Raw genomic sequence first — 72089 nt, 5'->3', positions numbered from 1 at the left:
TTATTTTTACATTTTTGACATATCAAGATAGATAAAGAAAAATATGGAGTTTATGTATAAATTTTAAATCAAACACAGATTTTATGAGTCTACTAAGTTGTATTTTATTAACAGAAACACAAAAAAAATTATACTGTGACAATTGTTTTGCCTTGTTAGGGCATTATCTTAACTTAGTAGACTCATAAAATTTGTGTTTGATTTAAAATTAATACAAAAAGTAAAATGGAGTTCTACAAATTAAACGCCAAATCAATAAATAAATAAAAATATGGAGGTTTGGGGTTATGACCTGTGTGTTTAAGTGTACAAAATCACTTTATACAAGTGTAACATTCACCATTCTACGAATACGGGTAGAATGGTGAGTGTCACACGTGTGCAAAGTGATCACTTAAGGCCATCCTCGCAATAACATACCTCATTTTGCGTTCGGCAACGCCGCACACCATTTCATGGCCAATTTTTAAAAGAATAAATACAAATATACATTTTTTTAAATTTTTAGAATACACTTTGAAAAAATATTTTATAAACACTTATGTATATTTTTAACTCCGTACCTTTCAATAACTCTTTTCTTTTCAAAAACATATATTATATTTTTTCGATACGAAAACGACGTTTTAAGAGAGAAAAAAAAACAATTACGTCAAATGTTACCTGGGTTTAAATAAAGTAAGGTTGCTATTTAATGTATTATAGGGCCTTATTCCTGTAAATACTTGGACTTCCATATTCTTCTTCATCTACTCTATATTTTGTTGGTTTACCTCAATAAACAGTTGCTTGTCAGCTATGCATTTATGTACATATTTTGCGTTTGAAGGACACATTTTTGTGGAAGGTCTAAGCTAAGGGTGGCCAACCCGCGGCCCGCGGTCATGTATAACGTTTTTTTTGTATATCGGATCCTTCACAACATATTTTAAATCATATTTAAGTTATTTAAAGCAATCAAGTTTCTGTAATTACATACATGAAAAATATATATTATGGTGAAAAGAAAGCCAAATCTCGCACTGAGTGGCCATTGATAAATTGGTTTTATTTCAAACAAATTTGATGATATTTTTTATTTATGTCTCCAAATTAATATTTTCGATTGTTGAAATTGATTTAAAAACGTTTTTTACCATACAGATACATATATTTTGTTGGTTCAATGTGTGTTTTCTTCTCACATCTGGTTGTAATAAAAAAAATTACAATTAACCTGATCGTGCTTTCTGATTACCTCTGAATTAAAATTATTAATAATAAATATATATTTATATATAAACATATATATATATATATATATATATATATATATATATATATATATATATATATATATATATATATATATATATATATATATATATATATATATATATATATATATATATATATATATATATATATATATATATATATATATATATATATATATATATATATATATATATATATATATATATATATATATATATATATATATATATATATATATATATATATATATATATATATATATATATATATATATTTATATATATATATATGTGTGTGTATATTATATATATATATTTTAAAATTTAATACTGTCTGTATGCGGCCCTTAGGAAATTTTTAGATCGTTGATGCGGCCCGGGGCCATGGATGCAATTTAGGTTGGCCAGGCCTGGTCTAACCTCTTAGGTATTAGCCACAGATATACTAGATTTGTACCGAGAAGCCCTCATTCTACTACGCCATATATCAAGCAATCAGCACCGCAATTGCCTTCGGTGATAGGCCCCATTGTTTACCCCCCTTTGGGGAAATGTGTATGGGGCATTAGTTGTTCTCCGTTGTGGCATTTCCCGCGTTTTGTTACGGTAGCAATATTAACATTGCGGATAGTTTTACAGCCCGTGAACAATACGAAGTCCGGAAACCATACTTATTTATTTTATTTACAACGTTTTCTAACTAAATAACTCACCATTATGCCGCTTCCCCGCAGGGATAGGCAGAGAGAATCGAACGCCACACCACTGTCTTTGCAAACATTATTCGCTTCTTCCACATTCATGCATCTCCTCATACATACCCGACGATTATTACGACTCCGGTATTTGACATACCTGATTGTGCCAGGTTTTCCTCGGTTTTCCTCTACTTCTATTTCCAACTACATTCGCCACATTTTTTTAAACCTTTCATGCGAATAGAAAGAGTCTTTGCTTGCTAACAGCTTTTCCTTTTCCAACATAGATGACGGCAGTGAACTCACATGAATTGTGTCACGAGTAAGATCAACATATCTAGGTATCTAGGTGAAAATTGAGTAGTGTGGTTGTAAAGTTATCACCAACCTATGACGGTCGTAAGTCTTGTTAATGCCCAGACTTCCATATTCTTCTTCATCTGTTGCTTCTTTAATTTATTGCCGACGGATGTTAGAGGTAAAAATAAAATATGGAACAAAGGCAAAATAAAGGAATTGGTAAATGATCAAGAGTTAATCAGATGAAAATTGTAAAATGTTTATATTCTTAATTTTTTTCTCTTTTTTGTGTGTATATTAGGTTAAAATCGTTAAAAACAAAAAAAAAATATTAAAAAAGAACTCCACCGACAAGACACACGAGGTGGCTTGGTGGGTCTCTGCAAAAAAACTTCTAAATATGTATAAATTGTGATTTAAATAAATCGCTCACTCCTTTCAAGAAAGTCATAAATAAAAAATCGTCAATTTTCAGTTGTAATTCCCAGAAAATGTACTATATCCCAGCAAAAGAGCAGAAAATGTACTATATCCCAGCAAAAGAGGCATATATTTAACTTAATATTTACCCGCTACAGGACAGAAAGTGTGGTTTTTGCATTTTGAAGAAAAGGTTTTGTTTAATTATTTTTTTAAATATACTAAATATTTTTCAAATGGGGAAAAAACCTTCAGGTTTTACCTAAAAAGATCTGTTGCACAGTAAAAAGTTCAATAAGTGGCTTCATATTTATTTTTAATACATTGTATTATATTTTTAAACTTTAAAAACGTTCTCCTGAAAAATCTTTTTTTTTTATGTATGACGTTCTTGAAAGGAGTGAGCGAAATGTATACAAATAAAAAATAATAATAATTATAAATAAATAAAGTTGAGATAATAAAAAAAAACTGGGGCCCAGAGTCCAGTAGACTCGATGTGTTCGGTTATTGAGTAAATAGCTCCACAGCGTCGGCAGCTCATTGCCGGGCGGCCATTTTGCTCAGTGACGTCAGGGACGGACGTGGGACATTGCAACCTGAGGTCGTGACATTGCAGGTAGTTAGGTGCCAATGTTACACTGTGACTACCTGAGCGGATCATTTGTGAATCAAAAAATATTTCTACGAAAGGAAAAAAACATTATTATGCTAGCCAGTTAGTCAAATATTTGGTATTATTATTTATTGTATTATCGAATTGTACATATTTAACAAACATCATTCAATAAACATTTTTAAAGGGGATTTTTATTACGAAACCCATTTATTTTATGTCTTTATACTAAAATAAAACAAGAAATATCTTAAACACCTCTTTTTCCAAATCAGTTTGTTATTTATATTCATATTTAATTTATTGTTTCGGCATTCGCTTTGTAATAAGACATGATGAAATTGTAAAACAAAAATATTTGTTTTTTTACCACTTGAGTGTATTTTATTATAACGACTTGTTACGAAAGGTATGCTTCCATCTTCTGGTCTAAATATTAACATATCGTAGTCGTACAGGAGAAAGTGACCAACTAACAAAACATAAAATGTTCAGGAGGGCCATTTAAGTCACTTTTGCTTAGCTAGAAAATAAACATCAATGCAGTTAGTTATTTTTAACAAGTCAATATATAATACCTCCAAGTTTAAAATCCTTTGGGATTTTTTTCAGGGCAATATTAAGCTAGTAAGATATCAAATAGTTAATGATCACGTTTTTGTAAAAAATGCACTTGGTCACTTTCTCCTGTATGACTACGATATTTATATTTAGATCTGAAGAGGAAGCATATGGTGGCTTTCGAAACTAGTCGTTATAATAAAATAAAATCCCCTATTATTGCGTAAGTGAAGTGTTTTATATTAATTTTGAATATAATAAAAAGAAATCTCTAATTTACCGCCGGTAGTTTGTATTATGTAAAAAAAGTAAAAATGTATTATTTTTAATACAGAAGACGCAAAAAAGCATACAAAATTATAAACATTTTAAATGTTTACGCCAAATGTAATTCTTCATTGTTTTTCTTTATATGGGATGTTTTATTTAACATCATATACAAGTATGTACATACAATATGATATCATACATAAATATCAAATATTGATGAGGTTCTATGATTGATTCAAGCAAGTTATGTCAATTAAAATACATATTTACGTTTATTAATTAGTACAATTTTAACTCACCTGTAAAGCGAAACAAGTCATATTTGTTAAGTAAAGTAGTGTAATAGTAAGCGCGTTTAGCTACAATGCTAGAAACCCCGGGTTCGATTCCCAAAGGAGATCAAAATAAATAAATATTTGTGATTTTTCGTTGTAATATGTATTTAGTGCTACTACTACTATTATGGACTGGTACATAAAGCGATTGACTGATCATCTCATGTAATTAACGATCATATTAACATTGTGTCACCTGAAGTAGTGCTCTATGTACCATTGGGATAAGGGATAAAAGGACAAGAAGAAACTTCACCATTACTTTCAGCCAACATTATTAGAGTTAACGTATTATAATAAATACCAAAAACTGTCAGTCATCAGAATGTCATACCAAGCGTAGGAGTGATCACACTATACCTTCATGTGTGTAACGAAGATAACACTGCGTCGATACTATGCAGTGCCCTATGCACCATTTAGAGCGTATAAGGGTTAGAAAAAGAAGAAAATATGCTATGATTTGGTATACTTTACAACCGATATGAAGTAGGAAATAGAATTATATATATTTTTAAATAAAAGTATATTTTTCCCTGTGTCCGGGCCTGTCCGTGGTTTATGGTGTTTTGATTTACAGCCTCCAGGCCTCCAGCGGCGGTGAGAGATTGTTGGCACGGAGCAGCCCCATAAAAGCACACCATAGAATGATGAATGTAAAGGATTAGTTGAAATCCGTGAAATATTGCCTCGGATTGAGGCTCGGCAGTCGCTCGCCTCACATACCGTGTTGTGTGGTCTGCGGTCGGTGTGACTAATCTTTATATTACCGCGCTGAAGATGGCCCGTAAGACAATGGCTGAGATACCTTGAAGTGCCTTCTGTGGGCTGCGGTGTGATGTGTATAATGCGGCAGTATTTATTTGCTTTATGGACCTATAAAACTACAATAACAAGTGAATCTACCACTGAACGTATAAACGAACTACGTGTATCCCTTTTAATAGTTTATCGAGTGTTATAAATTAAGAATGGTAGTATACTACCTTTTATTATAGAGCTTCGCTAATATAAATCCTGCTTAGTTACAAATATACATATTTCTCATATAAAACTTAAATTTCTTCAAATCTAGGTAACATTTACTTTTTTCCAATACAAAAATAGTGTTTTAATAAAAAATTCAATTACGTTAAATGTTACCTGGGTTTGAAGAAATTTAAATTGTGATTTATCGTATATTGGGCTTTTATATGAGAAATATGTATATTTGTAACTAAGCAGGATTTATATTAGCGAAGCTCTATAATAAAAGGTAGTATACTACCATTCTAAATTTATAACATAAGATTTTGTGTTGGAAAATAGGATTTTCTTAGAAATAATTATATGGTTTTGAAAAGAAAAGAGTTATTGAAAGGTTAAAAAAGGAGTTAAAAATCTTTTTGCATTTATTCTAAAAACCAAAAAAAAATATATCCAATTTTAATTTTCAAAAAATCAGCATCAAAATTTTCCAAATATTTAAGGGTGAAAAATACTTAAATCTCAAGAAAAGTTCATCTTCCAGAAACCAACATGACTTTACATTTCCATCAGAACTTTAAATATTTGGGAACCTTCAGTACTTCAATAACCTTCCTACAGATATTTAAAAAAAATTAAGACATTAAAATACATTTTTTTAATTATAGACATGTTAATCTTAGAAAGATTTTTTTAAAATTATTATTATTAATTTTATGAAAGTAGAAATGTCTAAAAAATTAATAAAATTTATAAAAAAAAACTTTTGTAACCATTAAAATGAATAAATAAAATTAAAAAAAAAACATTATTTAAAAAAATCGGGCGTGAACAGACAAGTGACCTCTCCGGTGGTCTCCGGTAATCTCTGGCGAATATCCGCTTAAGCTCAAATCATTCCGTATCCTCAAATATTAAAAATAAAAAATAAAACAAACAATAAAATAAAAAACAAAACAACAAAAACAGCAATTACAAGAAATACAAAAAAAAATACCGTAGGCACTTATTTACATGCATATTTAATAATTTTATTATTACGGAACACGTACTTTTGGCTTACGCCGACCCACCGCCTACCAAATTACCCGTTTAAAACAACAAACACAGCGGCTTTTAAAAACACAAAAAAACCATTCCGAGTATTTTCGCATAACGCGAAATATTCTTTGTGAAACCGCATATTTCGTTATAAATTATATTATATGGTCGGCTGTAACTTGTAACTTGTAACGGATAAAGTAAAAGGGATTGTCGTAGGCACGAGTAGGTACTAGCTCGTAAAAACACGGCATCTACAAGTCCCCGAGCCTAAATCATAGAGCACGAAGGACACAGCTAATGGATGATAATCGTAAAGTAATATATTCCGAAAGGATAATGTATTTATGGTGTTGCATACTTTTACACGTGTCTTCTATGGTCTAAGACTACGCCAGGGGTTCACAACCAGTCGGATATCGGAATTTTGTATGCCTTTATATAATTTCTTATATTTTTTTATATGAAATATTTCGAGAACATATCATCGCTCACTCCTTTCAAGAACGTCATAAATAAAAAAAAAACTTGATTTTCAGGAGAAGGTTTTTAAAGTTTAAAATATAATACAATGTGTTCAAAATAAATATCAAGAGACTTTTTGAACTTTTTACCGTGCAACAGATCTTTTTAGGTAAAACCTGAATGTTTTTTCTCCATTTAAAAAATATTTAGTACATTTAAAAAATAATAAAACAATACCTTTTCTTCAAAATGCAAAAACAACACTTTCTGCCCTGTAGCGGGTAAATATTAAGTTTAAAATATGCCGCTTTTGCTGGGATATAATACATTTTCTGGGCATTCCGAAAACATGCACAACTGAAAATTGACGATTTTTGATTTATGACGTTCTTGAAAGGAGTGGGCGATATTATGGACCGAAGGATGTAAATAGAACGTGTGTAATAATAACGTACGTTATGCATTGATCAAATAGCGTAATGCACCGGAATATCTATCCGGTTTTTCCCTCTGCACACTGCACACCGCATTTCAGGACTTGTGTCTCTTGTGCCTCTACACGCTCTTAAATGAACATACTAGTATTGATAGTTGATGAAGGAGCTCTTGATGTCAGGATCTAGAAATCCCCCATAAATTCAAGAGGTTGCCAAGAAAGCAAAGGCAGACACTGTATGTGGTTATAATTTTATTTGTGCAAAACTTGTACCGAGAGCATATGTAAATATCCTTTTATGTGTACTGTACATCATATTTACCTACTGTGTCATGAGATTGGTCAATATATCTAGGAGTTCCGAAAATTTTAATATTGTGGTTGTAAATCATGGGTAGAATAGTGAATGTTGCACGTTTGTTAAGTGATCACTTAACCAGCCTAGTTTATAAGCCCTGTAAGTATCCAGACTTCCATATTCTTCTTCATCTATGTTGAGATGTCAAAAAATTCATTTATGTATTCCTAGTTCTTTTTGTTACCGGCGGAGTTATGGACTAAAGGCAAAAAAAGATGGGTAAATATTCTCAATATTATTAATATTTAAAGCATTGCAGTGGTTATTCATTTTTACTTTTATTTTTTTTACAGAAATGTTTGTAATATTAGTATATTTCCTTCAACTCACCGAGATTTTTATGTCAACCGGTTTCGAGACGTACCCATCTCTCGTCAGTAAAATCACTACAACAACATGCAAACAATATGATGGATGGGTAAGTGATCAAGAGTTAATATTGTAATAATTGTAAAATGGTTTATATTTTTTTTACAAATATAGTCAGTACTGTTAGTTCTCATCCAACGGTTTAGCACTCCAGAAAAAACAATGGTCGACTCGCATCGTTGCGAAATGACCTTACTTCGCCATAAAATCCCTTTCTGTCTCGGATAGGGCAACACTTTAAGATTCAAACCCAAGGCCGAAGGAAACTGAAATCCTCGCAGTGGCGTCTTTGTCGGCAAATAACTCTTGAACCGTTTATGAGTCAATAAAATGGCCGAAAGTGAAGGATATTACTTTATTGCTAAGAAAACGTGGAGCCAAAGAGTAAAAGGACGCCTCGGGACAACAAAAAAGTACCACAATAAAACAATAACGTCAAATTATTGGGCACAACTGTACTTTGCCGCCATGCTGAATACTGTTATATGAACATAACAACTTAATACGGCGAAATGATATACCCAATTTCAGTAATATAATTAACTTTATTATTTAAAAAAAAGCATTATGTTTTTTATATGTACTGTAAAAATGAGCAAAATGATGAAAACAAGGAATATAAGGGTAGTATGATTAGGTAAGAAGTTGATAGAGGAAGCAAGTAAAGCACACATGACATGATTGGAGAGTTAACATAAAACTGATACAGAAACATTACTTTACATACATAGATACTGATCTCTTATTTCAAAACCTTAATGGCGTGCGTCGTTTATTGAAAATAAACTTGGACAATGGCAATTCATTATAAACCTTAATAGTTTAATTTCTTATTCCAGGAGGAACCTCAAAATTTGATTACATATTTATTTGTTTACTTTGGGTATACAAATAAATAATCATGTTTTACGGTTCTTTAAGGCTTAGAAAATTATTTTAAGGCTGAAAAACACTTCGCTAAACATTTTGAGATATTTTTTTCATACATTGAAGTAACTGCTTTTAAAATAATATTTACCCAACAAACTTAACCGTTGTTATGTGTAAGGAACAACACTCCGAAGAAGAAAGCCGTAATTTTTTTGAAAAAAAAAAAAAACGTCAGTTTACTCCTTAATTATTTTGAAGTTACTATTTTTGTAAATTAATAAAACAGCTTGACTAGTTTTTTTTTCTTCATTTTAATAATGCATGTAGGCCTTTTAGGTATATAAAAGGTATATTTCAGGAAATACTCGGAATAAAAAGAATAGGAATTTGTTGGACCAAATAATAATCGTTTCTTCAATAATAGCCGTGTTTGAGAATGCTTGCTGTACATATATTTAAACGACTATCACTTTCCGCTCCCGATTTCGGCTTTTCGAAGTGATCGAAAAATTCTGGCTATAAATTTTGATTTGATGGTTTGATGATAAAAACTTTCGGGTAGGTAGGCACCTTCCTGAAAATTCTTACCTGTAAATACAACAATGCAGGAACTTTAAACTTTGTAATTTTATTAATTAATTTTTGTGCGTGTTTTTGAGACATTTGCATTTGTAGCTACTAAAGATATGTTTATCATAAAATATTGTAATGAATATCAAATATAATGTATGATTTTAAAAATATTTTAATATTATTACCTTCTTTCTTCAAGGCTTATAAATAATATAGGAACTATTTTTTTTTCAAAAATGTTACTAATGTGATAACACAACAATGCTAAACAATAAATAATAAGTGTAAGTCCCTCTCCAAGCTCAAGAGCTTAGTCTCTTTATTGGAGAGAACTGCGTTATGAATTTTAAGATTGTAAAAGTTGAAATGTCAAGAAAATTAATTAAAATTAAATTTAAAAAAACTTTTGTAACCGTTTTAAATATTTAAAAAAAAATATTAAATAAAATGTTAGTATAATAACCACTCACTGAGATTTCAGTCTACTTCTCTTCATCAGGACAATCACTGCACTAGCATACAAACAATATCATACGTCACTACCATAGTTCTATTTCAAACGCTTACAACTGCACAAAATATTAATCACATGCGTTTTTGGTCAATTCGAAGACCAAAATGGAGAAATGAGGAAAATCTTTGGATATTTGATGGGAGTACTGATAATATTTAAAAAAAAAAGCTAATGATGATAGGCTCATTTCTGCTAAGGGAAGCTCAAGTGACCCCACTCTAGGCTACTTTTATTTCCACTAAGTCATGCCCAAGTGACCCCATTCTAGGCTACTTTTATTTACACTAAATCATGCTTAAGTGACCCCACTCTAGGCCTCTTTTATTTACACTAAATCATGTTCAAGCGACCTCACTCTAGGCTACTTTTATTTACACTAAGTCATTCTCAAGTGACCTCACTCTAGGCTCCTTTTTTACACTAAATCATGCTCAAGTGACCTCACTCTAGGCTACTTTTATTTACACAATGTCATGCTCAAGTGACCCCACTCTAAACTACTTTTATTTACACTAAGTCATGCCCAAGTGACCCCATTCTAGGCTACTTTTATTTACACTAAGTCATGCTCAAGTAACCTCACCCTAGGCTCCTTTTTTTACACTAAATCATGCTCAAGTGACCTCACTCTAGGCTACTTTTATTTACACAAAGTCATGCTCAAGTGACCCCACTCTAAACTACTTTTATTTACACTAAGTCATACTCAAGTGACCCCACCCTAGGCTACTTTATTTGAACATCTCTGAAGCGATGTCTCCCGGGTATGACCCGAAGGTGTAAATGATTTCACGTATTATTTGGCCACGAGATTTTACGATCTTTAATGACGGGTTTCGTCCTGCCAATGACGGGTTGTGGTGTAAATAAATATTTGCTCTTCTTATCAAACGCCGTACTTCCACAAGGACCAACTTGGGGCCAGTTTGTAAAATCCCAGCTTAATCATGAGTACATTAGCTAGATATGAAATTGAGTTGCCAACAAGTATTGATATATGTATATTGAAAGCATTTATTTGTTTTTCCGACAAAGTCAAGAAGAATAATTATATAATTAAAAAATAAAATTATTATATTGATTTATAAAAAACATACTGCATTCTATTTCATCCGAATGATTCATTTTATTTTAGTTATTTAGGGAAATAAACAACAATACAGTAATACCCCCCTTAACCCCAATTTGCGATGATTCACTATAACGCTGTTTTAATGGCGCAGTTCAGTGATTCAACGAAGAACCGGAAAATGCAATCCTTTACTCGGGGATTTTCTTATATATTCGGTCGCGTGTACGGCGTATCGACTCCCAATCATTTTTTACATACTTTAAAAGTCGTGTGTAAAGTGTGTGCATTCCCAATAAGTTTATAGTAGAACGACAATATGTACTGTTTTGTTGTTTGAAACGCATTGGTTTTGGTAATAATATCTTACCATTTCAGTCACGTGTAAGGTAGGTATGTGCATTCCCAATAAGCTTATAAATGAACGACAATATCGCTCACTCCTTTCAAGAACGTCATAAATCAAAATACTTGATTTTTCAGGAGAGCGTTTTTGATGGAAAATATTATAATACAATGTATTAAAAATAAATATGAATACACTTTTTGAACTTTTTACTGTGCAACAGATCTTTTTAGGTAAAAGCTGAAGGTTTTTTGTCCATTTGAAAAATATTTAGTATATTTGAAAAAACAATTAAACAATACCTTTTCTTCAAAATGCAAAAACAACACTTTCTGCCCTGTAGCGGGTAAATATTAAGTTAAAAATATGCCGCTTTTGCTGTGATATAGTACATTTTCTGGCCATTCCGAAAACATGCACAACTGAAAATTGTCGATTTTTGATTTATGACGTTCTTGAAAGGAGTGAGCGAAATGTACTGTTTTGTTGTTTGAAACGCATCGGTTTTGGTAATAATATCTTACAATATAGCAATAAAATCTCAATAATCAATTAATACAACAACAATCAATATTTAATAACGCTACGTACAAAAATGGCAGACATTCGTGCAAGGAAGCATGACAAAGGAGCGCAAAAAGACGTAGTATTTATATACAGACTACATATGTGGAAAATTGACCCAGCTCAGCGCTGATTTGTTTAGCGCCCCGTTTTTCTGGCACGGATTATCAGCGTTAAGCGGGGTATTACTGTAAATATAATAAAGCCAGTTATAGATAATAATAAAAATACGACAGCAAAAATACACTTGTTGACAAATAAAAGTCACAACGATAGTTTAAATAAAAACTACATCACAAATTAAATCCAACCAAAAATTAGTTATTCATAAAACTAGATTTTTGAGTCCTGACTTGTTTAATAGTTTTTAATCACACCGCTACATAATCCATGATTTTTTTTCAATCAATATATCGTGATCTATTAAAATAAAATGATGTAGAAAATATTTATGGATAATCTTCGTCTTTAAAAAAAAAACGAACGTCAGATCTGATTGGTTACTAGTTGAATACATGTATCGCTCACTCCTTTCAACAACGTCATATTTCAAAAATAGTCAATTTTCAGTTGTGCGTGTTTTCGGAATGCCTAGAAAATGTACTATATTCCAGCAAAAGCGGCATATTTTTAACTAAATATTTACCCGCTACAGGGCAGAAAGTGTAGTTTTTGCATTTTGAAGAAAAGGCATTGTTTAATTATTTTTTTAAATACGCCAAATATTTTTCAAATGGAGAAAAAACATTCAGATTTTATCTAAAAAGATCTGTTGCGTAGTAAAAAAGTTCAATAAGTGGCTTGATATTTATTCTTAATACATTTACATTTTTAATACCCTCTTCAGGGTTTAATTAATAAATTAAACCCCGAAGAGGGCAACAGGTTGTTGCCGAAACTAGTTGGTTAATAAAAATGTGAGTGGATCAAAACACCAAGTCTTTTTATTTCTCAAAATAATATATCAATATGATCCACAAAGTTAATGCTTTCAATATTCAAAACATTTTATTATATTTTTAGACTTTAAAAACGATCCACTGAAAAATCAAGTTTTTTTTTTTTACATATTATGACGTTGTTGAAAGGAGTGAGCGATATGTAACACACAGTTTACAAACTGAGCCCTGAGTAAATATTTATTCACATAATTACAGATACTACATCTTTTTTCTAAATCACCTCTTCTCCCGAAGATAATTATACGTTTGAGGGTATGAGAAAATGTGTGATATTTTTACGAAGTTACTTCCAAATTTAGCGGCAGGTGCATCGATTCTCTTTTTGTAACAAATTACAGGACACAACCTCCTTGCTGCATCGGAGCTGGTGGCATGGCGGGCGTAGATGGGCGATGGGAGATGGAAGATAGAAGATTCAGCACTTTAGGGAAGATCAAAAAGCCGCCGGACAAGCCTCCGGTTAAAACAAACCTTCAAAATTATTACGCGAAATTACAAGGGGTAAAATACTAAGGATCTTATTTTGAAAACTCATTAAAAAGTATGTCAACATTTTGAGTGTGTCCACGTACTTGTTCACAAATCTGGATTATCTCCAATTATAGGAGTTATTTTTCAAACTATTTATTGACATCTCAACATAGATGTAGAAGAATATCGAAGTCTGGACATTTACGATCGTCATAGGCGGGTTTAAGTATGTAATCAGTAAAAAAGAATGTCAATTATAAGATGATAGAATGTGCTGATATGGCTGCTGGATATTTGGGTGAAAACACTCTGTTGACAGACATTTTGCTGACGGATAACTGGCAAATAGAAATTTGGGCGATTGGACATTTCATTTAATGAAAATTGTTTGTTTTAATGAAAATTTTAACCTTTCTTTAAGTATTGTAAAATTTCTATTTCTAAAAGTTGTTTTATTTTTTCTTTTTCTGAATCTCATCAGCACCCAATGAATATGACACATCAAATCGAAGCATGCACTATACATAAAGCGCTGAATAAAAAATCTAATCCATCTTACTACTGTTGCAAAAACTATATTAATTGGTTGTTTTTTATAGTTTTTTTTTACCTTAATATATATGATGGAAAGACATTTCATTTTTAATCAATTTTATGTATTTTCTAATTATTTCATAGATGTCTTTTTTTAGGCGTTTTGACCTTATTTCAGGTTATTTTTTCACATTAAATTCAGGAGTATACTTTAGGCTTTTCTGTGGTTATCTTCACTATTCACACAGAAAAAAGTTTATACGGGATTACCCAGAAAATATATAATCTAAAATATGCAGTGGCCATCCAAATCTACCTTTATATATTTTTAACAAGTTTTTAGTATCCCTCTTCCAGTTGAGGGGTGAGGCGTAACCTTCAATCATCTCCCGAAGGACTAAGGGTAACAGGACAGGGATGGTGGAAGGTAGGGGAGGGAGGGTTGGTGTTGGTTTTAGCACCTCAGGTATCCAAACACTTACATGCCATTATATCCACACTTTATATCAATAGGAATCTCAGAGAAAATGGACCAAGCCCTGTATAAACTGCGTTTCATTTTTATAGCAATAAAAATCAATTAAACACTTGCATGATACCACTTAATTTATGTTTTACACACGATTAGTTTCAAAAACTAATTATTTAAATCTACAGGTGAATAGTTATAGTGTGCAATGATATAAAAACGTAAAATCTTTCCATTTTTAATTAATGTTTTACTTTTTTAATATTTACGGTGTTTGAAAATGATGCGGAATGCATCGAAACACAAGTCACAGTGGATTTTAAGAAATAGTGGTATTTACTAAGTAAAACATGAATGAAAAATTAAATAAAACTCAATAAGTGGTTTTATAAAAGTGTTTATTTAAAAAAATGTAATAAACGTGTCAATCTACAAAGTTAATGTCGAATCAATAAATAATATTTAAAAAATCAAAACCCTGTATTGCGAAGCTGTAATGTTATACGAATTATAGTTCAATTTTAAAAGGTTAAAGCGACCAAACTCTTGACGGTTCCTACCTCTTGACTTATTTCGACAGTAAAGTCGATGACAATATGAGTTAACATTCGGATTTTATTTTGTTTATGTGATGTTTCTATATAGTTTAATGTTCAAGTTGATGGAGTCACTAGACCCTTGACCCTATTTCATGACCAAACATTTATGGGTTTAAAAATTAAGAGAACATCCCATCGTAAAGCTATTTAAAATGACAGAAATAAGTGAACGGAGAGGATTACTTACGAATATCGAAGTTACGTTTAAAATATTATTATTTATAAATTCACATATTGAAAGTACCTATTAATTGTGCTTTTAGAGATAAGTTGTGAAAGAAAGGGATTAAACATTTTAAAATTAAATTAAATAAAAGAGTTTAACACATACTAGGAGAATATTTATAAACATTGAATTTATGTATCTATTCATTGTGTTTACAATTCTTTGAAAATATTTTTTAAAACTGTTTTAAACGTCACAGATGTATTTATTTATACATATAACTTTAAAAAGTTATGCTAGTAAAATAAAAATAAAACTTTTATTAATCAACAAAACTAAGCATATCAATTCAGCATTTTCCGAGTAATGTTAAAATTGCAGAGACCGTGTACCAAATATAATTTGAATACATATATTAAGAAAAATTAATCATGTTTTCACAAGTAAAAGTAAAAGTAATAAGCTATTTGAAATCATAAATGCCATAAATAAAAGTAAATAAATAAATAAACTTAATATAATATTTTCGAGTTTCGGAGTTGACCCATTTTATGAAAGCTTCGTTTGCGTCGATGGCCTCGGGGCTTGGCGCGGGCCAACTTGCAACAAGCCCCTCAGTATCAATAATAATCTCATTCATCTCACTAAATTACTTGTCCACGAGCATAGACAAGGCGAAACACATCTGCCAACCATTCCTCTGCGGCACCTACCTGTAACATAGTTAGGGCTAGATATTTATTACGATTAGGTAATTAATTTGGGCCACGGATAGTATAAACCATCGGCCATAAACCATTTAACAATCGCCGAATCTATGTTTTTAACTGTATTTTATTCACCTTGGATAAATACCATAAAATGTGTATTTTAAATACCGTGTTCAAAAGATTATTTCTCTACCAGTCGAAGAAAAAAAGTCTTTAGAAAAAAACTGAAAACACATTCGTTTGCAAATAATAATAATAAATATCTTTTCCCCGTAATTAATTAGTCATAATCTTGGAATTTAATCAAATCGCCCTTGAGACAGTGTTTTAAGAAAATGGCGCGAAATAAATTAATAAAAATTCAAACAGATTTTTTTTTAATTTTGAGACTAGAACATTTACATTCGGGAACTATAAATTTTAAATAAAAGACATGTGTAATATACTTTTTTTTATTAATTTTTGGGATGATTCAAAATACAATTCTTATGAAAGTAGTTAACTTGGCTGACAGACAACTCGCGGGTCAGAATGCCAAAGTTGTATTTGTCAAAAAAAGTGCATAGAAATATGTATATACGTTTTTTTTAGAAATGATTTTTTTAGAAACACTTGCATTCTTATTTTTATTGAAGGGAAATAAGGCGCAATCAGCGACATTGTATCGTTTGGTATCGTTGGCTGAGTTCGCACATGAGCCCAACGCTATAACCAATGTCCTTTATATAACCGATGATGCTTTAACTTTTTACTCTACCTGTTTGGTGGCCCACATTCTTAATATTTTAAAAATTAAAATTTTTAAAAGAAATGTTACCGCATGCCTGTCTTACTCTTAAGTTCTTATTCGTTTATCAATATACGTATTTTACTTTATAAATTATACTCGTAGACCTTGAGGTGAAAAAATAGTGGTTCATTGTGATGTAGGTACAATAAACATTTTTAGGGGAAATTGATGCACCGTTAGTTTCCAAAACATTTTTACTTTAAAAAAATATTTTAAATTAAAAATGTTTTAAGCACAGATATTTCCTTTTGAATTTACCACAAAAATAACGCATATTCACTTTAAAACATTGTTTATACTTGGCAATCCGATGAAAACCAAACCAACTGTTCAAAAATAAGGCAATTATACATATTTTGTGTTGTAGGTACCCTTGTACATTACATGAATTAAAGTCGTTCAATTTATTATAAAATTCATAGAGAAATATAGTATATGTAAAAATATAGTATGTATTACTATTATTAAAAAAAACTTATATTATTATTATATATCACATGCCGCCTCCGTGGTGTAATGGTTAACCCCGCGCTGGAGGTCCCGGGTTCGTTTCCCAGGGGAGTTAAAAATAAATATGAGTATTTTTACACTCTAATATTTATTTAATATTACCCTGGAGTGGTCTCTGAAGCACAAGAGTGATCACATTGTTTTCGTGCAAGTATCTAACGATCTGCATCAGTACGATGCAGTCCCCTATGCACCATTGGGTACGGAATAAGGGTTACAAGAAGAAGACACATTTTTTGTAGATTCATAATGCTTTATTTATTATAAAAATAATGAAATTCCCGAAGGAATGAAGATTGCGAAATGACATAATATGTTAACATTATAAATCATTTTGATATGTAGGCTTCGCGCAAGAGTGATATTTTTTCATTTTAATTGACACACGAATTCCCCGATGAAAAAAAAACATATCGTGAAGCTGTCAAGCATACATTCAACAGCAAAAAAGCTCCAGAGGTTGAATTTTGCAAGTTCTGCGAGCACCCGAATGGCGGCGGCCGATATGGGCAGCCAATTAGCGAGAGGTGATGCTGCCGACACACATACAGCGACGCTAACTGTCTGCCTACACTGCCGGTCAAATTTTTTAGACACTTTAAAGTATAATTTACTTAAATTGCACCCTAAAATATGTCATATCAATTCTAAAAATACACCCGAAATGGCTAGTCAATAAACTTTTTTTATAGGTATTGATGTTTTTGGACATTTTTTTGTGTAACTCTACACGCACTATTTTAATTAAATTTCAATAAAGATACACTCAAAATGTTGTAAATAAATTATCTGGTCAAATCTTAAATAATAAAAATGAATAATTAAAGAAAACACTTCGTTTTTTACCACTTGAGTAAAAAACGAAGTGTTTTCTTTAATTATTGTAACATGTCTTACCACAAAGTTAATGCCGAAACAATAAATAAAATAAAAATGAAAATGATATTTTCTGGCATTTCTCATGTGTGTGATAATAATCCAGTATTCGGACCTCACATACTAATAAAAGAGTTTCTGCTTAATAAAAAGCCTCTTTTCATCTCACCAATAGACGTCTCTAGTGAAGTTCTAGTGATTCAAGAATAATGTTTCAAAATTGGTTCATATACCATATATAGAACTTCCAAGAATTTGAGTAGTGTGGTTGTCAATAATGGGTAGAATTGGTGAATGTTACACGTGTGTAAAGTGATCACTTAAACCAGCCTTTGACGGTCGTCAGCCCTGAAAATGCCCAGACTTCCATATTCTTCCTCATCTTTGATGAGATGTCAAAAATAATATTCAATTAAGATAATTCGAATAAAGTTCTATGTAGTATTTGTTTAATCTTTTCTGGACTTATTTCTCCAAAGGAAGGACTGATTTGCTTTCACGCAATTAATTATTCACATGTAGATGAGTCGACGGTATGCCCTGTGCAACGTTAGATACGAAAAATGGTTAGAACAAGATAAAGAAGAAGAGTTTTGGGCCATTTTTAAACGTTAAGCACATTTGAAAGTGTTGGTTATTGAAATTCATTGCAAATTAAATAAAAATTTGATAAATTCCACTGTATTATTCTAAAGTGCTAAAATTAGTGAATGAATATAAAGAAAATATTTCATTGACAATTCCAGATTGATAATTCCTATCGATTTCAAACATTTTTGTGGGTTACCTTATCTGCCTGTAAACCTTATACTCGTAAATTGTAATTACATACTTTGAAAACATTTTTGAGCGTGTTCCTTGTTCACAAATCTGGTTTTATCAACTTGGAGTTATTTTTATATTGACTTGTTGAGTCAATATCAATATAAAATTACATTTCCTTGTTACTGCCAAAAGTAATCCATTAGTTATTAATAATGTCCTAATTAATTTGCCCAGCACTGTTCATCTTATGAATCCGTATGTATGATGTTGCACAGGTACCATGTAGATATACATTTATACATACAAAGTTATGTCAGAATGTCCGGAATTTTAATTTGATTTCGAGCAGTTATTTATTGCCATAGTATCAAGCTGGTTATTAAAGCTACTCACTCAATAAATATTTGTCAACGTTGGAGACTTTTTAATTCTTATTTCTCGCATTGCGAAATAAGCTTTTTGCAAGTTGCGCAGAACAAACATTCCGTACGACTGATTTTTAAAACAGAATATCTCGTCTGAAAATAGTAAAACACCCAAGCAATTTGGAGAATACCTCTTTAAATTGCGTATTACAAAATTGAACAAGGGTATACTCGCAAATATACAATTCAGTATGCGACCGGCTGCGCGAGGAGCTAGACATGTGTCTAGGAACATGTTTTTTAGAATTTAAATTGGAAAAAAAATGTTTTTTTTTTAACTTCTCCCCTTCAAAAACTTTTTTCTTTTCAAAAACTTATTTTTTTCAGCAAAAATCAATTATTCAAATGTTACCTAGGTTAAGTAAAGTTTACACTAAGTTACGGGCTATCGAATATCCCGCCTTAACGTTATTCAATAATATTTACGTAATAAAGCACATTTATGGTAAAGGAGATCTTATCGAATTGTACGAATTTTAAAATCACGTCAAAAAGTAAAACCATGTCTTTACTCTTTGTTGTAGGCAATACGCATCACTTAAATGCTTCGTAATAATGAATGACATTAGGCGCTTAGACGATTCTGCGTTTGTATTTTAAAACCCCTTTTTATCTTTTTGTTTTGTCCTTTTTACACAAATAAAACTGCCAACACATACAAAGCCATGTTTTATTTATTTTAAAATACATATTTAGAAGTTATTTACACTAGGGTAAATAATATCGGACATACAGTTATTGATATCAATTATATATGATGTCTTGCTCCACCAGTTTCAAAATATCATCGACTTTTTCTATGACTAGCCGATCAGAGGAAGATGCATCTTTGGCATCGAAATTTCGGGAACGGGATCGAGCAAACAACTCCTGGGTCCTTCATTTACGCAAAACATACTCACCGTACACTTCATAAAATTTTCGGCAATTTTTGCAACGTTCTTACCTTTTTTATAGTAAAAAAGCATCCCATAAAAATAATGAGTTTAAATAAATATTTATATAAAAATTTGTTTTCAATATATTTACATTCTCAAAAAATGTGTGCAGAGACACGTCACGTGCGAATATAATATTCACGAATACCCCCTTAAGGCCAAGTAATCGTTAAGTCGCAACTAGATTTTTTCTAAATCCCGGTAATATTTTCTGTAATTGATGTTTTTGCGTTGAAAAAATAAGTTTTTCTTCTAAATAATTATACGATTTTGAAAAGAAAAGAGTTATTGAAAGGTTAAGAGTATAAAATAAAATAAAACACATGTCCAGTCCTTGGCGCGGCCGTGCGCGTTGTGATTTGAACGCTTGAGATCTATGCCTTAACAACAATAATAAACCCATTTGAAAACGTGATATTTGAATTAATTTAGTTGTTGCTACCAGCGGAGAGCGTAGCAGTTGACATTCCCTACAACCAAAGTCACTGCGTACCATGAAAAACATCCTCCTGAATGTTTGTGTTTTGATGTGATAATACTGGTTTTTGGAATAAATATTCATAAGTGTGTCGCTTACTTTCAAAATCCGCCAGATCCATGTAAGTCGATTTTACAAAAATTTCAAAATTCTCCGGGTAGCATTTATGTTTCAAAGATTTGTCTATCATTAGATAAAATATTATGAAATAGAGAATTTTCCCATTTTTTGGAATATTTTTCAGTATTAAAAAAAACATGACACACAAACCAATAATGACGTCATCTTAATTTTTGACCTATCCCCGCTCTCTGATTGCCCGATATGGGTCAGAAGGCAAGTTTCATGAATATAGCGGAATTTGAAATACAACGCTGTTTTTAAGTATTTTTTAGCAGGGTTTTCAAGTATATAAATATTTAAAACAATAAAACCCACAATTGGCATTCCGATTTATTTTTAAATCTTGTAAAATTGGATCTGGCGGATTTTGAAAGTAGGCGACACAAGTATCCGATCAGAATGGCGTGTTATGCAGATGATATAGAATATAGCCGATTGCCTTGGGGGCGCGGGCATAGTGGTAACGTGAAGATTGTGAGACAGTGTACTTTACAATGAAGATTCGCGGACCAACTAAAACATCTTCTTCTGCTTAGGTAGACCCACGAATCTCCAACATGCGCCTGTAGCACCACATCTTCGCAAGCCGCCCCCTTTTCTGCCTACCCCATAGTCCATTTCGCTTCCATACAACAGTAATCGTATTTCAAATAGGAACTATATTTAGATTTTCACTCCGAATTCGGCAATTTTGCTTATTGATATAGCCTATAACAAAAAATTGTGCCTCATCGGTGAACAAAATTTTGCCTTGAAAAAGAGGATCGAGCTGAATATTGTTTTCGGCCCATTCACCGAACCTACGACGCGATAATGGTCTTTCAGTCAATTCATGGTGAAATGGCAAATCGTGCTAACTACAAATCAACTGTCGACTGTCAATTAGACAGTTGACAGTTAATGCTGACTTTGGTTTTTAAACTGGCAACATAGTTTCTACAGACTGTTGACAGTTGATGTTGACTTAGCTTTTTAAACTAACAACATTTGGCGTAATTGACACATATTTTGCGGAACAATGATTTAATGTACATATCGCTCACTCCTTTCAACAACGTCATACTTATATCAAAAACTTGATTATTCAGGAGATCGTTTTTAAAGTTTAACCATATTATGAAATGTATTAAAAATAAATAACGAGCCACTAATTGAACTTTTTATTGTGCAACAGATCTTTTTAGGTAAAACCTGAAGGTTTTATCTCCATTTTAAAAATATTTAGTAAATTTAAAAAAATAATTAAACAATACCTTTTCTCCAAAATGCAAAAACAACACTTTCTGCCCTATATCGGGTAAATATTAAGTTAAAATATGCCGCTTTTGCTGGGATGTAGTACATTTTCTGGCCATTCTGAAAACATGCACAACCGAAAAGCGACGATTTTTGATATATTACTTTTTTGAAAGGAGTGAGCGATATGTAGGGCCTTAATGTCAGAAAAGAAGTGAAATTATTTTAATGTAAAAATAGTTATTTGAATGAAAGATATGTATGATGGTGCCTGATTCTCCAAGCTTGACCAAGCCTGCCAAAAGAGTGTGTGTCTCATAGCAACCAATGAGAGTCGTCTGCAGTATTATTTAAAATACATTTAATTACAGAAATTATATATAGGACTAGATGATACCACTTTCTCGAAGTTGAGCTCTGACAGTTCTTACAGTTGAAAGTCTCCGGTGATAATTTCATATTTTGTGAATATGGTAGGTTATTTTTATTTATTTATTTAAACTTATTACATACATAAGTCACATATACAATATACATAATTGTCGCGATGGGTAGTTTCCATTACTTATTTTGGGATTTGAGATTAAGGTTAACAAGACTGAAAAACAAATAAGAAAGTAACAAATAAGAAAACACAGGCAAATTGCAAAATACAAATTTTGGAAGTCATACTTATATGATCCATCTCATGACGTTCCGTGATTGAGTTCACAATAACCATCTATGATTTGATTAAGAAAGCTTTTATTTAGCATAGGCCCTTTTATTTGTATGCAAGATCCCAACGCAGATTATTTTACGCCTGAAAACAGGATTTTTTTTTATTTCGACAAAGTATTTGGACACACGAAAAAAGGTTGAAAATTAATTAAATTCTCTTGATCCGAAATAGGGTTTTCTACCGCTCTAGGTATGCGTTTTCTATATACATAAAATGTAATATCATGTATAATTTTTCATTGTTTCAGACCACCTATACCGACAAGGGAACGAAACCTAGTGGAGGACAATTTCTAAGTTTTGATCACCTTACTTTTTGGGTATCCAACGCTAAACAAGTAAGTAAAAAAAATTAAATGCGCACTCTAGCAATCTTGTAATTCAACAAATACGCTGTCTTGTATTTTAGTATATTATTGATGGGAATGTAGTTACTAGCCACTGTACCTATGACGTTGGAAAAAGTGTCTTCCAGATTAAAATTATTTCCGAATATCGCATCTCAAATCCACAAAATAAAAAAAGATTCTTTAGGAACCGTTAGTAGCCTGCTGGTAAATATCACCATTTTTCTATGAATCACGGATTTCTGAAACATAAAAAATAGTATTTCATTGATGAATTAAATTAATTAAAAACCTAAATCCTTAATCTCAATCTGCACAAATCTGTTGTTCTGACTGAGTCTCGAAAGATTCAGATTGACAAAGGGGTATACGATTTTATAGAGGTCAGACGGATATCAAATTTTCTTATACAGGTAGGTACATAGAATCCAGCCGAATAATTTTTATTATACGTAATTTAAATTATCATATTATAGATAAACAAGAAAACAAAACAAAGTCGTTGTGGCGTTTTCATCTAAAATTCCGCTTAAGTTACAAAACCAGTTCTTGTTTATTCGATTTTATTCAAATGAGTAAATCAGAACCTAAATAGGTATAAAATATATTATATAGTTGTTGCAACAAATTAAATTGTTAACACACTATCTACAATCTAAATTAAAGCATTATACATTAAAATAAGTTTACGTTATGTTTGTTTAACTCCTTCGTTTAGTTGGAAAGTGTTAACTATTAGATTTCACTTAAGTATTCAAATACTAATTGATATTTTATACAATACATATTTGCAGTTTCAGGTATCAAGCAGGTATATACAATTGTATTTACAATTGCATAGTTTCAAAAATGGTACTTTATTGTTTCTCCATTTTTTGTCTTTGACATAGGTTTGCCATAATCATCGTCAGGACATTTAAATATCGACAATGACATGTCCTGACATATCGAATATGAGTGACAACCCTACTCTAAATTATTTTTTAGAAATAAAAAAATGGTCATCTCTGTTTTTGAGTAAATACAGTGGAACCTTTCATAACGAGCAATTCGCATAACTAGCAAAAAAATGTGAAAATTTTCTCCCTTAACGAGCGACATTTCGCATAACGAGTTACAGAGAAAGGTCAAGTCCCTTTTTCACGACATCAACTTGTGAGCAGGGACTTCCGCGCCAGTCAAAACGAAAAATGTTTCGCTTAACGACTAAGATTCTGGAACGAATTATGCTCATTGTGAGAGGTTCCACTGTGTCTAAATTTATTTGAAACACCGTCATTTCATACCTAAATTTAGATACTTATTCGACCAAAATCTTGTACTTTCTTACTTTCAAACTGTTTTTATAAAATAAATCGTAGGTTTTATTAAATTGGCGACGCCAGTTATGATTTCATTACAAATATCACTAGTAGGTGAGTACTTGCATTTGCAATATATAATGTCTGTACGCTGCATGTTATTACCGTGAAGCTTGCGACTCCTGTTTTAAAAACATAGTAGAAACAGGAACCGAAGAGAGTGAAATCATTTTGTCACTTGTTTTAACGCCATTGGTACCAACTTAATTAATGTTAATTAAATTTTGCCAACTTGATGATTTTCGATTGGCCAATTTTGCAAATGAAAATGACGAATAAAAATATGAATTCTTTCTGCTTTTCTTCCCGCCATTTTTTAGAATGCTTGTATATCGTTGAAGTGATATTTCTTTCCTTTTTTGATAAATGCGTAAACTTGTATATTTCATTTCCAGGCAGCATCATATTATATTTCGAGACTAGGATTCCATCCCCTCGCCTATAAGGGGCTAGAGACAGGATCTAGGAAAACAGCCGCACACGTTGTACGCCAAGATAAAGTAAGCTATACTTAATTTTATGTTTTTTTTTTTACTAAAATGTTAGTAATATTACTATATAACCCCTCACTGGGATTTTTATGTCTACCGGTTTCGAGACGTACCCGTCTCTTCGTCAAGACAATCACTACAACAGCATGCAAACAATACTACCCGTCACCACCATAGCACTATTCACACACTTATAACTGCGTAAATTTTTTATCACATGCGATTTTGGTCTACCCGAGGACCAACATGCACTAGGGGTTGCAGAACAAACATGCATTAAGATCCGAGGTCTGACATACACTAGGGATGTTAGTCAAAGTACTCGTATAAGCTATATTTATGTGAAAAATATATATAATGATAAATAATACTAACATGGAAAATAATGATGCTACTGAATAAAAATTTCAAACTCGGAAGTTGTTTGCTTTTTCATTGAAAAGTTTCATTTAAATAGATGAGGTTTTTAAATAACCTCCTTAAGAGGTAATTGGACATAATAAATAAATAAATAAATTAATGATGTAAAAAAATTTTTAAATTCAGATAACTTTAAAACAGAAAATATAGTATTTAACAGTTTAAAATTGATAAAAATATATTTTTGGGAATCCCATTTTATTTACATATGTACATATTTTGGATTTAATGTTATAAATATGTATATCATTAAAATAAATAATGCATTCATACAAAAATAATTTCCCTTTTTTTATATGATGCCCTTAAAATTCATTATGCATTTTTTTTAACCAAATTTAATTTTGCCAGACATTTTTCTGGACATATTAGAAATTTTGTGAAATAATCACATATTGACGAATTCTATACATATATGTTTTTTTTTAAGTTTCAAAATAATAATTACTTAAACCCTTTGTTCCCATTAATGACTACATAATAGTGTTTTATGTAGTTATTACTTTTCTGTTTGTATTAATAATTAAGTGATTTATGTTTTAAGCACTTTTTCATTATGATAATTTATATAAATGGTGACATTGAAAAGTAAAAGTTAAATAGGAAAGTCAAATATAATTTTCAGAATAAGTAGCATTAACAATTGACATCTTCATGTTGACAGGAAGGCCTTTTCCGATTTATTAAAAATTAAAATATACCAATGTACTGTAAATCCAGGTAACATTCATCTTTGAATCCACTTACGCAACTGAGGAAGATGAAGTCAACTCGAGTGTGGCTGTGCACGGTGATGCAGTGAAGGATGTGGCCTTCGAGGTAGAAAATTTGGATCACATAGTGAAACATGCCAAGGAAAGGGGAGCGGTGATTCTCAGAGATATTTGGGAGGAAAAGGATGAAAATGGAGTTGTGCGCATGGCAAAACTGCAAACGGTTTGTACCAGTTTTAAATATTATTTTTGCACATGTATATGTCAATATTATCCAAGACTGGTACCTGAAGCGGAGGGCTGATCACCTTTCCTTCATGTGTTAACGATCAAGATTACACTGCGTTTATATGATACAGTGCCCTATGCACCATCGGGCGGGGATGAGCGTTTGAAATGAAAAAAAATGCCATAATCATATATATGCATCACTTGTAGGTTTTACTCTAACAATATGTCTTAAGTTACATTATGCTTTTTAATTTGTGTAATTTTATTATTTTGAAAAAACACAGGTTAACCATGCAAAGAACTTACAACCATTATATTTATTAAAATAGGCACTAAGCTACCAATAAATTATTATTCCGCTTCCCTGAGGCATATAAAGAGAGGATAGATGGTTAAATTCTATATCTTTGCATACACATCCATGCATTTCCTCATCTAGGCTTGCCAATTGTTTTGACTTTTGACCTGCTTCCTTTCGAGGATTTAGTACACTGGATCACGCCAAGCCTTCTTCAGCTTCTTCCTTAAATTCTGCTTCCAAGTGTTGTAGCACATTGTAAATTGTTTAACTCTTCGTTCTTTATTTATTTATTTATTTTTTATTTTTTTATTTTTTATTTTTTATTTTTTTTTACAAAAATACATTTTTGAAATACAAAATAGGTAAATATACAGAACATCTTATATATAACGTTTCTACCTCTCTAATAAAGTAGATACTTGTGTTTAGAGAGGGAGTTCGTTTCACATTTATTTTTATTTTTTTTTATAAACTAAGTAAATTAAAACAAAGTAAATTAAAATTAAAAATAAAAAATTAACAAGGTAAATTAAAAATTAAAAATAAACATTCTTTGGTATGGAGTCTAGGAAGGGGTGAGTCTTAGATATTTTTTAATTTTAGTTTTAAAAGTTTGATAATTTTTTATAGATTTAAAATTTTCCGGAAGTTTATTAAAGTTTTTTTTACCTATGTACGTATAATGGTTTAACGCTGCTGTTGTTTTACATCTGTGCAAAATTAAATTATTAGAATATCTAGAGTTACTTGAATTTTGCACTTCAATTGTTTTTTCTTTAAAAGTTTGTAAGATAGCGGCTTTATTAAAAATTTCTTTAATAGTTGGTATATTAAGTTATAACCCCTTACCTTTTTTTATCTTATTGATAATGCTTATCTTACCCTTAGATTCTTTTCATCTAATATTTCACCGTTTGGATATCTATCACATAACATTTTTGTGGCAAAATGTGTGGACATACATCTGGGAGGCATTTTTACTGCATGTATGGAACCTCCCATCAGAGATTTATTTAGTATTTATTGGGGAGAGGTTCTGTGTCTCCCAAAATTATGTTACTTATATATTTTATTTACCGATTAAGGTAAATTTAGATTTTCAAACTCTACCTTTAGGGAAAATTTTTTTTAAAGCTTGTATTTAATGTTTGCTCTTAAGGAAATCTCTTCTTCATTGTCTTGCTCAATGCTTTGGATGAGATCATCCATGATTCTAGGCACTCAGTGCACAATTGGCCTTAATTTCCTTAGCTGAGGGGGGTGTTTTAAGAGGAACACCTTTTTATGGCTCTCCTCGTTTTTCCTCTCAATATGCCCAAAGTATGACCCCTTTGCGACATGTTGTGAATTGTGTTTCTGTTACTAATATGTAGTTCCTATAGGAATAAGACGTTTGTATGTGTAGCATTCGCCTCCAGAACAATACTTTGCAGATATCTAAAGATATTAAAAAATTTATTTTTAGTATGGTACCAACACACATACACTTGTTGACAGGACAAACTATAAAGGAGTATTCCTTCCGGGTTATTTGGCTTGTGGAAAGGATCCTCTTGTTGACATTCTGTAAGTATTTTAGATTAATAATAATACTAATATAAACATATATATATATTTTTTTTTTTTTAAATAATATAACAAATGTTTTAGACCCGGAGGTAAACTGAATTTCATTGACCATGTTGTAAGCAACATGCCAGATGGACAGATGGAAACAACAGCCTCTTGGTATGAGAGAATTCTTCAATTTCACAGGTATTATTATTTATTATTGGTTTACTGCAATTGACCTATATATAATATAATGCATAAAATTGAGTTATTGATTCCATTTGTTTAATTTAAAAAATACTCTCAATATTTTTTGACATAAATAGCAGAAATAAGATGATGTAATTAATTCATTTTACAAAAGCAACATAATTATGTAATTAATTAATTAGATGTTTTCAGTAAAACATTAAACTTCATCATTTCTCACTGTTACATAACTCAATATTTGATATTGAATATTAATTTTTGCTTTCTATACACCGTAACTACAGTACAAAGAATATATTCAAGTATATTTGACTGGATAAAAGAATTTTGTAAAGTAAAAGTTTTTTTTCCGTTAGATTATAATCTGTACAAAACAATTAATTTTCTAACCTGTAGTTTAGAAAATAAATTACATAATTCATTTTCTTCTTTCTTTCATTTGTATACTTTTTGAAAAGAAAGTCTTGTTTAATTTATAAAGTTAAAAAATTATTGTGATAAATGAATAAATTGTGTTTGTTTTAGGTTTTGGTCAGTTGATGATAAACAGATCTTTACAGAATACTCTTCACTGAGGTCTATTGTAATGAGTAACTGGGAGGAGACAGTCAAGGTGAGGCATTGCATAGCGCAGAATTTGTCAGAAAATTAACTCATGTCAGTCAAGACAAGTGCTAATAAATAATAATGATTACAAAATAAAACAACTTTGTTTTAACCACTTTTTATTGGTACACTTTTTCCAACCGGTTTCGGAGTGGACGTATTCACTGCACAATGCTCAATAAAAGCAACATTCAGGAATTTTTCCCTTTTTTTTTAAATCATATTTTAAAATCATATTTTCATATGGTGTACGGAGTGCGTAAAAGTTTTTGGTATCGTAAGGGAAGGGTAATTAACTATAACCTAACTATGAGTATTTCAATGTTTTAGAATTTAGTACATAAACCCTGATGATGACAAGGTTCTTGTCGAAACCGGTTGGATAAAGTGTACCAATAAAAAGTGGTTGAAACAAATTTGTTTTATTTTATAAAGTTTATAAAATGTGCCACGGTAAAGTATCTGCGAAAAACATTCAAAAAGCAAATTAAATAATTTAATTAAATGATACAAATGTCAACAGTTGCCGATAAACGAACCAGCTAATGGGAAAAGGAAAAGTCAGATACAAGAGTATGTGGAGTATCACGGAGGACCAGGAGTACAACACATTGCCCTAAACACCAAGGACATCATTACTAGTGTAAGATATCTATCAAGTTGGTTTTGACCACGGTTGATGTGTCTGTGTGTGATACTATACAAATGTGTGTTTTGTGCAATTATCACAAATAGATGAATAATTATGTATTACATATTCAAGATTAAAAACTGAATTTATTGAACCGGGATACCCAGATTATTATTTTTTTCTTAAAACAGGGCTTATGTTTTATGTGTGTAAATATCTTATTACCAATTACTGACTTTTGATCTTGTGGTTACTGTTATGGATGTGTGTATTTGCTTGAACAATGACAAAACAAAAATTATTTTTTTGGTTAGCGGTGGTCAGATTAAGGTAACTAAATTATCAAATAATAGAAATACAAGCTTTACTTATTTTTTTTTTTACAAAAATGTTAATAATATTAGTATATAACAACTCACCGAGATTTTTATGTCTACCGGTTTCGAGACGTACCCGTCTCTTCGTCAGGACAAAGGACGAAGAGACGGGTACGTCTCGAAACCGGTAGACATAAAAATCTCGGTGAGTAATTATATACTAATATTATTAATATTTTTGTAAAAAATAAATAAGTAAAAATGACTAATATAATAAAACCCTTATCCGCACCCCAATGGTGCATAGGGCACTGCTTCATATAAACGCAGTGTTATCTCGATCGTTTACACATGAAGGAAAGGTGATCAGCCCTCCGCTTCAGGTACCAGTCCAGGGTAATATTGAATAAATATTACAGTGAAAAAATCACTTATATTTATTTGACCCCCCCTGGGAATCGAACCCGGGACCTCCAGAACGGTAGCCGAGCGTGCTGACCATTACACTACGGAGGCGGACACTAAAAACGACTAACTACAAAGTAAATGCTTTAAATATTAATAATATTGAGAATATGAAATACAAACTTTTTATTTAATATTTATTTAGAATAAAAAAATTAATTGTTTGAATGCATTAAAATTATGATGCGATACGGAATTTAAAAAAAATCAATATAGATTTTTACAGTCAACTGAAGTTGAAATGTTTCTCGGGTAATCCTGTATTAACTTTGATTCTCGAAAATTGAAAAATAAATTTTAACAATACATTTAATTTCAGATAAAGAATTTGAAAGCTCGGGGTGTTGAGTTTCTGTCAATTCCAAGCACGTATTATGATATTATAAAGAAAAAGTTAGCAGATAGTCCAGTCCAAGTTAAAGAGAGCATTGATGTCCTTCAAGAACTAAACATTTTGATTGACTATGATGATGACGGCTACCTTCTGCAAATCTTCACTAAAAACATGCAAGACAAACCCACCCTCTTCTTAGAAGTCATTCAGAGAAACAACCATAATGTAAGTAGAGATATAATGTTTACCAATTACTATTTTCTGTGTTCCATTGCTGTTAAAGGCATTATGAAGGTATATATAAAAAGCGACCATTCCGGGAGTATGGACGTAAATAAACGTCAGTGTGAATTTTCCACATAGGAGTAACGACGTTAATAAACGTCGAAATCCGTCAGTTGGTATGATGTAACTAATAAAGAAATGACATCTGTGGATATTTACATGTAATTTATCATAATTTAAAAATATTTCGTAGAAATGTTTTTTTTATTATTATTTTTACATAATTTGAATCTTCATAATACAAAGATTTTGTGAAAAAAACATTCAGGTAAAAAGAACTTACTTCACAGAGAAAGTCGGACGTCAATTATGGTACATCCGGAATGATTAACATTCCTCTCCTCTACGCTACTCCCACAAAGCTTAAATATTTATTCTACCAAACAAACGTATCCTCTAAAATTAGAACAATTAAATTTTTGAACACCAATTAACAAAACACACAGGGGGAGCGTAGTCCCGCGGTAGTGTCATGGATTCGAGTCAGAGATCAAAGGTTCAAACCCTACTCTACCACGGCTCCACTCCTTTTCAAATATTTTAAAACTCTTAAATTTTTCTGTTTTCAGGGGTTCGGAGCAGGAAATTTCAAATCCCTATTTGAAGCTATTGAAGCAGACCAAGAAAAAAGAGGAAACCTGTAAATCCTGTTGAACACTTAATTTACACATAGTATGTGTAAAAGCATAAAATGATATAATTAAAAAAACATTTAATATTTAAAAATATTTTTATTTTCATTATGAAAAAAAATAAATGTACAAAATATGATAAACTTAAAAACATTGGAATAAAATTATAAAAAAGCAACAACAAAATATATATTTCAATATTTTAAAGGTAATGCGTAAAAATCTGGTACAAAAGTACTTAATTTCTGGTAGATATTATTGTACATAAACATAAATCTTACTGCACACAACTTACTAAGGCACAACAATAGCTCACATGTTTTTATATCTTAAAATCTAAGCAGATCGGCTGTCCAAATTTAAAACACAGTAAGGGACATTTTTTTGTAGTTGTTTTTTTTTGCATTTATGGACTAAGTAGACTCTACTTAGTCCAAAAATGCAAAAAAAAACCTACCACAAAAAAATGTCCCTTACTGTGTTTTAAATTTGGACAGCCGAGAATGCAATGAACATTCTGGGTATACTGTCATGTTGAACTAAAAAGAGGTAATACTCAACCAACAGATTTCCCAAAATGTATATGTACATATTTTGACTTGCAAAATTAAGATCAAGATGTTATATTAAAAATAAAGAAAATATATTGAGCATAAGTATTCTTTCTCCGAGTATATAATTAACATGCTAAACAAAAGATTGTTCTATATATTAACTGATGATATCAACACAAACATTCCTGTAGCTGTGAAACTTATATATCGTGGGTGTAATGGCAAAAAACATTTACTCGAAAATATGCAATTTTGACTTAATGATGCAGTATTGTAAAGTTTTCAATGTTCTATAAACTGGCAAAATACACTAAGTAGTTTGAAATGTCACATTTATATGGTTTTAAAAGTAAATTTTTAGTTTAATAGCGGGTATTGTATTCAGGCTAAAAGCTTTAAATAAAAGGGATTATTCAAACAGGGTCTTTTAGAGTTAACGTTTTTTGCCAGTATACCCACAATATTATGTGCTTGTCAGTTTTGTAAACCCCATAAAATATTTCACTTAATATTTTTCTTATAAAATATGTGAACCTAAAGAAAGGTCAATCTCTGTTATTTATCTTGTTGAATGCCTCTGTGTCTAGTTGTGTGGGTGGCATGTTGAGGTCCCAGAATCCTGCCGGAGTGGCCGGCCTTTCTGGATTAAACTTTCCCCTGTGCTTGGAGCATTTGTTCATCTTTTCCCTAATCAATTCCTCATTTCCTTTAAAGGCCGCTTCATAAAACTAAAAGAAATAAAATAAACAATTGAAAATCCACGCATACTTGAAATCTGCTTAAACCTTAACCTTTCCCTCCCGGTGACATGTATTTACTACTCGACTTTAAAAATTAGAATATCAATATAAAATATAATAGATACGGGCTCAGAATATTTGTATGCCTCTGTAATATAATTACGTATTACATAAAAGTATTAAAATATAAAGTTTCTAATTAGAAAAAAAGATTTTGAAAACTTACATCTTTACATTTTTTACAGCTCCATCCAGGTAAGTTGGCTTTTTCAGCCTTCTTTCTCAGTACTGGTTCCTTATAAATATATGAGGGCTCTTGTGTGGGAGATCTGAAATATAAAATATTTATTGATTGAAAAAATCCATTTAACATTATATATTATAAAATATGAAGGAAGCAATGTAAAAATAAATATTTTTCAAGTAATACAAAAAATAGTTAGACGATATATGAGGGGTATATAAGCAAAGGTGGAGGCTAATTTCCTATCAGAAAGTGATTTGGAAAAAAATTAATAAAACTGATTGAATATCTTCTTCTTCATCGAACCCTCATCCACACCCGATGGTGCATTAGGAACTGCATCATATAAATGCAGTGTTATTTTGATTATAAACGCATGAAGGAAAGGAGATCAGCCCTCCACTTCAGGCACCAGTCCAGGATAGTATTGAATAAATATTAGAGTGAAAAATCACTTATATTTAATTTGAACCCCCGAGAATCGAACCCAGTACCCCCAGTACGGTAGCCGAGCGTGCTGAGGCGGGATTACTATCAATATAATACTACAAATATAGCTACAATCAATTCAGAAATATTGTATACATCACGCGGAAGAAATAACAATTAAAATGGCTATTAAACTGTGAATTTCAAAAATATAATGCTTCATTAGGATAATCGAATTATAAATTCTTACATTGCAGTTTTTGCTTCCAAAATGTATACATAAGAATCCTGTTTGGTCTTAACTTTTATATCTTAACCGCCATGAATTTGAAACAAATACATATTTTGTATTACAAGCAAGCACAAACAAAAGGTTTTTAGCATGAAATAATAATGCATTTACTACTATATATATTAGTTGTAATAGTTAATATCCAATTCAACAATTTTCAATATTCGTAGAAAGTTTTATAGATTTTTTTTTAAATTTTAACATTTAACATTTAGTTTATACCCCTCATGTATGAACATTATTAGTATGTACGTATTATAAATAATAATTACGTCTTGGAATTTTTCATTGGTGATGCTTGGATTTTTTGTTTAGAATTTTTAATTCCATTTTCTTTTTCTTGATTGCTTACTGAATCCATTTTTGCATTGGCACATGAATTATCGGATGTGATTGTGAGAGTTTTCTTGGACGGTGATTTACTAGATCTATTCTTAGATCTTCTCCTTGGTGGATAGGTACACATTATAGTATCCTCATCATCGGTTATGGTGATGAAGTTATCATTTTCCACCAAATTTGGCTTTTCAGGATTTGGCTTCCTACAAAATATTACAAAGAGATACAACACACAATGAATTCTTATAAAATTTACAGTAAAAACTCATTTCGTTTGATTGATAGCATTCAAAAGATTATTTTTTTATTTTTAAGAATGTTCAAAAAGGCTTAAGTTACTCATTTTCCAATAGAAAACACAGCACATCTTCATATGAATGTAGACTTTGCTGTTAAAAGTTATAATAATTAATGTATTTATTTTTAGTTTTTATTAAAAGCTTACTTTTGTTTACGAAGGTTTTTACTATTGATTATTTCTTGATGATGATTAGGACTAGGATGGATGATATCATCATCTTCTGTCAGTTTTCCTTTAGCGCTTTCATTTAGTGATAACTAAAAAAATTCAACAAACATCTTTTGAGATTTGAAATCCAGTATTTTGATTACGCAGTAAGATATGACAACAAGTAGCCTAGTTACCTCGATGGCAATTTTGAACATCTCTTCGTCGTCAACCTTATTGATGTCCAAGTCATTTGAAAATGTTCTAAGGCCGCCGCAGAAAGAATCTCGCAAGGAAACATCATAAGGTTCTTTTATCTTCATATTAGAAAAAGAGAGTCTAGCTTGTTTTAGTTTCTTTGACTTGGGCGATCTTTTACACTTGGAAGGATGGTTGAATTCTTCAGCCTCAGTTTTCTTCGCCAGTTTCTTCTGAAGCAAACTCAAAGAATCCCTCTTGTTTTCTTCAACATGGGGTTTATCATCCTGAATTACAGCATCTACAGGTAATTTGGTTGGTAAACCTGAATTGGATTGTTTATCCTCTTCCAGATGCTTACTGAGCGTCGATGGACTTAATGCTTCGAAGGACTCTTCAGCTTTGGATGGTGATTTCGTTTCAGGGGTACTTCCCACATCGGAAATACCCAACCTAATACAAATATAACACAAAATTATTAACACAAGATACTAAAAACACCCATACCTAGCTATACGGCCGCTCTTTATATGGCATTTTGCTACAACGGCCCTCTTCAATTAAGGCACGTTTTTTATTTACGTCCTAAAATGTTTCGCTACAATGGCAAAAAACACTTTTTTTCAATGTCGATATATCTACTTGTTGCCAATCACTGAAGAACGAAATAGAGAAGAAAGCAAGACAAACAACGTTGGACAATTTTTTTAAGCCAGGCCCATCCTTACCAGCGAAAAATGATGGCGACAGTGATCTGCAGGTTACCATTTCTTCATCGTCTTCAGATTAAAGCCATTTTAAAAAAATATGTATATATACATACGCATATTTTATGTAACAGGAAGTTGTTTTATTTTTGTTTATACATTATTTTTGGTTTTTGGAGTCTGTTATTATTTTATGTACAAATGTATGTACTTTTTATGTAAGTATTTTTTATTTAAATGAAATAAAAAGATAAAATGCATTTTGAATGATAAACCGTGTTACATATTTAACAAATTTGGAACCGATCCCGCTGAATTTGTATGAATTTGTATTAGCATAATTGATTCCTAATACCGCTTTTCGCTTTGCGGCCAAGTTTCGTGGCTGTACAAAACTTGGCCGTATCTAGGCTGTAAATCGAGGTATGGGTGTGCACCCAAATCAAAGTAAAAATTATTTCTCACCTGTTGCTCAAATTTGTGAGTGGCAGCTTTGTTTCTCGGGACCTATTTACATTTTGTTTACTTTTACCTAGAATAGGGCTAGAATCACAATCATTTTCACTAATGACATGGCTTTTAGGACTCAATTTTGGTGACTTCTTCTCACTGAGGACACATTTTTTCTTTGGAGTATTAGACACCTCATAGATCATGTCAATGTTATTAATTTTTTGTGGGGATTCAATTGTTTCTAAACGCCGCTTCCCATAGATAATCTCTCTGTTTATACAACTCTTAATTTTCTCGGAAAAATTATTACCATCAACAATTTGACTAAACGCGCTTTGTGCCATTTCCAATTTGATTTTTGAATTTACAAAATTTTCATTAGATATTTGTTCAAAAACTTGAGCTGAAATGGAAAAAAAATAGATGTAGAAAATAAATCTACAGTTATCTTATCAACAGAATTCTACACTAAACTATTACATATGAAAAATCGTGCTACAAATGCAAAAAGAGTTAATAATGCGTCTTTGTGTGAGCTCTTTGAAAGAACTGAGCAGATGTAAACGCACATTAAACAAGATGCACAAGTATTGTGTGGCAGTCGTATTTAAGATATAATATTAGATCTCGGAAATTGAATGTAAATTATTTTTCATCTCAAACTCACAAACAAATAAAAATAAACATTATTTTGATTAAATATTATAGAGTAATAGTTTCATACCCAGAGTCTGCATCTTGGAATTTTGCTCATCAAGATTCTTTTGCAATGTCACGCATTTTTGACAGCTTTCTGACCTAAAACAGAATAAATTAAACACAAATTACCCATTAATTAGAACTCATTTGTAAATATGGTTCCTATCTAAATTGCGGTTACTGTTGTATGTAAGCGAAATGGACTATTGAGCAGGCAGAACGGGGGCAGCTGGAGGCGTTTGAGACGTGGTGCTACAGGCGCATGTTAGGGATTCATCGGTCAGACCATATAGGGAACAATGCGGTATTAAGCGGCACTGGGGAGTCTAGATGCTTCTAAATAAAGTAACACAAGAGCGGGCCAAATGGATAGGCCATAATATAAGACACCCAGGTCTGCTTCGTATGATTGCAGTAGGCATGTGCGAAGGCGAAAACTACTGAGGACGACCCCGCTTAACCTACACGGACCAAATTATCTCCGACATGCGTTGTAGCGGATATGCCGAGTTGAAGAGACAAGCAAAGGATAGAGACGGGTGGAGACTGACCATGAAAGAAGCGAACCAATCATCGCACAGATTGTAATCCACGAAGAAGAATCTGAAATATTTCCAACTATAGGGAAAGATCAAAACAAACCTAGGAAAAAAAAAATATTAATACATACAAAAGAAGAATATAATAATAGAGAGTGATTACTTACTTAACATAATGTTCAGTTAGTTTAGAAAACTTTTTCTCTGCACTTTTCCGTTTAGATATTGCCTTCTGAAATGAGTGTGTAACTCCTGCAAAGAAAAACATGAAAGCAATCAGATAAATCGTTTTTAGATATGTACAATATTTGGGAAATTTGATTCGGATCAGAATGAGAATCATTGTTGGCAGGTGGATTTTTTTATCAATCCCGACCCCAATTGGTATACTAATTAGGGTCGCATACTATTCACAAGTAACCGCAAACTCAACTCTGATTTATACAATGTTTTTTTTAAGTCTCGCTGTACCAAAAATAAACAAATAAACGCTTATAAGCGTCTCACGTTCTCTACCAACAGTATGTTTAAGACGCTTTTAAGCATTAATGTGTTAATTTTATAAAAACTTTAATAAAGGTTAACTGGGAAGGATTATCGCTAGATCTTTCTTTTTAAAGGTATTGGGCACCATAGCTTAATAAAAATGGTCAAGATAACAAGAAATGAGAAAATATTTGAGCTTACCATTAAACTTACTAATCAGCTGACAAATAAAACTAGCGTAATCATTCAAATATTTATCTTCACACAAATCGATTACATCCCATTCCAATCTGGGATATCTTCCTTCAGGCAGTGTGTTAATGGTATTTGCGGTCATATTCTTAGAAGTCGAAGATAGCTGACTTTCAAATTTGATACATCCAAAACAAACAAATATTGCGCTATGCTAGATTTATGACTCAAACTGAATTTCGAGGTGATTTTTTTAAAAACCATACACCTAACTAACCATAACCTGCAGTTTGCTGTTCTAAGAGAACTGATATCCACATTCGGTTGTTTACAATTTCGGATATATTTGTTATTTTTGTCCACATTCAAAATCACGATCTGTCAAATAGGTTTTGCCCGCCGCACAGTTTATTGGCCCGCAGGATCAAAATAATTAACTGATTTCTTTGTCCAGTCACCATAAGGGAACAAACGGTAAAATTAATGGTTCATTAACTATACTAGATTCACACAAAATAACAAAAAATCGGCATTTCGGCGTTTCGGATAAAAGTTTTTAAATTTTTGAACATAGACAATGAAAATAGAACGTATTATAGACAATCATCTTTTAATCATATCATAGATCAAATATTATGTGTACTGTCTGTTCACAGTTATTTTACCTCTAGTCAATTTTTATTTATTTTTAATTATTTTTACTGCCGAATAAATAATTTTAAAAAAAATAGAGGTTAAATAACTGTGAAAAGACTGTATGTGTGTGCGTAAAATAAATGACTGAAAAACAACTCATTGATGATTTGCTAATGAATTTGATTTGAAACTTAATCATAAGACCAAAAAAACATCCCATTGATTATTATAAATAATCTGTTCTTAAGAAATAAGTGACCATAATTTTATTGACTTAATAAAAAGAAGAAAAAAAATGTAGGTACTTATATACACATACATTTTTAATGTTTATGGAATAAACACCTTTGCTTTATATTATTCAAAATCAAAAGTCATAAAGTCATTTTACATTATTTACAAAGTTTTATCATCAGCCATGATATTTATTGAAAAATCAATTTAGTAGGTAAATGAAATTTTAGTTTCCTAAAAATAAATGCATAATTTGAAATTACCCTTTGCTCATAATAAAAGGGCGAGTTTATTTCTTCACAACGATGATGGTAATTCTTTTATTTTACACATTTTATCTAACATATTTTTGATGTAATTAAATTCTTGGCATAATGATATCCTGATTCCACCTCTATGTCATCAAGTATTTCACACTATTCACACAATTTACCATTTATATATTACTTTTACTTGCACGGTTGTTAAATCATTCATTATTTTTTATTTGTATTTAAACTTACATTAAAATTCACATAGTTAAGGGCAAATCAAATATAAATCATTGAATACCTTTTATAATTTTTATTTTATTCTACTGAAAATTCTACAACTTATTTGAATATGATTTTTTACCGAATCTCATGCACAATAAAGTCCCAACTTTATTATGGAATTAGTAACAAATATAATTACAATAATAATAGCATTGTAACATACGCCTTTTTTAATTCTAAAAAGGGTATTTTTTATTTGGAAAATTTTAAATTTTAAAAATTAAAATAAATAAATATTGAAAAATTAAAAAAAATGATTTTATTAAAAAATAAAACAAAAAATCGTTTCAATTTCGATGTTCCGAATGAACCAAATCGAATATCTCGGAATCCCTAATTCGGAATATATTCCTTTCGAAAAAAAAACAAACTTATGCTGCAGCTACGATATTTGCACGGATTTCGAGCATTCGGAATTCCGAATTCGAAGGTGAATTAAAAAAACTGATGTGTGCTGAGCATTAAAACTGACAGCTGATACCAGGCTGGAGGGACGGGGACTAAATACCGTTAAAATCTCGTAAAGGGTGAATTTTATACCTTTTCAAATGACAATAAACAATAATGTTCAAAACAAGGTAGAAACTTCTATAAACATAGACAGCAATCATCGTATTGTTCTTCTTATCCTTATCCACACACAATAGTGCATAGGGCACTGCATTATATCGAACCGATGAAAGAATAGGTACAAATGTTCGAGTGAAGTGATGAAGCCAAATTAAAAAATCGCAACATTCAAATGAGCATGGGGTCAGGAAGAAACCTAAACAATGCCTGAACCTTTGTCACTAATGTTGCATTTTAGCTATTGTTGATGAAATATCTGCTTTGTACGACTATTAAACAATACTACTTTGGGCGTTTGTGCACTACACGGAATTTTACCGTCCGGCACTTCAGTTAGCGTGATAAAACGATGATTGGCTTGTGATTTTGTCCATCTTTCTTCGGATCGGTGCGTGAACACGTTGCGCGTAAATTCGATCACGCTAAACTGTCGCGTCGCGTCGTAGTCGCTTTTATTTTTCAAAACTGGACTGTCGGACGCCAAAATTTCGTGTAGTGCACAAGCGGCTTTTGTCCGTGAATTTTTATTTCCCGCCACGCAAGGCCAAGTAGATTCTAGTCAGTCTTACGGCCACGGGGTTTTTGAGGAGTTAGCGTTCTGTACGACGTGACGATGACGATGACCAATGACATAAGGATAATCACTCGAAAGTCGAGTGGTGATCGAGTGTTTTGGGATTACGCATTGCGAATTATATTGTTTCTAGGCGAGCGCACGTTTTCCCTTCTCATATCGTTTTTTTTGTGGCGATTTTAGATTGCAATGTCGTAGTGTTAACACTATTTTTTTACTTTCTATTTGTTGTTCCGTCTGTTAATGCTGTGCTATAACCATAAAAAATTAAATCAGTGTGTAAAACAAGTTTTTACTAAAATTAAATCGTATTAATCGATTAATGATGGAACCCCTTTATAGTAATGGACTCTTCAATCCATCAGGTATATTATGACTTCATTTTATATAAAATCTTTAATTTTATTCTAGGTTATATTACATCAAATACTAATATCTATGTAATATTGTAAATTTTTATCAACATATAAAATGAGACCATATATACTTTTGGTATTGTAAATTCCAGTTGATGGTTCAATTTTTTAAAAAACTTTTTCCTACAAAGTGAGCCAATATTAAGTTGTTTATTTTGCAGATTAAGCCAAGGATATATTAACTTGTGAATTCAATAAATGTATATTCTATATTGACAACGCTTCTTTTTGCTTACGGCAATTATTTTTAAATTTAATTTTGGTGGAAGTCATTTTCTACAATAATTTCTAAATTGTTTCATTATCAGTTCATGCGTTTTTGAGTTTTTTTTTTACTAAGAAGGTAAGATGCAGGAACATTAATATTGTTAGTTTCCGATGCCAATATTATAAAACTATTGCTACACTAAAATATTAAGTATTTAATGTTTTACTTAAAGTTTTTTCAAATAAATATCCTTATATTTACCTGAAAACCGTAATTATACTACTTCCACGTTGTCCGCTTCACTACAAAAAAGCAGTATAAAGATTTTTCAACCGAAATTATACCTTTAAAAATATTAATAAAACTAATAGAAAGATATGGGAATAATGTTCCGTGGTATCTTATGACAAGATTATATATATTTTTTTATTTAATCAACATTTCAGTACTCACACACATCACTTAACATAAACCAAATTTCTTTTCATTAATAAACAAAGATCATTAGTATTGAACAACGATTAATGTAATCATGTTTATAACTCGATAAATATCACTTGCATACAGGCTATGCTGTTTAAATGCAATTAATTGATAATGGAATTTAATATTTTAATGTTTAATATTGTAATGTGAAGATTATCCCTTTTTTTATTATTCATCAGTTTTTATATTCTGAAAATGGTATATTGATACAGTAAAACCTCAATATAACTGACTAATCGGGGGGAGGAAGTGTCCGTTAAAGCCGAAAGTCCGTTATAAAACTTTTTTGTGATTGTATGAACACTATTAAGATATAAATAAACAATTCACGAAACACAAGTAAAATTCTATTTATTGTCTTCGGACGCTTGCCGTGACATTGCTATTTGATATCAACGCGCTTGCTTTCGGTAATCCTGCTTCGAAAAAGGAATCGATTTTCTTTGCACTTTTGAAGTTTGCTGTTTTTTTATAATCATTTTTCTAAAGTATTTTATCAGGGAATCATCATATACTATCGCTTTGGCTAGGTGCAGTCTACAAGCAGGATGACATTATGTCTCAGATATCTAGTGCTAGACGTATGATGTGATTATCATGACCGCCAAAAATTGTTTATATACGGCGACACTTAAGTTTAAGCATGCATAATTTTTTTTTTTTTTTTTTTTTTTTCCCCTCTCACATTTTTTTGCACCCTGCCTATATATGCAAGGTCATGTTACGGGTACGGGATTCTTGCACTTTTGCTTTAGTGCTTTCGGGTATGCATTATTTGGAAGCATGCATAATATTAACAGTGCGTTTTTAGTTTTTTTATATTTTACCCATTTTTTGTCCGTTATATCCGAAGTTCGTTAGAATAGAGGTCCGTTATATCGAGGCTTTACTATATTAGTTTTTTTTTTCATCTAACGATACATAATTTAATAACTATTATTAACATATCAAAGTTCAAAAACATTTAACAACAGCACATTAAAAAAAACTTATTAACATCTTTCCTCCTATTATTTTTTAACGATACTGGAAAAAAATTCTAGTATAATTTATATTTGATTATTAATATAATTAAGTGTTATTTTATGCTGTCTATAAATTAACTGATCCATCTCGCTTCCACTGACATGAGTCGGATCTTTTGCACACTACTTTAAACAGTATTGGCATCAACTTTACAAACCCATACATATGCGTTATGATGCAAAATATTTCCAACCTATTAAAATCCTGTATTTGTAGGACCGAATTGTGCAAATGAAAATGATGAATGTAATTATTGATATTTCCGAATTATATATAAACACAAAAAATTCTAAAAAATCTTTTTATTTGTAGAGTATGTCTAATCTAATACTATTTCTGATTGAAAATAGCATATTCATAATGCGAATTTTATAAATGCTAAACTTCTTTAAATATTACTTTTTACCTCGTACACATATATATTTTTGGGGTCAGCACTTGGACTTTGATTAGTTGCTATTAACTACCTTGGCCACAAAGTACCTATGTCATATTTGATCACTAGACAGTCAATCAAAGAAAATACCTTGTTCAATATACCATTTTACTATATAAAAAATCCATAAGGATAAAATTCATAGTATTTATGTCTAGTATCTAGTACTTATTATTTAAATGAAATATAAAAAATAGTATTTATATGATAAATTTGATGTGGTATTTGCGTGCCTATGAATAATTTAAAGAGAAAGTAAATAATAGTACATATGTAATGTATGATCATGTGAATTGTGCACATAACATAAAAATGCATAATTCAAAGTGAATAAGGATGTTTTTTTTAAACTTAGACCATTGTTATTTTAAACAATTGATTTTGTATTTTATATTTGTATATATGAATAATTTAAAACTTTTTATAATAAATTATGAAAGTTTTTATTGTGTAATCCTATGGTATAATGAAGTAAAAAATTAACAATCATTTTAAAAGTTTTTGTTTTAATATCTAAAAGACTATTAAATAATATTTCAAGTTTATCCTACATTAACAATTCCTAAATATTATTGTTTTGTCAAAGTTTTCATGAAGGTTTTTCTATTAATTAATTTCTTATTTTTACTAAAATCATATATCGCTCACTCCTTTCAAGAACGTCATAAATCAAAAATCGTCAATTTTGAGTTATGCATGTTTTCAGAATGCCTAGAAAATGTACTATACCCCAGAAAAAGAATCATATTTTAACTTAATATTTACCCGCTACAGGGAAGAAAATGTTGTTTTTTCATTTTGAAGAAAAGGTATTGTTTAATTATTTTTTAAATAAACTAAATATTTTTCAAATGGAGAAAAAACCTTCAGGTTTTACCTAAAAATATCTGTTGCTCAGAAAAAAGTTCAATAAGTGGCTTGATATTTATTTTTAATACATTGTATTATATTTTTAAACTTTAATAACGTTCTCCTGAAAAATCATGTTTTTTGATTTATGACGTTCTTGAAAGGAGTGCGCGATATATCGCTCACTGCTTTCAACAACGGCATAAATAAAAAACTTGATTTTCCAGGAGATCGTTTTTAAAGTTTAAGAATATAATGAAATGTATTAAAAATAAATATCAAGCCACTTATTGAACTTTTTACTGTGCAACAGATCTTTTTAGGTAAAACCTGAAGAGTTTTTCTCCATTTGATAAATATTTAGTATATTTAAAAAAACAATACTTTTTCTTCAAAATGCAAAAACAACACTTTGTGCCCTGTAGCGGGTAAATATTAAGTTAAAAATATGCCGCTTTTGCTGGGATATAGTACATTTTCCAGGCATTCCGAAAATATGCACAACTGAAAATTGACGATTTTTGATGTATGATGTTGTTGAAAGGAGTGAGCCATATATAAAAATTATGTAATGTATTAATGTCAAATTACAAATAATTTATGATTCAATATTCGCGCTATTTAACATTTTATATTTATCTGATCATAATTATGCTGAGTAAAAATGGCTAGCAAATATGTCACCATATTTTTCATTCAATCATTCAATATCTCAAGTGCTACTAATAATAGTGATTCACAGTAATTCAACACTATTTTGTTCATACACAATGTCAACTGTCAATTATCAATATCCTATTGATAATACACAGCTTATGTGTAATAAAGTTCCATACATGTAGATACATTTTGATCTTATTTTTTATTACTACAAAATGAAATGTGTAATTACTGGAATAAACTTAATGTATTTATATCTTAAAATGATAAAGAATATAGAATTTCAGGTTCTTTTGGCAAAAGAAAGGCACATTTGCATTATGGAAGATCTTATAGTTCTATAAATTTGTTCTAAAACGAACCTCTAAAGAGGTAGATTGAATCTCTAAAGAGGTAGACTATTGGTGTGTAAATCTAGATGGTGTGTAAATATTTTAACAATGATAAATAACTTAAATTTCAACTAAAGTCCAAATTCCATATTCACCTTGAAAAAAAAACCTGTTTTGTTGGTTTTAATACTAGAAAGACCAATCTAACATCTTGATAAGTAATCTGTCAGAAAAAAATCTCTTTATCACCCGATGTAAAGAGATGTTTTTGTTAAAAAGCTCTGTATAAATCCATTGTAAAATAGTTACTGAATAAAAGTAAAAATATACATTAAAAGCCAGTAAACTGAACTCACATGAAGCATATACAAAAAAAACCTCAAGTGACTCCACATATTTCAGCTAAATAAAATTTTTCACGTGAAGTCACTACCGATTGGATTACCATAAAAATATGTATATTTTCATTCCATCAATTAAGTTTACTAACTAAAGTGCAATATCACTTTATCTTCTTGTGATTAACAATTATTTTTAAAAAAATGAGATGTGCATTTAGCACCATTAGGTAGGTGAATATCAATTGTATATACAAACTTACATTATTTTCTTTCCTTTGGAATAGGATATTTTCATAGATTTTTGTATTACAAATTATTATAGAAAAATCACAAGACAATCATGACTCCTCTTATTGGAATCTATAAAAAAATAAGGGAGTAAACTTTGTATAATGACAGGAAAATACTGCTGCGTAGTCATTACATGTCCCAAAATTTTTTTTTTCTCAATTTTTCATCATGAACCTTGTGGTCTCTAGCAGCAACATATATAATCGGCCAGCACTCACTGTAGGATGTAAAAATAATGTATTTTTAATATCGTTGCAAATATCACCATGAAGTTCTTGCGTTCGTGATGACCTGATTTATCGGCAACTTATTAATCTACTGTTTTTCGGTAAACAAATTTTGCGCAGGGACGTGATTTTTGTGATTTCCATCTATGTTATCTATGTTAATTCTGATATTCCTCCTGATTAATTTTCCTTTTCTTTCAGATGATGCGGATACCAGGTCATTTGCAGAAATAAAGATCCCTGTGCCGTGGGGCCATGTGAGCGGGAAGTGGTGGGGACCTCGGGAGAAGCAACCCATCCTGGCCCTCCACGGCTGGCAAGACAATGCGGGCACTTGGGACGCTCTCGCCCCTCTGCTTCCCCATGACATAGCCCTCCTCGCCATCGACCTACCGGGCCACGGCCTGTCCTCCCACTACCCCCCCGGTATACATTACTACATCTTCTGGGATGGCATCTCACTCATCAGAAGAATCGCCAAACACTTCAAATGGGGAAAAATCACACTCATGGGACATTCCCTCGGTGGCGCCCTTAGCTTTATGTACGCAGCCTCATTCCCCGATGACGTCGACCGCTACATAAGTGTCGACATAGCGAGCCCCTCCGTTAAAGACACTAAAAAAATTGTCGAGAGCACCGGACCTAGCATCGAAACATTCCTGAAATATGAAAACTTAACCGCCGCTAGCATGCCGTGTTATTCTTACGAGGAGATGATCAAACTGGTCATGGATGCCTACAAAGGGTCCATAACGGAAAGATCTTGCGAGATGTTGATGGTGCGCGGTATGATTAGAACAAAAGACAAGAATGGCTACCATTTTTCCAGAGACGTCAGATTGAAAGTTGCAACCCTCGGAATGTTCAGCATAGAGTATGTTTTAGAATATGCGACGAAAATCAAATGCAAAGTTCTGAATATTAAAGCTAACCCGGGTATGGACTGGGATAATCCCGAATATTACGGCATGGTACTAGACAAGATTAAAAGTAGCGCTTCTCTATTGGTCTGCCACGAAGTTCAAGGATCTCATCATGTTCATTTGAATGAACCGAAAAAGCTTCTACCTTATATTATTAATTTTCTACACAAGTAAAAAATAATAATTGAAAATTAGACAAATTGCATACCATTAGTAATAGATCAAATAAACGCAGAGTATTATTATTAAGTAGTGTCATGGTCAATTATTATAAACACATATGTATTTATATTGATTGCTTTTATAAAATTCATTTGATCAAATCAAAGTAGCAATAAAAAAATCAAAGAAAAAAAAGTTCTTTGTGATCAATTATTTTTAATTACCTTCAAATTGAAGCTTTAATAATTTTTCATTTAAAAAATGTACTTGTCTTATTTAACTTGTAAAGTACTTTAGTTTTCATATTATTATGAATATTTAATATTTTAAAACTATTAAAAAATGGTCAGTTTCAGAAGTAACAATTAACATAGCAAATGTGCATATGTAGTACAATATACAAAATTATAAGTTTTTTTTTATCCATTATGTTCTTTGAGGCTAAATAAAAAGTTTTATTTTGACTGTTGAAAACCTAGCTATATTTATTTTTATTATATTTTCCAAGTTTTTGAATATTATAAAATATCCTAACAATTTCAATTATTATATAGTCTTTTATTTTGCTATTAAAATAGTCAAATAAAATAAAATACCAGCTACCAAATGTTTACAAAAACTGATAATACATATTTTTTGTTACGTGTGTATTAATGAACTAATAAACTCTAGCAAAAAATAAATAAATGTAAGTAAATAATATACTTAAAAGGCAAAAGATAAATTATTAATTTTTTAAAGAGGTTCGTACAATTTATTTATGCAGGAATGTATCACATAGATAGTTGTCTTTTATTTTTTCAAGTTCGAACTTCTATAAAATCAGTGCGGATATTCAGTGCTGAGGGGCACCTTTCAATTCAAACCATCATCCGCACCCGATAGTGCATAGGGCACTGCATCATATAAACACAGTGTTATCTTGATCGTTAACACAGATGGAAAGGTGATCAGCCCTCCGCTTCAGGTACCAGTCCAGGGTAATATTGAATAAATATTAGACTGAAAAAATCACTTATATTTATTTTACTCTTCCATGGGAATCGAACCTGGGACCTCCAGTACGGTAGCCGAGCGTGCTGACCATTACACTACGGAGGGGGACCTTTCAATACCTTCGTAATAATGCTGTAACCCTACTGTATTTTGCCCCTTGGGTATTCACAGACAGACGATTCTTCGTCTAATTTTTGATGTTTTGTTTCAGCCACTTCAATAATTATATCATCATAGTCTTTTATTTCATTGTAATATGGTAACTTCGAAAAAAAAAAACAATGCGGAACGGCCCCGAGGAACAGTAAAAGTGAATATATAAATAATATTTCATTTGCTTCGTGATCTTAAATTTACCATCCCAATAAAGCGGAATATTGTCCCAACTATGTGTCTTTAGTGAAAAGTTAAACTATATAAAACAGGCAATAATTTAAAATATAGTAATCCTTTTAGTTGAGTCAATTAAATCATAAGTATATAAGGTATATATAAAGTTTTACTTTAAAGGTTTACTTTAAAGACTGACCGGAGTATTTCGTCGTAACATAATGTCATAACCATCGCTCGCGGCGAGCATCACCGAGCATCCGAAACTATGGATGGAGCGTTCGGCTCGGTGTACTAACTGCCTGAATGCTCGCATCGTAACCTGTTATGTTACGACGAAATGCTTCGGTCAGTCTCCACCTTAAGCTCCTCAGCTTGGTTTCTGTTCCTTTTGAGATTTAGCCCAAATCAAAGGCCGCCACAATTAACTGGCAGCTCCATTAAGCCGAATTGATTATTTGCTAAATAACAAGAAGTGTTTTTAATGTAAATGTTATGTAGTATAATTATTACTATATTTTAATGAATATATACTATTGATTTATATTCAAGTTTTGATGCACACACCGACTCTTTATAAAAAGGTAAAAACAACAAATAAATCTAAATTAAGTAGTGTTTTGTATCAGCCCCAAAAAAAAAACACCAAATCCTTGTTGTGAAAATCCATAGGCAATTTTATTCTAATTTAATCTATATTAAACTGTGACATAAAACACAATAAAAATATAAATCCAAGTTTTTTGGCAATATCCAATTTTGATAATGGCCAAGTCATTTTTTAAAATAGGCATTTCACTTTAATCAAAAACCTATTTTAAAAAAGTAAGTTTATCACATTTGACGTATCAATTATTATTACCTGTTTAATGTTGCTTTACTGTTTGACAAAACCCATATATACCCGAAACAAATTGAAAGAAACAAGGAAATAGAGTAAAATTGTATGGATGATAAAATATTTTGACAGCTTTTCTTAGAAAACATCTCACTTTATGTTTTGTGCAAATATCCTGTTTGTTAATATTTTGTGATGTTCAAAGTATTCTCTGTGATAGATAAAGTACACAATTTAGTTAAAAAAAATTGTGAATGATAAATTATTTTCTTGGTTGATGCTATACTTATTTATGTTGTGTTTATTGTCTTTCTAAGTTTGATGCATATTTTTATAACTTATTGTGCTTAGTTTGAAGTGGGCTCAATTTTCATATTATTGTATTTTTAAAGCACTTATAATAAATATTTTTATTTAAATGAATATTTTTTTATTTATTCATCGTTAATTAAGTTTTCTAACCATTTTAATGAATAAAAAAACAATGTAGTTCATCAGAAGACTTCATAACAAACTTTAGAAGAAACGTGGTTGAACCCCGGATCAATGTCAACATTTGACCGAAACCAAATCAATCTTTTCAACTCTTGTGAAACATCTATGGGTTTAAAAGTTCTGAAAACCTCCTTTTTATTTGATTTTATCATATTTTACATTATAAAATCAAGTACTTAATGTTAAACAAATAATAAAAATCAAAATCATCTAAATAGCTATATTTTCTCAGCACCATTAATCACCATACATACTGGTGAGAATTATAACTTTGGAGTTTTTTAAAAATCCTTTTGTTAAAAAAATTATAGTTACAAAAACAGTTTATTAGTGCCCCTGGAGATATTGCGTAGAACTGATTTGGTCACCCTATTATTTAAACATTGATGAAAAAAATTCAAAATTTTAGCAGGTACCTGCTGAAGTGCTATGCCGGGAACAGCGATACAAATTTCATTTGAAACTGATTGCTCAGTGTTGCTAACTGGAAGGAACAAAAATCAGCATAATGTGACAGAAAGAGATCTCCATAGCATGTACTTTTTTGGTTGGTTTTTCGATAATGCAATGTTAATAATAAATAAATAATCAACTCATTTAATGTGTCAGATAAATTATTTAATAATATAACAATCATTTATAAAATATTTGATATAAAATTCTTAAATACTTAAAAGTAATGCATATATGTATTTTGCATTGGTTTATAACAAAATGGCGGCAATTTCAGCAGATCAAATAGTGTAGCAGAATACGAGGCAATTTAGCTAATTAATGCTATTTTGATATCAGCAGTTGATTTAACATTTAGAATGAATGCTCCTTCCTGATTGGGATAATATGTGGAAAGCATCACTTTATATTTCCCTGATGGAAGATCTGGAAGCTCTAGTATGACAAAACCAGATCTGCAAAATAAAAACAGCCTGATAAATAATTTGCTATTATGTATTTTTTTTTACTTTAAACATGAATCTGAATAACCTATATGAAATAAAACAAGAAATAGAAAATTTACTCGCTAGATTTAAAAAAAATATGGCTATCAAAAAAACCTGAAATAGGTTCCAGAACAAATATACATAACAGACAAGATAATCTTGAAAAAATAAACAGCTTCCAACAGAGTACTCTTAAACATTTTTTTTAGGTTGAATTGAGTAACAAACGGCAATCTCCAAAGATCACATTTGTATATTTTTTTCTTGGAAATCAAAAATCTTAAGTAGATGTGGAAAAAAAAATCAATGGTAATCCATAGAAATCATCACAGTGTAGAAGAAAAGTATTTAAATACTTTCAAACAATACTCTTCTATATTATAATATGTTCAATGGACTCAGGGCAAAGTATTTTTTAATATAAATACCTAGCGCGTAATAAACTTATCTGTAGAATGGTTAAAAATGAAGCTAACTTTTGACATATGTAAATTATTGAATAGTCAAAATCATTTTTGTGACAATGGCAACCCCACCGATTACATGGATAAGTAACAGTTAGAAGTTAAAAATTTAGTGTTCTTTCAGCATGGAACGCATTATCGTATTTTACATTGATTTGTATGGGAAAAAACGTTTTGCTTAAGAAGTGTTTCGCTTAACGAGTAAGATGCTGGAACGAATTTTGCTCGTTATAAGAGGTCCCACTGTATTTGTTTGAATCACAATAAGGTTGTTATTTGAAGGTTTCAAGATAACAGCAACGACTCATAAAAGGGAAATAATTTACCGCTTTGTTTTTATTACCTGTATAGTCCTGAAGATTTTGTGATGAATGGAGCCGTCACCAAAGGGTCTTCCAGTGAGTGTACGGTGACATTAATTCCCATCTGATACTCCTTGGGTCCCTTCAACTCCAACACCAAGTGATTAGCCGTAGCACAATCTCCCAGCGTAATCAAGTAATGGGGGTTGTTTTGGTACGTCTCTGGGTTATTGGCACACCCCCCCGCTGTACTACCTTTCCATTCTCCAATTATCTAAAAATATCGAAAGGATAAATTCTAATCCTTGGCAGCTCTCAGCTACATTCTTTAGATCTTGGAGAGGAATATATTTTAAGTGATACAGATGACAAAGTAGCTCAGGATGTAAGATGTTCAATTATATAGGAAAGAAAGTGGTGGAGAAATGGTAAGTAGGAATAGGAGAATTTTTTAATTACTAAAAAATTAACAATTATAGATGCACATTACAGAACTCCTAAAAAATGCACATCTACGGTAAGTTACGGAATTGAAAAATGACGATTATTAGCTACATTCCGTAATAACAAATGCATTTTGAAACTGTCTCTAAATATCTTTTGACTGTTAAATTTGTTATTGTAAATACATATTTAAAAAAACTCCTTCACTGGAGAATTCTTGAATTTTGAATGATACTCTCATATCTACAATATAACATAACAATAAGTCAAATATTTCATGCTTTATTTACCAAATGAAAAGGTAAAAAAATGTTATATTATCTTTATAAATCATATAAAATACCTTTTTGGAAACAGGAAAAGAAGCAAGTTTCCTCAATATGAATGGACATGTACCATATGCTCGGAGCGTGTAATAAATAGTTCTCATCTTCTCATACTGAGACACAACAAGAGTATACCGATTACTACTTTCGGCACCAATCTTGAGTTTACACAAGTAGTGGGGACTGTTGATCCTTACCCCGTCAATATATGGTGGAGGATCCTCTGGAAAACAACATACTTATACATACAAGACAAAATTACAATATAACTTTAATTAATATTGTGAAATTAACTCATATTGTATGAGATTAGGAATCAAACAAATTTATAAAAGCACATTAAAAATTAAATATCTTTATATTTTTTATAATGTATAGTTAATATGACTTAGTCTCTATTCATTATTTAACAATAAAAATTGTTAAATTCAATATCCGATTTACTTGAAATTGCTGGTTTAAAAACAAAATTAATGATTTGATTAAATAACTGAATAAAAAATAATAATAAAAATACTGACGAGGATAGTAAACTCTTCGTCCTTCATTTTTATAAACAAGAACTGTAATGTATTCCTTGTTTTCTCTGAAATCATCGATATCCGTGATGTGCCTCGTCAACAAGATCCAGACATCACCGCGGCCCTGGACTTCAAGGCTGAACTGAGGATTATCGCCAATATTGTACCCATCTCGAATTGGACCCGACATTGCGTGCCATAACCTGTTAAAGTACCATACACAATGTCAAATGAAGCATTTTTAAACTCTACAATAGAGTGGACATTTTTCATTAGCTGTAAGTTAAAAGGAAAAGTTCCAAGATTATTGATAATATTATTTTATAAACCTGTAATAAATATTATAAGGATATTTCGTATGAGGATATTACATAGTTTAAAAAAAATAGAACTGTACGTGAATAATGTTGAAGGAGTTTTTGAGATATTCACTAAAGTCCCCACCATCTTGTAAAATTGTGATTCTTCATTTATTTTTGACTCTAAAATCCCCATAATATGACAGATTAAACTTTGAATAGGAATTTGCTATTTAGTTCATAAAAGTTCAAACTTGAGAAAGTTTCAGAATTGTTTCGCTTCATTGCTTGGCAATGTAATAAAATAATGATTAATGAGAAAAAAAAATTATAATTCCAAAAAATAACAGCTTTCTTAAAAGTATGTATGATTGCCAAAGCATGGATTACTAACTCCAAATTAAAAAGAAACGTGATCTTCATCATTCTTTCAATATTGCCTAAATCAATTGCCAGTTTATCCCTCACGTGACTCGGGCAAGGAGTTTGTGTTGCATTGACGAGTCCGAGTGCTGCTCGGGCAAATCGTATTCCAACTTGGCGGTATAGATTTGCCCGAGCCAAATATATTTATGTATTTGTTTTTATTGACTAACCCGAGCAGTGTTCGGGTAGTCCTGTTTCGAGTTGTTTGGTGATGATTTCCTGCACTGACAAATTTTCTCGCCAAAATGTAAAAACTTAAATTTCCCAATAGTGTTTGGTTATAAACAAACCAAGGTAAGAAATATAATTCTACTTACTGATGCAAACAATATGTATATTTAAAAAGTTCTAAGCTCCAATTTATGTAAAATACGTCAAAGAAGTGCAAGATGCTTTCGTAGTCTATCCAGAAGACACCATTGTCAAAAACAGCAGCCGTATCAGGATCAAAGTTAAGTGCTTCCTTCAAGTGAGGAGTCCAGTGAACGGAGTCCAGCTCGGAATAATTCCCTCTCCAACGGAGATGTGACCACGGATTCTTCAGCTTTATTAGTTTTACACCCTAAAAGGAAAAAAACTAATATTTAGCAAAGTTGAATATTGTGTGATACAATATTTTTTTTAATCGCGTACATAAATAGATCAAATACAGTGGAACCTCTCAAAACGATAATCTTTTATAACGAGTAATTCGCATAACAAAAGTTGCTCCTTTAATGAGTTGACATTTCACATAACGAGTTACAGAGAAAGGGCAAGTCCTTTTTTCACGACATTCACTTGTGAGCCGGGACTTCCGCGCCAGTCAAAACAATTTTGTTTTGCTCAACGAGTAAGATTCTGGAACCAATTATGATCGTTATGAGAGGGTTCCACTGTAGTCCTAAGGTACCAGGCAACTCTATTCAACTTAAGGCCACTGTTTTTTTTCTCCGCAATACTAAATCTTGGGGTGGAATATGGCTTTTGTTCCTGGTCGTCCTTATCCAGATTTAACTCTTCCCTGTCCTGCTGTAATCTTCTTCTTCACAGTCCAACTACTTCTTCCTAGGTCCACCTTCAGCCACCTCAATTCTCACTACATATTCCATTATTTTAATTTTATTATATTTGTCTTAATAATTTATTTTACACATTATATTATTTTTAGAAATAAAGTTTTATGATAGCAAAATTTCGCAACCATTTTTAAGGTCATTGTTGTTGTCATCGATAGGATTTGTGGTCAAAATTATTCCCACTCCCCTGCTGACACTCTTTTTTTCGACCAGCTTTACAATTGTAGGGTCCATTTATAACACTGCAAACATATGTACGTGTGGTTTGCAAATGCTATATTCATTGTCTTAACATTTTATCTTTTGCTCTCATTGCTAGACGAATTGTAATTATGGAAAAGGTACCATAAACACTTTTTGTATCAGGAGCCAATTTATGTAGATCTAGCGCTGGTCCTCCAAAGAGATAATTGTGGCTTTTCTACATACAAATTTTCCAAGATGTGATCAATAAAGTTATGCCAAGAAGTAAAGAACCAATTAATGTCCGCCTCCATAGTGTAATGGTCAGAACGCTCGGCTACCATTCTGGAGGTCCCGGGTTCGATTCCCAGGGGGGGGTCAAATGAATATAAGTGATTTTTTTCACTCTAATATTTATTCAATATCACCCTGGACTGGTACCACAAGCGGAGGGCTGATCACTTTTCCTTCAGGTGTTAACGATCAAGATAACACTGCGTTAATATGCAGTGCCCTATGCACCACTGGGGTGCGGATAAGGGTGTGAAGAAGAAGAATTAATGCGTGATTCAGATTTACAAATTAAAAGTCAGCGATGAGTGACTTACATTGACAACTCTGGTGTCCAGGACGGCATATGCATGAGTAGGTACTAGACCAGTCCGTTCTTCGTCGGCCGGAGAAAGTTCTCCCGTAGCTACAGTGGCCAGTAATGTTCCTTGATCTAAATTCACTCGTAGTGTTTCAAACAAAGCGATGGAATCAAAACCTGTAGCGCCTTCTCTGATAGCACTTCTTTCTGGTATCCAACCAGTCAATGCGTGAAGGTCAATATTCTGAAATAATCTTAACATTTTTATTTTTTTATTTTATTTGTTCGGGAATTTAAATTTACAGCTTTAAATTTAAAAAAAAAGTATATTATAAACAATAGTTACATTAACAATAATAAACATTACATTACATTAACAAAAATAATTACATTTAAAAAAAAAATAAAGCCAATTAAACAATTCCACATTTATGTTATAATAACTATTAAAAAGCATTCAGAGATTTAAAAAAAGGGTATGGTATAAAAAAATAGATTTTGCAGAAAGGAGAGGAATTAATGAGGGTGGTTAAAGGATTTTTTTTTCTGGGTAAGGAGTTTAAAAATAAGAATATATTTAAAATAAGAACATATTAATCAATGTTGATTAATGCATTTGTCTGCCTCCATAGTGTAGTGGTTAGCACATTTGGCTACCATGCTGGAGGTCTCGGGTTTAATTCCTAGGGGGGTAAAAATAAATAAACTATTTTTTCACTCATTATAAATATTGAATATCACCCTGGATTGGTTCTCCAAGCGCGGGACTGATTATCTGACCATCTTGTAATTAATGGTCAAGGTAACGCTGTGTCAATCTGATGCAGTGCCGTAAGCAGCTTGGGTGCGGATGCATTTGAAAAATGTTAAATGTAACTTATATTAAATTACCATATTGACCCAAACATAATGTGAGTTACGCATTATATTCGACACTTTGTAACATGTGATGGTGCCACATTTCTACTGTAATTAAACATAATTATAACAAGAATTTTAAGACCATTGTGGCAAAAAAAAAAAATAACAAATAACTTCTTTGAAAAAATATGACCTACCCAAAGTAAACATGTTTATACTGAAAATATAAAATAAAATTATTTACCTGTTCCAACGTAAAAATAAGATAAAAAATCAACCTCTCATAATTTGTTGATTAATCAAAATGCATTTTGGCAAAGAAAAAGTTGATATTTTTTACTAATGGTAGTAATGAATGGCAATATTAAAAAAAAAGATTATTTATAAAAAATACTAACACTGTTTGATCCTGGGAAATCGTAACCACCCATAACTTTCATGTAAGCCTTTTCCAAAAGAGAAACCCAAAATTCATGTTTATTATTTGAGTATGAACACAGCAGTTGGTTGTATTTGTTCACGGGAAGTAAATCATCTATGATAATCTGAAATAACAATATTATACTAAATATTAGCTCAAAGCCAGTGGTATTATTAGAAATGTGTTCAAGTAGCTAAATACATAATATGTAAGGCTCCAAAATCGTGATAACACTTCTTTCACAAAAGTATAAAAGAGAGCTTTTTTAATTTTATGCTTAATATTAAAAATAAAAATATTAACTTTCTAAAAAAACGCTTATCTGAAAAAATCTTTAATTTTTATATACTATGAGATTGATTTTTATGCATAATCTAAAAAACATTGTTGAAAAATGTAGTGCATATTAAAAATTGATTTAAAAAATATCATCCTGATTATTTTGAAATCAAACACAGAGGCGGGAAGATCAACTCTTATTGTAATATGTTTCAAACCCTTATAAATGACTACTTGTAAATATGTGTTTTAATAAAAATTATATACATAACTCTTAAAATAAAATATTTTGATATTTTTAGTAACATAAAATAAGCCCCTTGTAATAATATATTTTTTTAAAAAGGAATAACCCGCAAAGCCTCCATTTTTAGAAGCTTGTCTGCAGGTAGGATAGTAAGGATATGGAAGGTAAATGTGAAAAATACATCACAAACACCCAGACCCATTGAAAATAAATTTATTTTACAATTGGCGGGAATCGAACCCGCAAAGCCAGTTTCATATTTGTTTTGGGCTTGTCTTTAAGAGATGTACCAAATGTAAACTGACATATTTTACAGTAAAACTACTAATGTTATGTAGAAATAAAAATAGTATAACAAACATAGGAAACAACATATAAACAGGAGAAAAATATATTTTTTATACCTTTCTTGGAACACCATTGAGATGCAGTTTTACCATATACTTTCCAAATGGATTTATAACAGGTTCACCATTTCTTTTCTTAGGGTAAATAATTGATGTAATCAGGCGCTTGTTAAACCTTTTCTCATATAATGAGGCCACTGCAAGTGAAGCAACGAAGGAGCAATCAGAAATTACCTGCAAAACATATGGATTTATAAAAAATAACCAGTTGGATCGTAAATTGTATATTTGCAAATTTATTGAACAACTTACAGTTTGCTTGATACTATAGCAATCAACATGAGAACCGAAAATCATCTTCGGTTCGGAGGAAATTTCGTCAGGACGGGCCCAATCCTTAAAATTCTGTTTCTGCTTACTAGACAGACTTAATAAGCCATCTTTATCGGTAAACGTGAATGCAAACCGAAAGTTTTCAGTCAAGTCTATTTCCATGAAAGGCACAAATTGGTTATTATTGATTTGAGAAGTTTTTGTAAGCACAAGCTTCTCTTCTTCCGTGTACATTGCTTGCCCCGAAGATACTTTTAAATGTGCACTATGACCTCTGTGAAGGGTTTTTGCTGGAGAATACAAAAAAAAATATTATAAACTCTATAAAACAATATTATGTTAACACATTGTTGAGGCGGTTTTTTCATCAACCCTTACCCTAATATCAGGTGTCCGGTGGCAAAATTCGGATTAAAATTTTTAATAAAAAATAAACAGCAAAGGATAAACATTTATTTCCATACTATTTTAAAAAAGAGATGTGCGGATTTAATTTCAAAAAAACAAATTCGTCATAATGTAGACCGCCACGTTAAACACACTCATGGAATCTGGCCTCAGTATTCCGTGCTACTCGCTAGAGAAGTGACGTCGGGATGCCATTAACTTCGCGAACAATATTTTTTTTTAGTGCAAAGATAAGACAGAAAAAAAAATATTTTTATATTTTGACATCTCAAAAAAGATGAAGAAGAATATGGAAGTCTGGGTATTTACGGGGCTTATGACCTGTCATAGGCTGGTTAAGTGATCACTTTACACATGTGTAACATTGATTCTACCCATGATTGACAACAACATTACTTAAATTTTTGGAACTCATACAAATATCATAAACCTCATGACGCTTCATGTTTGTAACCCTGTAAATACCCAGACGTATTCTTCTTCATGTTTGTTGAAATGTCAAAATGTAAAAATAACTCCTAAGTGGAGAAACCTAGATTTGTAAACAAGGATTTGGACACACCTAAAATGTTGTGAAATTAGCTGGCTTTATATAATAAAATTACAAATATGTAATTTTTTCCACATGAATTTTATTTGACCAGCAACCGAGTTTCATCGTAACCGACATCATGAGACTGGTGTGAGGCTAGACAAAATTCTATGTTATATACACAACAATGCCTTGAAAACCATGATTTTATATGATTTTTCTGACAAAATAAGTTTAAATTGAATGAGTTATAATAATAATAATTACATGTAAGTTATGGTAAAGGTTTTAGGCGTGATTTGATATAATTTCATGTTAGAAATGGATTTTGTATGTGAATTTAAATAATATATGGTTAAATCTGGAAACGAAATAGCCTCACACCAGTCTGATGATGTCGGTTAAGACGAAACCTGGTTGCTGGTCAAATAAAAAAATGTGGAAAAATTACATACTCGTTATTTTATCATATAAAATGCAGTTCCACCAAGAAATGTCAGTACAAAACTTATTTCAGTTCAAACCCTTATCCGCACCCCAATGGTGCATAGGGCACTGCATTATACAAACACAGTGTTATCTTGATCGTTAACACACAAAGGAAAGGTGATCAGCCCTCCGCTTCAGGTACCAGCCCAGGGTAATATTGAATAAATATTAGAGTGAAAAAATCACTTATATTCATTTGACCCCCCCTGGGAATCGAACCCAGAACCTCCAGAACGGTAGCCGAGCGTGCTGACACTACGGAAGCGGACAAAACTTATAGATGGCTTTATTTACTTACGCGCTGTAGATCTGACAGGCACTGTGGGCATGGGAGCGGACGGTCCGGGCCGGACGGAAACCTTCCTCAAGTCAGGTAGGGCACGCTCAGAAGGGGGACTGTCCTTGCCGTGAGGAGGCAGACCTTTTAAACGCTCCGCCCTTTCCAAGGCATCGTTCAATACTGTATTCAACTTACTCCGTTTCTCTTGATCTTCACATTTCTGTTTAAAAATGAGCAATCGTTTTACTGTTGTAGTGTCATTTTTCGCTCCCTATATTTTACTTACTTACTTATAATCCTTATCCGCACCCAATGGTGCATAGGGCACTGCATCGAATTGACGAAGTGTTATCTCGATAATTACTTACATGAAGGCAAGGTGATCACTCTTGCGCTTCAGGAACCAGCCCAGGGTAATATAAAATAAATATTACAGTGTAAAATCACTAATATTTATTTTCACCCCCCCTGGGAATCGAACCCGGGACCTCCAGCACGGTAGCTAAACACGCTAACCATTACACCACGGAGGCGGACATATTTAGTTGTATTGTATTAGCATGTATATTTACCCGGAACCAAAGAATGTGAGTTTAAAGCAGTTGAAATGCACTTTCCTATTATAATCTATATGTAATAACTTATCTCTTGTACATATAATTATTTTACCTTGTACGAGAATATATGGAGCCAAAATATGATAGAGTGGAGCGGCTGAACTGCACTGCTTTACCTTTATTTATTTTACAAACAATATGACTTTAAAAACACTGTAGTAAATATCGTAGTCATACAGGAGAAAGTGACCAACTACCAAAACGTAAAGTGTTCAGGAGTTCCATTTAAGTCACTTTTGCTTGGCAAGAAAATAAACATCAATGCAGTTAGTAAAATAAACATCAATGCAATGGGGTTCGTGGATGCAGATGCGCAATACAATGTAACTATACAAGTTGTGTACATACTAGCCTCTCTGCATCAACTCCACTCCCACCTACCCGTGGTGAACCCTGTTAAACCTAGCAACCCAGGAAGAGATTGCGGTAACCAACCCCTTTGGAAGCCTGGGTAGGTGAACAGACGGGAGACGGGGGTCTGGAGGGCTCACATCAGTACTGAACTGGCGAAGAGCTCCCTGGATGGTCCCGGTGCAGGCCGTGTACCTAAGGATGGTGGCTGCCAGGAAACTGGACAGCCGGCATCCACAGCCCGAGTTAGCTGGGCTACTGCACTGATGGAGGGCAGCAGTACCCATCAGAACTGGAAGCGAGCGGAGGCAATGGATGCCAGAACGGTTGCCCAACAGATTACTCCAGGCGCAGCTGCAACAGCCTCAACGACTGGAGTACTGCGGTGCAGAAGGCAACGGGAAACCACTGCACTACTTTCCCAAGACAACCCAATGAAAGCAAGCAAACAAATAGGAAGGCCGTCGAGCGATCCGGTTGACACCCGGCGCCTCTGGGGGTCCGGGCCCCAAGGTGGGAAATCGGTGACCGGGCACATCGGTGTGACGCACCAGGCACCATGTGGGAAATGTGCGACTGGTGAAGCTAATTCCAATACAAGAATATCCGTGCGTAATACACACAGAGTTGGCACCTGGAATGTCAGAGGATTACGCCTGCCAGGAAAGACGGATATTCTAGAAAAAGAAATGACCAACCATAACATACACATATTAGGAGTCTCAGAAACACATTGGACCGAAAATGGACACTTAACAACAGCAAACGGTAATACAATATACTTCTCAGGCAATGCAAATGCAACATTTAGTGGGGTAGCGGTAATTTTAACATCTCAGTTAAGTAAGTCTGTCATTGGATATAACCCCATTAATGACAGAATGATCCACATCAAACTGAATACTCAACCCTGCAAAATGAATATTGTACAAGTGTATGCACCGACTGCCGATGCTCCAGATGAAGTTATTGATCTTTTCTATTCTGCTCTCAAAGAAACGCTGGCTCAAATACCCAATAAAGAAATAACAATGGTTATTGGTGATCTCAATGCAAAAGTTGGATCAAACAGTTACCTCGAAGGTGCAGTTGGCCATTATGGAATTGGCACCCAAAATGATAGAGGTGAACGTTTGATCCAATTTGCTATTGAAGAAAAAATGACAATCATGAATACTTGGTTTAAACAGCACATCAGACGCCTATACACATGGATATCACCGGGTGATAGATGTCGCAACCAGATTGATTACATCATGATAAATAGCCGCTGGAGGTCATCGGTAAGTAATGTTAAAACTTATCCTGGTGCAGATTGCGGCTCTGATCATAATCTGCTGAATGCACAAATCAGAGCCAAGTTCAAAATTATAAAAAGGGATAAGTTTAAAACTTTAAACCTCAATGAGCCAGCAATTAAATGTTTTGGCACAGATATCAGGAAACAAGACGCTGATTTCAACGTAAACTCCTCAGAAAATGTCGAACAGCGTTGGAACAGTCTCAAAGAGAAAATTGTCAAGACAGCAATGAAATATCAGGAGCCGAGAAATGAAAAGAGGAAATCTTGGATATCAGACCCCACATGGGATATGATATCAAAGCGAAAAGCGATGAGAGTAAAAGGAACCTCATCTGCAGAAGCGAAATAAGAATACTCTAGGCTCAATAAAGATATACAAAGACATTGCCGACGAGACAAAAATAAACAAATTTCGGATATCTGTGCTGAGATAGAAGATAAAGCGAATAGCGTCACTACAAAGGATCTTTTCCAAAAGGTTAAACTTTTAACCCGTGCTTTCAAACCTCAGACATGGGCAATAGAGGACCAAAATGGAAGCGTTCTGACGGACATTGGCAGCGTCTTGGAGAGATGGCGAGGTTACTGCTCCGGACTATATGCCGAGACCTCAACAGCAGGAAGTCCTTCCTTTGAGAATCAAACCATGGAACCCGACATTTTGGAAGAAGAGATTCGAAATGCACTGAAAAATCTAAAATGCAACAAGTCCCCCGGCAATGACTGCATACAGGCCGAGCTTCTAAAAGAACTAGGGGATAAGGGCATAAAAACAGTGCTGGATCTCTGCAACCTCATATGGAGAACGGGAACATGGCCTCAGGAATGGGCTGAATCTGTTTTCATTCCTCTTCACAAAAAAGGCTCATCCAAAAAGTGTGAAAACTATAGGACAATAGCACTTATCTCTCACACCAGCAAGATAATGCTATATGTTCTAAAAGCACGATTACACAGTTACATTGGATGGCAAATACCAAAGGAACAAGCTGGTTTTGTGAAAGGAAGAGGAACAAGAGAGCAGATCCTCAACATCCGCCAAGTGATCGAAAAAAGCCGAGAGTTCCTGACGCCAACAGTTTTATGCTTTATCGATTACAAAAAAGCTTTCGACTGCGTGAAGTGGGAACATCTGTGGAAAGTACTCATGGAGATGGGAGTCCCATCCCGTTTGATAAAACTCATCCATGGACTTTATGCCCAAAGTAAGGCAATCGTAAGAATCAATGGCATAAACACTGCAAGCTTCCCCACTGAGAAAGGTGTAAGACAGGGATGCATACTCTCCCCTGACCTGTTTAACATCTATGGGGAATACATCATGCGCAGGGCTCTCTACGAATGGAATGGAAGAGTGTCCATTGGTGGCGTAAAGCTGTCCAATATACGATATGCGGACGACACAACACTTCTGGCCAAAGACCCAAAAGAGATGGTAGATCTCCTTAAACGAGTAGAGATTGAGAGCAAGGCACTGGGACTAGAGATTAACCAAAGCAAGACCAAGATCATGATCATAGATCGATCTAAGAAGTTTGGTGATCTCGGGAACTCACTGGAAGGTTTAGAGATAATAAACGAGTTCCAGTTCCTTGGATCTCAAATCAGCAATGAAGGAACTTGTGAAGGAGAGATTAGACGTCGTATCGCCATCGCCAAAAGTGCCATGTCTAAGCTAGACAAAATTTGGAAAGACCGGGGTGTGAGTAACAACACCAAGATGAAGCTTGTCAGGAGCTTGGTCCACTCCATTTTTCTCTATGCTGCTGAAACATGGACTATAAAAGCAGCAGAAAGGAGAAAAATTGATGCCTTCGAAATGTGGTGTTGGAGGCGCATGCTCCGAATTCCATGAACAGCTAGACGCACCAATGAGTCCATTCGCCAGGAACTACGCTTGGATGGCTTGTCTCTGGCCAATATCTGTACCCGACGGATTCTCCAGTTCTTTGGACACGTTGCGCGTGGCAACGAGGATAGCCTGGAACGCCTAGTTGTGATCGGTAGCCTGGAGGGAAAGAGAGGGAGAGGAAGATCCCCCACACGATGGACCGATCAAATTAAGGCAGCAGCAGGCACCTCAGTGGTTGGAGCACTACGTGCAGCGCAGTCAAGAGATAACTGGAGAAGAGTCATTGCTTCTGCAAGGGTCACAACCCTCAGCAATGAGGATTAAGACGGAGAAGAAGCAGTTAGTAATTTTTACCAAGTCAATATATTATAATTCCAGGTTTAAAATCCTTTGGGATTTTTTCAGGGCAATATTAAGCTAGTAAGATATCAAATAGTCAATGATAACGTTTTTGTAAAACAATGCACTTGGTCACTTTCTCCTGCATGACTACGATATGTAAAAATTTCTTATATGTAATTTACTTTGTACTTTATAAGCAGGGTAATTTTTTTTAAATGTCTTTTTCAGAATAACCTAATAATCATTTCCAAGAATTTCGATAGTGTTAAAAAAATACATGTTATTATTAAACCTACTTTTCCTGTTATTATTAATAATTTTACTTCTTCTAGCCTAACCCCGGGAGTGACGGATAGAGCACCGCATCAAACTCACACAGTTTAAATTGATCGTTAAAACGTTCTGTGCGTTGAACACGGCTCCCGTATCTATACAAATATTGCAGCCACATCGCTCACTCCTTTCAAGAACGTCATAAATCAAAAAACTTGATTTTTCAGGAGATCGTTTTTAAAGTTTAAACAAATAACAAAATGTATTAAAAATAAATATCAAGCCACTTATTTAACTTTTTACTGTGCAATAGATCTTTTTAGGTAAAACCTGAAGGTTTTTTCTCCGTTTGAAAAATATCTAGTTTTAAAAAAAAACGATCAAACAATACCTTTTCATTAAAATGCAAAAACAACACTTTCTACCCTGTAGCGGGTAAATATTAAGTTAAAAATATGCCTCTTTTGCTGGGATATAGTACATTTTATGGGCATTCCGAAAACATGCACAACTGAAAATAGACGATTTTTGATTTATGACGTTCTTGAAAGGAGTGAGCGACATGTTGACAGCATAAGGAAAGCAGCCACATGTTGACAGCATAAGGAAAGGGTAAAGATTTATAGCCAGTTTAATGTATTTTGAAAACACAAAGGAAACTTATTTATGATGTTTAAATAGACAGTACAATTTGATTTCGAACAAAGTTTTTTTATTTTTTTATTTGCGAATTTTTACGCTATTTTATACGCATTCAACATGTTGATCACATGAAGGCAAAGATACCATCAGTCTTGTGCTTCAGGAACTGGTCTAGGAGAGTATCCGGGACATAATTTATTTTATTTTATTTTATTGGAAGGAAAAACAACAGTTACAATATATGATAAAACAGAATACAAAAAAAAAATCATGAGTACCAATTACAGTTCTTCACACCTATGCATAAGAAAAGTCTATATATAAGAAGAGACATGAGACAAGGATGGGATAAAGAGAAAAGGAGATGACAGTGATAGGAAAAGAGGAAAAGGAAAGGACTGGGAATAGAATTACCCTTTTAGGTTTACAAGATTTCGAACAATTTAGCTTTAAAGTTTGAAAGATTGGAGTAAAACATTTCAAGGTGGGTACAACATTCATTGAATTTCCCACAACTTCCATAAATAAAGGATTTTTTCAAATAGTTATTTGATGGTACTGGATTATAAAAAGGATGATTAAATAAAATAAATTGTATACTTACAATGGTGATGCCTAGTTCCACAGCTTGTGTATATAATTCAGTGGCTGTATCAACTGACCCTTCGTCATCTGCATCCAAAGCTTGCTCAAACAGAAAATAGCAACGATGAAGTTTTCTTTCATCTTCATCTTGTCGTTCCATTCCTAAAATATATACAAATTTAAAAATAAAATTTATACTTTGATAATCATCAACACTAACTTGGGTATACAATTAACAAGCGTACCTAACTGAGCAGCCCTTGTGCGATATTCTTGAGATTTAGCTTTGACAGAATCTGGTGAATCACTAGAACGAGCGATGGCACTATCGAGTAAATTTGCAGCATAATGGTAATTTGTTATAGCTGCAGCAATGTTTCCACTTCTATCAAATTCCACTGCTATATTAGCGAATCTCGCCGCCTCTTGAAAAGACGCCATAATTCAAAATCTAATCAACCCGCGTAATTAATAAATTCTAATAAACTTCGGGAACAAAATAATTGGTAAAATCGAATTTATAAACAACGACACACAACATAAACCTGTATGTCATTTTGACAGGTATAGAAATGACGCATGACGTTTAAATTTTGTCCATGATTTTAGCAACGCACTCACACTAATAGGTATATAATGTTTGGTATACTCATCATTGTATGTAGCGAGTGTTTTTGCTTAGAATTTTCACTCATGAATTACATTAGATTATATATATAGTAACTTTAAACATAAAGAGTAAATCCATCCACAAGTAGGAAAGGCTATAAAGTCGGAGACTAAGTAGTGAAAGGATAAGCGGTGTTGGAGTATTTCTTTCTTTTGTGGCTAATAAAATAACGGATTACACAGGACAAGAAAATGTAACAAAAAAAATTGCCGCCGGAAATCCAACAACCAATTTCAAATGTTTTAATGTGCTGATTTCGAAAACGCAACCAGATTTTTTAGATCAGCTTTTGTTTTTGAGATACAGGTTGATTGATGTTAGCTGATACTAGCCAAAAATAAAGAATAAATATATCTTTAAGGACCTAAATAGAATTTTCCATCGCAAATTAGAATCTAACTGGCCAAATATATACTTGGAATTATACCTGAATCAACCTTCTTATACCAGGTTAACCAACCCTGCTCAATACCATGCTTTAAATTACTTATTTTATTCTGGGAATTGCCTATGACTCTCCCCTTCCATACCTGCTTCATCCCTACTAATTTTAAAGTCAGGAACATCAACATCGTTTCTTGGCAGAACTCGATTTGGTATATTACACAATTAGTTAGTCTTGATACTATTCAGTTTTCGCAAGTGAAGTTTTGCTATCATTTTGCGTAAATTTTTGTCGTTTTATGGTATAGTATCAAAACACTGAACTAAAACAATGACATCCACAAGCAGACGTAGCTGCTTAAATTATCCCAATGTTTTTTTGTTATGTATGTGGCGAATACATTTTAAAAGAAAGCAGAAAAACTATTTCTGACTTTATGCAAAAAGCTTATCTTGCCTATTTCGGCATTCATTAAGGAGATCAGGATAAATCTTGGGCTCCACATTTCTTATGTAAAACATGTGTTGAACATTTGCGACAGTGGACAGTTGGAAAGAGTAAGCGCCTAAGTTTGGTGCACCAATGGTTTGGAGAGAACCACAAAACCATCATGACGACTGCTATTTTTGTCTCGTTAATATTAAAGTTATAAATAGAAATAACAGACACAAATGGACATACCCTGATCTAGATTCTGCAAGAAGACCTGTGGAGCATTCAGAAGAAATACTCATTCCATCCTTCAGCATTCTTTCTGAACTCCCAGAAGACGATACAGAAACATCTTCTGATGAAGTTCAAAGAATCCAATCTGATGCCAGCACCAAATTTGAAGCAGATTTAACAACTCCGCAGTGTTTCAATAAAAAAAAAACTGAACAATCTCATAAGAGACCTGAACCTCTCAAAGGAATCTGCTGAAATACATGCATCCAGATTGAAAGAAAAGAACCTACTTTATCCAGGTATTAATATTACATTTTACCGTCAAAGAAAATAACCTGATATTCTGTAGTAATATAAAAGGACTTTTAGCAAAAATGGGTTTGACAGAATACACTCCAAACTATTGGCGCCTTTTTATTGATAGTTCAAAATGTAGTTTAAAATGTGTTATTTTACATAATAGTAACAAATATGGTTCAATTTCTATTAGTCATTCTACTACCATGAGGGAGGAATATGAAAAAATTGCAGTAGTTTTGAAAGAAATCAAATATGAAGAATATCAATGAGCAATTTGTGTTGATTTAAAAATGGCAAACTTCCTCCTTGGACAGCAAAGATATACAAAATATCCTTATTTGTTATGCCTTTGGGACAGTAGACTTGACTGGATTATCAGAAATTGGTCTTCAAGAGATGTCATGATTCAAGAAAAACAAAATGTAATCAACGAAGCTTTAGTTACGAGAGAAAAAAGATTACTACTGCTTTTGCATGTTATGCTGGGGTTGATGAAGCGATTTGTGTAAGCTTAAAATTGAGATGGAAATTGTTTTGGGTACTTGTCAGGTAAATTTCCTGGAATTAGCACGGAAAAACTAAAAGCCTGTAGATATATTTGATGGTCCTCGAATAAGGAAACTTGAACCACAATTCACCACATCAATGAACGAGACTTAGTCTAACATTTGGTGTTCATTTGTTCAAGTAGTACAAAATTTTCTTGGAAATTGTAAAACAGAGAATTATGTATAATTAATGGAAACTATGCTTTAAAATTCTCAGTTGTAACATGAACATTAAAGTTCACTACCTTCACAGCCACCTAGATCGGAATCCAGAAAACTTGGATGATTTTAGTAAAAAACAGAGGGGAAGATTCAACGAGGATATTGAAACTATGGAAGATCGATATAGAGGACTATATCCACATGATGGCCGACAACTGTTGAAGTCTATAGCGAAACTACCCTACTAAACTCCATGGTAGAAAGTCATATAAAAGGAAAATTTTAAGTGATAAGTGACTGATGTATGCAAATTTTGTAATAAATACTTTGAAATTCATGTATTTCTCTTGATAAATACTTAAATATATATATTTTTTTATAATCTAGCTATTGATTACTATTGTAATACATAGTTATAACGTGAAATATACATATAATAGTTATAACAAGTTGAAAATAAAACATCTTAAATGTAGCATAGATCGAAAAATAGATCTGATCAAAAATAGACAACTTCTGAGTGAAAATGAAATTCAAAAATTAAGCAGGAATAGTTGAAAAATCGCCGGCAATAAAATGACTTGTTGGCCTGTGTTATCTTTAAAATAATTCGGATACCACCCTGAAACGCACATACACATTGAAAAAAATCAGGATGAAATTAAATAATACAAACCGATGTGTTTTGAAACATTTTATTTATTCTATAAAATGATAAAAAAAAATAAAAATTTATGCACAAAAAAAATCAAACCAAAAAGTTGCTAAAAAAATCAAATGTCTTTATTTCAAATACCAGTACAGATCACTTATTTTATGCATGGAACATTTTTGCAATGCTAACCAGGAAAAATATATTATTTATTAGGAGTATTAAATGATATAATGCATAATATATTGAAAAGATTACGAAACGAAATACATATTTGATAATGAGCATTTACTTAGGCACAGAATCGCTGTTAGGAAAATGTCCTATATATTTTTCTGCTCATATATATATATTTATTAATTCAAATCACGTTTAACATCATAATGGTAAACGGCAAGTAAAGAAATACTAAATAATAACGCACCAAAACTATTTAACATCTAAAAAAATGGCACACAATATATTTACAGAATTATTTTGGTAACTAAAATCAGGTTAATAAAAAAATATCTACCTAAGAATAGAAATATACATATATTTTTTCATTTCAACATTGGAATTGTTTCATTTCTATTTCAAATTAGTATTATGTATATAAAACAAACCTAGAAAAAATCATAAAAATATACTGGCGAGATTCAGCTTATAGTGAAGTAACACTCACACATATACATAAATACACATATGTGTATATATGTATATATATGTATATATATGTATATATATGTATATATATACATATATATATATATATATATATATATATATATATATATATATATATATATATATATATATATATATATATATATATATATATATATACATATATACATATATACATATATATGATATATATATATATATATATATATATATATATATATATATATATATATATATATATATATATACATATATATATATATATACATATATATATATATATATATATATATATATATATATATATATATACATATATATGGTATATCTTAATCGATATGTCTCTTTTTTGGTTAAATGACTAAATTTTGATGGCTTCATAAATTTCATTCAACTATAAAAAATAAAAATGAATATTATACTCTTACGTAGAGAAAATTATTTTGTGCTTAAGGAAATGGTATCAAAGACAAAAAATACTACTGGTTGGGCTGACTAGCCGACTACTAACTAGTTGGTCAAATGCCGACTAGTCGGCTGAGCTGAGTATTTTATTCAGAAAAATAAAAGAAATTGTCTTCTACCAGAATGAAAAAAAGAAAAGCTAACATTTTTTGCATCGTAATCTACCATGGATTGTATAAATATTAATGTAAAAGAAAACAATATATGTATTTATTTTGTTTGTCAACTTCTTCAATGTGATGATTTTATATTAATAAAGGACATTTTCAATAAATAATGTTAATCATTTAAATCTTATATCACTCGTAAACGAGTGAAGGCATAATAAAAAATATTAATAATTTAGTATGAAAATGGAGATATCATAAAAATCCATTTTTTCTGGTATAACTGTTGAGTCTAATTGAACGCTAGTTGCCGACTATAGACTAGTAGGCACGGTAGCCGATTAGCTTCCTTTGCCTACATGAATCAGCTTAGTCAACTACATAGTCGGTGCACCTCTTAACAAAAGTATATAGGGTTCACTCATGATTGATTAAAATAAAGATACATATTTATAAAATACAGTAAACACCTGGTTGAAAGGTAGTAGGGCAAACGGTCCAAAGAAATCAAACAAGAAACTCGAAAACAAAAAATGTTTCAGATTTTAATTAACTTGTTTAAATTGTAGTAAAATTGATGTGACCCCAAATAATCAGAAGCCTGCTGTATTTTTTAAGGATTCTATGGTTAAAAAATGTATGGAATTCTAGCCGTGTCTTTTAGGTAAAATATGGTAACTATCAATCACTGTGATGGCTTATTATCTCCATAGACCACAACCGAGAATAATTATTTAATAATAAATTTTTTAAAAATTTTTTTTTGTATTTTTAGAGGAATTATGTACTTTTTATTTTATGTACTTTTCTAATCATAAACAACTATCAATATGTTTTCATCGAACAAAGAAGGCATCAATTTGACCATTATACATAAAATATGATAATTCAATACATTACAAATAATATAATAATTTGTAAGATAAGAATTTTTTTTAAATTAGGCAATAATTAAGTTTCATTGCCGTTTTTGATAATAAGAATGCATAATATTTTGAGAGCTGTCGGAAGCAAGAAATAGGCACTTGTTTTGAAAAAATGCAACAAATAGCCTCAAGTAAGACGTGTATCTATATAAATTCTTACGTAGCAAGATTTACCACCGTGGAAAAAAATGAGTAAGAAAAATATGTGATGTTTTTTTCAATATGTAGGAAGCATAAAAAACTAATAAATTGTAATTATTCATTATCTACCTATTCCAATAATTGCTTTTTGCATATTTTAAAAATGAAGTACGAAATTGAGTACATACTATGCTAAAGAAAAACAATAAAATAAAAGTAATACATACAGTGATATTGAAATAAACTAAATTAAGTCATGTTTGATGGAATAGTTACTCAAATACGTTATAAAAAAGCTTAAATAGTAAGTGTGAACAACTCTTACATAACCTTACAACAATAAAATGCGCTAAATTCCATTAGCATGATTCAATTTCCTTTGGTATGTCACTCATTACAAAATTTTCAGTAATAAAAAAAGCATCTTACATATATCTACATACATATTTAAAAATAATTTATTGTCTTAAAATATATTTTGACAGCCATTTTTATTTTACTAGTGAGATTAAGTGATATTGAAACGCGTGAATCTTTTATGTTATAGTTTTTATACATTAAAAATATTGTTATGTTCAGAATAGAATAAAAATATATGATACAGTTAAATCTCTATCAATTTTTCCGGGGACTTAATAAACTAAATTATAAATATTAAAGAAGCAATATATGTGGGAAAATATATATGTATACAATGGTATAGAAATAAGAGAAATATATATGTAAACATATTTCGTAAATATATATAATATATGTGCGTAAATATATTTATTCCTCCTCTCAGGTTTTTTTTACTATCTTGACCACTCTTATCCTAAATTAGTTTCAATAGTACTGTATATGCCGGATAAACAATTTGAGAAACAAACAATTGAGATTCTAATGAGACAAACTCTAAAGGTATAAGAAAATATAAGCTCGTATGAAATATTATCTTTTATTATTTCATCCCTTCTGAATTTGCTCCTTGTTAAGTGTGCCGCTAACCGACACTTTGCACTCCGCACTATGGAATGATTCGATGCCACTATGATAATAATATTAGATTCAATTGCAAAGATAGATATGTGGTGTTCTATCTTCAAGTGAGAAAGGGTACA

The 72089-nt window shown here is 31.8% G+C and overlaps 4 protein-coding genes across 7 annotated transcripts; 2 read left to right on the top strand and 2 right to left on the bottom strand.

The window, feature by feature from the left end:
- Positions 1-22485: 22485 nt before the first annotated feature.
- Positions 22486-31880, top strand: Hpd (4-hydroxyphenylpyruvate dioxygenase). The gene is made up of 10 exons (XM_088272249.1): positions 22486-22552; positions 23048-23137; positions 24903-25007; positions 26139-26354; positions 28129-28229; positions 28314-28418; positions 28950-29037; positions 29554-29673; positions 30763-31002; positions 31632-31880. The coding sequence occupies exons 1-10, from the start codon at positions 22550-22552 to the stop codon at positions 31704-31706; spliced, it is 1143 nt and encodes a 380-aa protein (XP_088128375.1). The 5' UTR covers positions 22486-22549; the 3' UTR covers positions 31707-31880.
- A 339-nt stretch (positions 31881-32219) lies between these two features.
- Positions 32220-38632, bottom strand: LOC148302046 (uncharacterized). 3 transcript variants are annotated; one of them, XM_088272245.1, is made up of 9 exons: positions 38024-38632; positions 37504-37588; positions 36823-36896; positions 36111-36501; positions 34938-35391; positions 34738-34850; positions 34226-34495; positions 33215-33317; positions 32220-32976 (listed from the first exon to the last, which is right to left on the bottom strand). In XM_088272245.1, exons 1-9 carry the CDS (start codon positions 38157-38159, stop codon positions 32794-32796), a joined length of 1809 nt encoding a protein of 602 aa, XP_088128371.1. In that variant the 5' UTR covers positions 38160-38632; the 3' UTR covers positions 32220-32793. The 3 variants fall into 3 exon arrangements, with proteins under 3 accessions (XP_088128371.1, XP_088128373.1, XP_088128374.1); XM_088272247.1 differs by having other exon boundaries at positions 38292-38509; XM_088272248.1 differs by lacking the exon at positions 32220-32976 and having other exon boundaries at positions 33075-33317.
- A 386-nt stretch (positions 38633-39018) lies between these two features.
- kraken (serine hydrolase like 2 kraken) lies at positions 39019-49511 on the top strand. 2 transcript variants are annotated; one of them, XM_088272240.1, is made up of 2 exons: positions 39019-39195; positions 46038-49511. In XM_088272240.1, exons 1-2 carry the CDS (start codon positions 39129-39131, stop codon positions 46934-46936), a joined length of 966 nt encoding a protein of 321 aa, XP_088128366.1. In that variant the 5' UTR covers positions 39019-39128; the 3' UTR covers positions 46937-49511. The 2 variants fall into 2 exon arrangements, with proteins under 2 accessions (XP_088128366.1, XP_088128367.1); XM_088272241.1 differs by lacking the exon at positions 39019-39195 and adding an exon at positions 40570-40929.
- A 655-nt stretch (positions 49512-50166) lies between these two features.
- LOC148302044 (calpain-7-like) lies at positions 50167-65878 on the bottom strand. Its single transcript, XM_088272239.1, has 12 exons — positions 65547-65878; positions 65321-65463; positions 59355-59556; positions 57607-57917; positions 57352-57528; positions 56399-56545; positions 55156-55383; positions 53624-53868; positions 52582-52784; positions 52078-52283; positions 51332-51564; positions 50167-50491 (listed from the first exon to the last, which is right to left on the bottom strand). The coding sequence occupies exons 1-12, from the start codon at positions 65740-65742 to the stop codon at positions 50347-50349; spliced, it is 2436 nt and encodes an 811-aa protein (XP_088128365.1). The 5' UTR covers positions 65743-65878; the 3' UTR covers positions 50167-50346.
- Positions 65879-72089: the final 6211 nt, after the last annotated feature.

This window comes from Brachycentrus maculatus, unplaced genomic scaffold (genome assembly GCF_059751285.1).
Source record: "Brachycentrus maculatus isolate JH-2025_06_01 unplaced genomic scaffold, ASM5975128v1 h1tg000486l, whole genome shotgun sequence".
NCBI lineage: Eukaryota > Metazoa > Arthropoda > Insecta > Trichoptera > Brachycentridae > Brachycentrus > Brachycentrus maculatus.
The sequence above is the reverse complement of the archived record's forward strand: the minus strand, read 5'-3'. Positions and strand labels throughout refer to the sequence as shown.

Excerpts from the sequence above, each read along its gene's own strand:
- Hpd (XM_088272249.1), top strand. Across the intron at positions 25,008-26,138 it reads ACGTTGTACGCCAAGATAAA|GTAACATTCATCTTTGAATC; the intron begins GTAAGCTATACT and ends CTGTAAATCCAG. Across the intron at positions 29,674-30,762 it reads CCAAGGACATCATTACTAGT|ATAAAGAATTTGAAAGCTCG; the intron begins GTAAGATATCTA and ends ATTTAATTTCAG.
- LOC148302046 (XM_088272245.1), bottom strand. The coding sequence starts at position 38,159 with ATGACCGCAAATACCATTAACACACTGCCTGAAGGAAGATATCCCAGA. Across the intron at positions 37,589-38,023 it reads GCTGATTAGTAAGTTTAATG|GAGTTACACACTCATTTCAG; the intron begins GTAAGCTCAAAT and ends TTTTCTTTGCAG. Across the intron at positions 36,502-36,822 it reads TTCCAAGATGCAGACTCTGG|CTCAAGTTTTTGAACAAATA; the intron begins GTATGAAACTAT and ends TTTCCATTTCAG.
- kraken (XM_088272240.1), top strand. The coding sequence starts at position 39,129 with ATGCATAATTTGAAATTACCCTTTGCTCATAATAAAAGGGCGAGTTTA. Across the intron at positions 39,196-46,037 it reads ATTTCTTCACAACGATGATG|ATGATGCGGATACCAGGTCA; the intron begins GTAATTCTTTTA and ends CTTTTCTTTCAG.
- LOC148302044 (XM_088272239.1), bottom strand. The coding sequence starts at position 65,742 with ATGGCGTCTTTTCAAGAGGCGGCGAGATTCGCTAATATAGCAGTGGAA. Across the intron at positions 65,464-65,546 it reads CACAAGGGCTGCTCAGTTAG|GAATGGAACGACAAGATGAA; the intron begins GTACGCTTGTTA and ends TATATATTTTAG. Across the intron at positions 57,529-57,606 it reads GCTATAGTATCAAGCAAACT|GTAATTTCTGATTGCTCCTT; the intron begins GTAAGTTGTTCA and ends TATGTTTTGCAG.